General features: G+C 45.8%; 1 protein-coding gene across 1 annotated transcript; it reads right to left on the bottom strand.

The window, feature by feature from the left end:
* Positions 1–16,884: 16,884 nt before the first annotated feature.
* Positions 16,885–60,786, bottom strand: TTC9 (tetratricopeptide repeat domain 9). The gene is made up of 3 exons (XM_075329831.1): positions 60,276–60,786; positions 28,107–28,289; positions 16,885–18,933 (listed from the first exon to the last, which is right to left on the bottom strand). The coding sequence occupies exons 1-3, from the start codon at positions 60,538–60,540 to the stop codon at positions 18,854–18,856; spliced, it is 528 nt and encodes a 175-aa protein (XP_075185946.1). The 5' UTR covers positions 60,541–60,786; the 3' UTR covers positions 16,885–18,853.
* Positions 60,787–72,089: the final 11,303 nt, after the last annotated feature.

Here is a 72,089-nt window from a genome sequence, read left to right as displayed (position 1 = left end):
CCTTACGGTTTTCTTGTAGACTTAACGTTCATTTCTCATTTATCCCTCTTTTTTATTGTAGGGTATGTGCATTCCTATGTGTTTTTTGGTGTCTTTTGTTTGTATTTTTTTGTATTTGAGACATTTTTTTGTCTGTATACAATGCATTTTATTGTACATTCTCCATTGTGATTGTTTTTAATTGTGGTTTGGGTTGCAGCCTGTCTGGGCGCTCCTATTTAAGGTCAGATGTTCCCATTCCACATGTGGACCCGTGGAAGCCTAATCAAGGCGAAACGGCCGTCGTCCTCTCTTGGGAGCCAGCTGACAGGTTGCCTCCAGCCCTCTTTTCACCCATGCACCTGTTTCAATAAACGTCTTCCAGCACAAGTTTAGCGGATGGAGTGCGGTCTTTTCTCTACCTCTCCTACTACCATAGGATGAGATAATGTAAAGCTACAGCTGGGGGATGGGGGGGGGGTAAAAATATTAGGGAATTGCTTTATCACCATATTAAAGGTGCAGGCATGGTAACGTGTTTCCTTACTGAGCACTTCTCAGCTCACCTGACATCAGTTTTAAAGGATATTGTAGATTATTTTTATTGTGTGTATATAGTACCACCATATTCCACATCGCTTTTGTGACCTGCATCTCCAACCAAGATCTTGTGCAGGCGCCATCATTCCAAGGGGCTGGGAGAAATAGCTCACCTAGTATGGATGTCTCTCCAAGGAGCAGCACGTATGCAATAAAGTGCAGATGATATTACGAGAGCAGAACTATCAATCTGCGGATGCGCGATTCCCCAGAGTGTCTGTGCCTGCGCAAGATCTCGGGTGGGAAATCTGGTCACGGTAGGCCGCTGGTGGGAGGAGAAAGCGGGAAAGAGCCCGGGCCCCCTGCCCATGGGAGCTTATTTGATTGAGAATTTTACCCTGGATTCCAATAAAGCAGAGGCACGGATATATAATAAAAAGGTATAGACATAATGAACACATCCGAGGCTTCACATAGGTGACGTTAGTTTATCATCTATAAGGCCTGTTTCACACGTCAGTGAAAAACACTGACGTTCTTCACTGACGTGTAAAACACACACATGTCCCTCTGTGTCTGTGATTCACGGCACACGTGGGTATTCCATGTGCAATCTGTGATCCGTGATTGCATATGGACATTACTCACCTGCCTTCACTGCTGCTGTCCATGGTGCTGAAGTCTCTGGCTCTGCAGCTACTTCCTGGTCGGCTGTTCCTGCTCTCATGAATATTCATGAGCCAGGCAGGAGCTGCCGAGAGCAGAGGCTGCAGAGCGAATCGCAGGCAAGGTAAGTTGAAAATATTTAATATGTCCGTGATTTTCTGGTACGTGTTTCACTGATCACACACGGATTACACCATAGTGTGGTGCGGGGGTCATCAGTGATTCTAGAAAAAAACTGACTTTTCTCCGTACATAATCAGGGCCACGGGTGTACGCTGCACGGAGACAAGTTCAGTGAAAAATCACTGATGTGTGAGCAGACCCATTGATTATAATGTGTCTGCGTATGTCAGTGATTCTGGAACATATAAAAAAAAAGCACAAACATACCAGAATCACTGACGTGTGAAGGGGGCCTAAGGCTGCTGACAGGTTTCCTCTTAGTGATAAAGCATTATGGTTTTGGAGCCATGGCCGATCTATTTTCTTCTTCAGATTGATCCTTTTGGTTTACGTTTTTCTTTTTACAGACCGTTTGTTTGGCAGCTAGTGAGAATCTGGTATCCAGCAGAGCAGACCCAAACTCAATTGTGAACAAAGTGTAAATTAAAGGGGGTTGACTGCCCACAATATATTGATGACCAATCTATAAGATTGGAGCTGTTCTGCAGCACCCAACAGCGGCCGTTACACATGGGTTGGAGCCCCACTTTGCGGCTCCATTAATACGGTTTATATCCAGCAGCCACTGGAGCAAATAAAGGTTGATTGTTGGGGGTGCCGGATCTTCACCACTCTCAGTTCCGGGCTCAAACGAGCTTTGATTCTCTTTTGTGAAAGAATTGGATCAATTATGATCTGATCAGACTGTGTGTAGGAGAGTAGAAAAATGAAGAGCACTCTCCAAAATTTGCTGTGCAGGTAGGTGAAAGTTTATTCACATGTGCGGTATTACATGTGAAGTCAGGCGGGGAGGGAGCAGGACGGGGCGGCACACAGACGACGGCCGTTTTGCACTCTATACTAGTGCTTCGACGGGTCTGACCCATCGAAGCACTAGTATAGAGTGCGAAACAGCCCCGTCCTGCTCCCTCCCTGCCCGCCTTCACATGTAATACCGCACTTGTGAATAAACTTTCACCTACCTGCACAGCAAATATCAGTGAGTGCTCTTCATTTTTCTACTCTCCTATACACAGTGGATCATGTTGATACCTTTTTGAAATAGCACCCCGTAGCTGTATTTATTTTTCTTCCAGTACTAGTGTCTTTGTTGCCAAGATTTTTGACTGCGTTCAGCATTACCACTGTGGATTATTAAGGGGTTTATCCACATGGGTCTCTACATATAGAGTAGTGCCCTGTCCTTCTTGGATCATGCTCTGATCAGATTATAGAATCATTGTCTTGGATAAGCGAATCCGAGCACACTGTCAAAAGATGAAAAACAAACTTTCTCCGTCTTCTCTATTGTGTGAATCCGCGGAAATTAGACTGCACTTGGATGTCGTCTCAGTGCAGTCTGATGTTTTCCAAGCACCCATAGACTAGATTGGGTGTGTGCCATCCGCAACTCACAGCATGCTCCCATTTTTGTCATGCTAATTTGGCATGATAATAAACTTGTAGCTCAGCACAGCGCCATTGAATAACATAGGTACCAGTGTTATCCGATTAAAAAAAAATCCGATATCACTCATCCGATGTATGCACTAGTAACCTATCCTAAGTAGGGGTGCAGACAACACCCTTAAAGTGAATGTTTCATCTGAGCTGGGATATGCTTGAATGTGGACTTGGACAACATATGCAGTCGCTCCCTCCATTGCTGAGTGTAATGATACATTCAGAGAGGATCTGTCTCCTGATGAGTATGTTTTATAAAATACTTTTGTTTTTCCCAAAAATAAATGACAATTGTGGAGTATTTTATCCTAGATCTCTGCAATGTGCTGTTCCTGTTCTTCACCCTAGAAATGCATGGATTATTTAGGGGCTATACAGTGACTTTAGTGGATTTGTACCATGAAAACATTTTCACAATTTGTTTTTTAAAGTGGTACTCCACCCTCCATATTAACCGTGACAATATTTACTGCGCTGCTTCATCCTCTTACATAGGGTCTCCATCTTTCTCTAAAAAGTCAGCTGCAGAGGCATGGGGGGGGCTTTTTGGATTGTGCCTTTCCATTGGTGTGGGATAAAGCAGTGCTGTGCCCATCATGGAAGAGAAAAGGGAGGAGAGGGGGCATGGCTCAGCTTTTCCACAGCGATCCCCATGCCTCTGCAGTAGCCTTTTTGGGCAGGAAGGGACCCAACATAAGAGACTGAAGCAACAGCAGTAAAAGAGCGTGTTCGAGATTCACATTTAATATGGGGGCAGATATCCAGTACCCAACCACGGCCACTATATAGCTGATGAAGCTGTACAGCTCTGTAACGGAGTAGTTCCAGCCACCACTACAGAGAAGAGCTGATAACTGGGGGTGCCGGGTGTCGTGCACCCATCATCAGACATTGGTGGCCTCTCTCAAGGGTGACATTGGTGGCCTCTCCCAGGGGCGACATTGGTGGCCTCTCCCAGGGGGGACATTGGTGGCCTCTCCCAGGGGGGACATTGGTGGCCTCTCCCAGGGGGGACATTGGTGGCCTCTCTCAAGGGTGACATTGGTGGCCTCTCCCAGGGGCGACATTGGTGGCCTCTCCCAGGGGGGACATTGGTGGCCTCTCCCAGGGGGGACATTGGTGGCCTCTCCCAGGGGGGACATTGGCGGCCTCTCCCAGGGGGGACATTGGCGGCCTCTCCCAGGGGCGACATTGGCGGCCTCTCCCAGGGGGGACAATGGCGGCCTCTCCCAGGGGGGACAATGGCGGCCTCTCCCAGGGGGGACAATGGCGGCCACTCCCAAGGGTGACATTGGCGGCCACTCCCAAGGGTGACATTGGCGGCCACTCCCAAGGGTGACATTGGCGGCCACTCCCAAGGGTGACATTGGCGGCCTCTCCCAAGGGGGACAATGGCGGCCTCTCCCAAGGGGGACAATGGCGGCCTCTCCCAAGGGGGACATCGATGTTAAAGTCCCAAACAACCCTTTAATCTGTCTCCTACCCCCATGAGGATGGACGCTTAGTTGGCTGCTGGGGCATACATGTACGTGTGCTGGCCTATCTCTCCTTACTCATGGCTGTATAATAGAAAGGTCTTCAGCAAACTTTGTAGACAACGTAGACTACACCCGATTTATGCAATTGTGACCATATATAACTTTTCGGATGAAATAAGCAGCCAAGACCATGAAGGGGTTCTCCTTTACTCATAACAGGTTCTGCATTTACATTGCTGGTTTTTTTTTTAACAAAAGTAAAAATAAAAAGATCTGAATATAATTTCTGACATCACTAAAGACGGCGACTGATAAAACCAAACATGAACAAATGCAGGTCACTTAATAAGCCATCGGTTCTGTTTAATCCTCGGATGAACACTCTTCTATCCATCCGATACGTAGTTCGCACACATCCAGTCAGTGCATAATGATGAAGGCAAATCAAGGTCTATGCAGTTCTGTGTGGATCCGCTGCGAGCGCCCAAATACTCTGCTACTAAATAATAAAACAGTACCAGCCACAGGAAGGCATTAACGGAGACGGTCATACTCATTAAAAGCCAGGAATAGGAACAGAGAGCCCGAGGTAGAAGACGAGTCCTACTAATTACAGAAATGGAAAATCGAAAATAACGGCTTGAAATGTGGAGGCCGACAGCACAGCGTCTTCATCAAGCGGTGTTCATGTTTATGGCGGATACCGGGGAGGAATTCATTAAAACCCTTTTTCTTAATTAATGGGAAAAAAGGAGAAAAGTGACACGTTGTGTGTACAGCGCTGATGTGTTCACTATAGGGGTAGTCTCTTTTTTTACGACATATCACTGCATGCCAGGATATGGTCGGCGTCTTGCCTCTGGGAAATCTTACCAGGCCTAAAACAAAATAGCTATATTTCTTAGAATATCTGAAATTATATATATATATATATATATATATATATATATATATGTATTAATTAAAAAAATACTATATATATATATATATATATATATATATATATATATATATATATATAGTGTGTGTGTATGTGTGTATATATATATATATATATATATATATATATATATATATATATATGAAAATATTGTGTATATATATGTATATAAATATAATATAATAATATATAAGATATTGTTGCAAAAAAATGTGTTGGGATGCCACGCGTTTCACTCTTTAGCTGCGATCCACAGGACGATTGACATGTTGTGGATCTTATGTTGTGAACGTTTTTCGAAACGCAAGATTCCGGTACTGTAAAATGCAGGAAATGTTTCATATGTGTTTCTGCGGTAGAAAATCAGCTGCATTTTTGTACTTCACAAGAAAGTATTTAAAAGGGAATCTGTCAGCAAGTTTTTGCTTACTCATCCGAGAGCAGCATGGTGTAGACAATGATATCCTGAATCCAACAATGTATCACTTAGAACGGCTGCTCCCAGTAATCTAATAGTTTTTACATTTATCCATATATCAGATTTGAAAAAGCTGCCCTCACCCACACCAGGCTCTTTATATACACTGTCTATAGATAGTGAGCTGCTTATCACAGGAGGGGGCTTGTTGGATTACCAGATACAGCTGCAGTACCTGATGTAGTGTGAGCAATGATAATTTCCTGATGCTAAAACAATCATAGCACTTAAGCAATAGAACAAAGCTTGATAAGCGACTCCTCACTAAAATCTGTCTTTTAACCTCTACAGCATACAGTCTAGATTTCATAACAAATCTGCTGACAGATTCCTTTTAAAGCTTCTATTGAGACATAACTGATGCTAATAGCATGGTGTTAGGAAACACAATAGGTTATAACAATTAATATAGAATGCAAGGGCAAGCAAAGTGTCAACTTTATCTTTGACTCATTTCCATATCAGATAGTGGAAGAGTATTTACAGGTAAAAGGACAACTTTTAGTGAAAAGAATTTTTTTTTTAAAGAGGACCGATCACTTGCTAATAAGAAAAAAAATAAAAATTGATTTAAATACTTTATAAAAATCCCTGAGCTCCCCGGAGTCTGCCACTCTTTTCCATTTTGCGCTGCGTCGCTCCATTGCAGAGATACTCATATTTGTTGCTTTTTGGAGCGCAGCATGTGAAATCTCTGCTTGTAGTAGAACTGAGCGTTTCTTCAGAGTCTACTTGGGGGGTGTACGCTTTCACCGCACCCTCTCACATCACCTGCTGAGCTATGATTGGCAGCATCTAACAGTCTATGCTGCTGAGACGGTGATTTGCAACATCTGGTAGGGAGGTTCTCTGAACAAACCCCTCATTGAACTAGAAGCAGAGATTTCACATACTGCGCTACAAAATAAAAAAAGTGAATATCTCTGCAATGGAGTGAAGCAGCGCAAGATAGAAAGGAGTGGCAGACGTATAGGAGCTCAGGGAGTTTTACAAAGTATTTAACTCAAGATTTTTGGGCCAGTGACAGGTCCTCTAAGTTAGATGTTCAATATCCATGCACATGTTAACAGCATGATCAATTGTTTTTCAGGTAATCAATCTTATCACTCATTGGTGGATAATTCTAGAAAGTTACAACCCAAGGACAACTGGTGATGAAAAAGGTCCCTATGTGAATGTAAACTGAAGACCACTCAGATGTCCTTAGTAAGATGTGAATTCACCAGGCTTCAGGTATCAGCAGTGTTGTACTAAGGCCTTGTGCGCACGCTGCGGATTTTGCTGCGGAATTGCTGCAGAAAATGTGTCTAAGATTGCGGCAGTCATCCCCCAGCAAATCCTATGGGTTTTAAAAAATGCTGTGCACACACTGCGTTTTTTTTATACTCGTGGATTTTCCGCTGCGGAATTCATGAGCATGTCACTTCTTTTCCACAGGTACCTGCGGTTTTTGCCATAGATAATGGTAAAAATCAACGGGGACCAACTTGCGGAAAATGTGCGGTAAAACTGCATGCAGATTTTGGTGCATTTTTTTTTTTACCTTGAGTGCGGGATTCTTTAAGAGGGTCCGTTTTTTTCTTAAGAAATAGTTACTTTCTAGTGCGCACATGGCCTGCAAGAGACTCTGTCAACACAGAATGACTGTTCAAACCAAGCACAGGTCCTCGGTGCATCATGGCGATGCCAAAAATCTAAATGCATCTCCAATTAGACCTTTTTTGTGAGGGGGGGGGGGGGGTAGCATCAGAAACCTCATTTGTTTGTGTCTTTATATAGTTAACTTAATGGCATCTTATCAATAAAGTAAAAAAAATAATATTCAGATATATTTATATATGTATTTTCTAAAAGGTTTACAATTTCTGAACACCAAGGTCGGAGACTCTGCAGAAGTTTGTACCAGTCAACTGCATTTGGCGGCACGGTGGCTCAGTGGTTAGCACTGCAGCCTTGCAGCGCTGGGGTCCTGGGTTCTAGTCCCACTAAGGACAACATCTGCAAGGAGTTTGTATGTTCTCCCCGTGTTTGGGTGGGCTTCCTCCGGGTTCTCCGGTTTCCTCCCACACTCCAAAAACATACTGATAGGGAATTTAGATTGTGAGCCCCAATGGGGACAGCGTTGCCAATGTATGTAAAGCGCTGTGGAATTAATAGCGCTATATAAGTGAATAAATATTATTATATTTAAAGGGGTTGACCCTCCTGCTTACTCCCGGTCTTTGTTTGCCTGCAGCGGTCATGTACCTTTTGGCATTTAATCAGCGTCCACAGCTGTCATGTGCCATTCTACTGGCATCAGCACTCTGCAATGGGAGCCATGATATCAGTAGTATGGCACATGCTATGAACATGGTATGAACTTACACCAGATATACTAATGGAACAATAAAGTATTTAAAATCAAGAAATATAGAAACTATTAACCCTTCTATATCACCACCCACATGGAAACTGACGTCGGGCGGGCGGCAGGAGGCGGGTCAGTGCTTGATTGCTGGGGGAAGAGTCGGTGACTAGTGACGATTGTTCTTTTAAAATATTGGCAGCTGTTTTGGTTTTCTTTTCCGCCAAAAATTCTAGATTTTGTAGAATCCCTTGTGACTACATCAGCTCCCAAAGAAGAGACTATGCGGTAGGCAGAGTCTGGTTAGGACATACATTGTCTGTTATGGTGGCGCTGGATAAGCATCAGTACAATATAAGTGTCAGATATTACTGATGAGATGATTCTGCACGCTCTGCCCCAGTCTACACAGTAAAGCTTAAAAGTGAACTCCTAAAAAAAAAAAAAAAAAAAAAAAAAAAAAAAGTCTGCTATGTGCTGTGCTGACATAAGCCATTATCACTAATGACAGCCTGGCTTTTTACTTTACCCCTCGCCCTAAATTTCCAAATCGCTCCATTACAATCGTCTCCATTAATGACGTGGATTGCAGATGGGGATTTTGAAACCGCCGGCCAAGCATTTAATGACGGATACTATAAAATATTTGATTCTGGCTGTTAGAAACCAGCAAGGATTGTGAAAACGGTTTGTCGATGTAGGAACAAAAAGGCCACATTATGCGTGTTCCAGCATTGCCGAGTGCATAAATTCATGCAGGGTATAAAGCGATGCAGAAGCTGCGAAATCTGCGCACACAAATTGTAATTTACTTTTCACTTCAAACAAGATAAAGCCATAACAGTAGGGTGCATCATCTTTCCGAGCCGACGTCTGACACCAGATACTTTCCAGAGCTATATAATTTATCTGTAGTAAACTACCCACACAGCAGATATCCGCCATATAAAGCTTTGTGCCGTATTGCTAAATCACCAATAATACACGTCCCATTTACTCCCGCAAACTGGATTGTTATGAAACCACTGGGCCAGTTAAGGAGTCACTTATCTCTCCGTACATATTTTAAGCCTTGCACAGCTAACTTATAAATAATACAGTCTCTTCTCTGCCTGACGCGCCACATAAATGCAGAACTTCCAGAAACCCTTCCAGAACAGCTTCCAGGACTAAATGTTCAATTACCGCCAAATTTCGTTTCACTAATGGCTAATCTCCAGTACTGGGGGCGGTAGAAGATCTGTTTACTTTCCAGAACTGTACAATGATGGCCTATCCTTATGTTTGGTGGGGGGTCCCATAAATCAGCCCCCCCCCCCCAAACAATCAGTACAGTGGAGGGGGCCATAGTGCTATAGGCACTACATGCAGAGCAGCTCATCCTATAACTGGTACTGTAACCCGTTTCATTCCAGTAAATGGGCTCTGCCCCGATGAATGGGTATGCCAATGTAAACCACAAAGGGCATTCTGCACCCTTCATTGTGGATCTTCAATGGAACACTGATTACCAACCTTAGGGAATGGGTCATGGAAATACCTGGTGTTTTGTATACACTAGTCTAGTGGGCGGCCCTACTCATACAAGGAAGACTCAATCATTGAATAGGTCCGCCCACTGGACTCATGTGCACACAACATCAGGGATTTCAATGAATAAAATACATAAGTCCAGTGGGCAGTCCTATTCAGTGATTGAGTCTTCCCTAGGGCCACCCACTGGACTTGTATTTTATTAATTGAAATCCCTGGTGTTTTGTTTACAAGTCCAGTGGGTGGCCCTACTCATACAGGGAAGACTCAACCATTGAATAGGACTGCCCACTGGACTCATGTATTTATTAATTTAAATCCCTGGTGTTTTGTGCACAAGTCCAGTGGGCGGTCCTATTCAGTGATTGAGTCTTCCCTGTATAAGTAGGACCGTCCACTGGACTTGTATTTTATTAATTGAAATCCCTGGTGTTTTGTGCACAAGTCCAGTGGGCGGTCCTATTCAGTGATTGAGTCTTCCCTGTATAAGTAGGACCGTCCACTGGACTTGTATTTTATTAATTGAAATCCCTGGTGTTTTGTCTACCAGTCCATGGACGGTCCTACTCATACAGGGAAGACTCAATCACTGAATAGGACCGCCCACTGGACTCGTACACAAAGCACCAGGGATTTCAATTCATAAATACATGAGTCCAGTGGGCGGTCCTATTCAGTGATTGAGGCTTCCCTGTGTGAGTAGGGCCGCCCACTGGACTCATATTTTATTCATTGAAATCAATGGTTTGTAAGCAGACCAGTTGTACTTTAATCTTTTCCAACAAACCTATATAGAATTTTTGTTTAGAGATTCTCCTTCTCTACATCACGCTGTCTAACGTTCTCTCTGCATGTACAACGTCACAGGTTCACATGTTCTTCTATGGGTAAAACTGCAAAGTTCTTATAAACAAGCAATTTGTCTTAAGAGTTCCCCTCTATTGTCAAGAATGTGCACAGTGCTTACAAGCTGTTTCCAAAAGAGCTTGTGACCACTTCTGTGAAGCCAGCTTGGATTACTGGAGTGCACTATGGCTGCCATATTTGGCCAACTTCAACAACACTGCACTCTCAGATGCTGCAAAGTAGCATTGGTCCGAACTGTCAATCAAGCAGGAGGTTGGGGACCAGTAGATCATGGGACAGTCCCTTTAAGACAGTCATTAATCTTATAATTTGGAGAATTCCATTAAATATTAGAGCCATTTTTTGTGCTTTTTGGGAAACTCCTCCTCAGAAGGCGGCAGCATAGCTGCTTTCAAGATGTCATTCTCGATTGCTTTGCTCATATCAAATGGGCAAACTATAAAAGCACTGCTGCATTACTAGGTAGGGAAATACCTTAGTCTTTAAAGGGAACCTCTATTTGCCTACAGATTACTAGTATACGTGCAGGTAAATAGCTTTTAAATCATGTCTGGCACACATTACTGGATCAGTGGGTACTGGGAGAAAATGAAGTTTGATTCTCCCTGGAGCTGCAAATTTGTTTCACAAATTACTGTGGCTGCGCCAAATATCTGAATGGGATTTTTTTTTTTTAATTTATTATAGAAATGTATGCCCATATTGCAAAAACAGCTCTCTCCACCTGTATGGAATCCTTTTTAGTTGTACAAATGTCTGTGCCACATTTGCACTGTGTGAATTAAATCCTCTGCCACAAAAAAAAAAAAAAAAAAAATCAAATGTGGATTGAAATGTAAAAGCCACATAGTAAGGATGCAGAATACCAAGTAACGGCAGCGTCTAAGGTCCCGTCACACATCCGTATAAATACGTGTACGTGGCAGTGTCCACTTTGACCATCAGTGTATGCATTTTAGAAAGAAGTCATCCATGTTTTTCTGGTACAGATCTAGAAAATGAAATTACAAAGCTTCAATACTTTCAATATTAAACATGTACAGCCCAGTGATGCCATCCGTGTGCGGTACATTGTTACACGCACCCATAGACTAGTATTGGCCCTGATCATCTGGGCTGCAGGAGAAAAAATGGACGTGTCTGTGTGGTTCATGGAAAAACTCAGACATATGAAAATCACCATAGGTCATAATGGGCACACCCATGAAATAAATATGTACCGGAAACACATGAAGGAGGCCTAAAGGCAGCTTTACACGCAACATCGATGGCGATGTCGCTCGTGAAAGCACCCGCGTCGTTTGTGCGTCACAGGCAAATCGCTGCCGGTGGCGCACAATATCGCTTGGAAGCGTCACACATACTTACCTTCCTAGCGACGTTGCTGTGGGCGGCGAACTGCCTTTTTAAGGGGGCGGTTCGTGCAGCGTCACAGCGACTTCACACAGCGGCCCGCAAATAGAAGCAGAGGGGCGGAGAGCAGCCGCATTAACGACACGCCCACCTAGTTACTGGAGGATGCAGGTACGTTGTTCGTCGTTCCCAGGGTGTCACACGTAGCGATGAGTGCTGCCTCAGTAACGACAAACAACCTGAGTCCAGCACCAGCAACAATTTTTGGGAAATGAACAACGGGTCAACGATCAACGATTAGGTGAGTATTTCTGATCGTTAACACTTGCTCATAAGTGTCACACGCAACGACGTTGCTAACGACGCCGGATGTGCGTCATGAATTCCGTGACCCCAGCGATATCTCGTCAGCGATGTCGTTGCCTGTAAATCCCCCTTAAGGCTGTAGGTCATAGATGTGCTCCGCAGTACGGCACAGAGAATATACTGCAGCACGCCAAACAATAGAAGGGATTAGATTCATTAAAATAAAGCTGCATTCGGAGATCTAGATCCGCTTTATAGCTGAGGCATATAAAAGCAATTATCAGGGGTAAATCAGAGGGATGACGAGAAGACGGGGAAGTAATTAGCTCCAAGACATAAAGCGACAATCACTTTCTTTTGGATGACTCACAGCCTATACACCCGACACCTGGTAATCCTTCTAGATGATTTCATGGGAACAGCGGAAAATAGAAATGTAACAGCCAAAAGCCAATAACGTTACACGTCTCACTGCAGCACTGGGTGGCGGCTTTTCTGCAGATTATCAGCCCGCTACATGGATGATGGGCTTCATGGTACATAGCCACTCTCCCTGCCCTAGTCTTATGGTTTACCTAAAGTGATGTCTCCGAAGAAGAAATGTGATGGGGAGAGACTAAGATTGGCGTTTTCGTGGGAGGCTTCCAGCATTGGACGTCTGCCGTGGCAACAGGGCAGCCCAGACCCTCATTGCAATAATATTCAGATATGTACAAAATAGGTTGGTACACCACCAAGTGCCTGTATCCTATGGGACTCCATTTATCACCACATAGGAGGGTTCTAGCTTATTTTATGTGGTCATCTTTTTAAATAACGAAAGAATTTGTTTATATCCTCGTTTTCCCAGAACCTTAACTTTATTTTTCCATAACACAACTAATGATTGCTTGTGTTTAATTGCAGGACAAGTTTGTACTTTTGAATAACACCATATATTTTACCATATAATTTACTGGGGAAAAAAAAAAAATTCCAAGAGTGAAAAAGTGTCAATTCCACCACTGATTTGTGTTTCCACCTTTTTATTCTATTTTTTTTTTAATATTTCTTCATTTTTAATGGGCGAAAAGGGCAATTTGAATTTTTTTGGTTATTTTATTTTCATATATTTTTTTAAAAATTTTTTATATAAATATATATAACACACCCACACTTTAGTTCTTGAGTCACAGGAGCTCGGCCATGCTCCCTTTGTCCTCCTAATTGTTCCGTGTCTGACTATAGGACAACTGTCTGCAGCAGGAGCCTCCCCCCTCTCAGCATTAGGATATCTCTTCAGCTGATTCACTGCAGAATACTGGAAGCTATCAGCAGAACATTACTTCCTATGTTCTGTATATTACTACAAGACTGTATGTTTCTAATTTATGCTGAGATATTGAAAATTGACCTCCAATGTGCAGTATTTTATGTTAGTACACCTTTAAGGAGTGATCTCTATGGGTGGCCGTGCTGTGATGGTTCTGGACCTACATTAATGGTAATATCAGGGTGGCTGCCATCTCTCAAGGTCTTTCTTTGCAGACTGGGGGTTAATTATTCCTGAGATCAGTGGTGATACTATCTTCCCACTGATCGGACTATTAAAAAAATAAAAAAAAAAAATAAAATAAAATAAAAACAAAACCCTTTTTAAATATTCACAAATCTTACCTCCTGAATGGGTTTGTAGCCTCATCAACATATCACCTATCCACGTTAGGTGATAAATGTATGATCACTGGGGGTCTGACTGCTAGGATCCCGCCTAAGAAGGGGAGTCCTACACTCTGCTGAATAGAAGAGCAATGTACCTGGTGGGCAAAGCCATAGACATGTGCCCTACCACTAGTCACGCAGACTTTAGGACACCCAGTGATCATACATTTATCAGCCATCTGCAGAGTAAGGCCCATTTCACACATCCGGCTTTTCAAAGGTTTGCCAGATCCGGCGCACTACAGTACAATTGCAGCGCAACAAGCTATGGTCACATGACAGCTTGTGACCCGAAGTTGCTGCGCTGCCATTGTACTGTATCACACTGTACCGGAGTCCGCCAAATCAGCGAAAAGCTGGATATGTGAAACTAGCCTAAAGGCCCCGTTACACGCAATATCGCTTGTGAGCGTACCCACCCCCGTCGGTTGTGAGTCACGGGCAAATCGCTGCCCGTGGCGCACAACATCGTTAAGACCCGTCACACGGACTTACCTGCCTAGTGACGTCGCTGTGGCCGGTGAATCTCTTCCTTTCTAAGGGGGCGGTTCGTGTGGCGTCACTAAGCGGCCGCCCAATAGAAGTGGAGGGGCGGAGATGATCGGACGTAACATCCCGCCCACCTCCTTCCTTCCGCATTGCCGGTGGCCGCAGGTAAGCTGTAGTTTGTCATTCCTGGGGTGTCACACATAGTGATGTGTGCTGCCTCGGGAACGACTAACAACCTGCATCCTCTACAATCAACGATTTTTTGAAACCGAACAATGTGTCAACGATGGACGATAAGGTAAGTATTTTCCATCGTTAACATTCGCTCGGAGCTGTTACACACAAAGACGTCGCTAACGACGCGGAATCCGTGACCTCGGCGATATATCGTTAGATAAGTCGTTGCGTGTAACGATGGGACTACCCCTTTATCAGATTAGCTATTTATACATTCCTTCCTTTAAAGGTGAAAGAAAAAATATATTAAACTTTTTAAATAATGATGCTATAGATCAAATATATATATTTTTTTACAAAACCTAAGAATAAAAATGTGGTCAGCCATATTGATTTAGTACAGCCTTCCAAAAACGCAGCATGCTGTAAAGCAATGCCTACAATTCTTCCCACCAATAAGAATACACATGTTGTAATGGAGTTTCCTAAGAGCTTTCCAGCAGGTTATGGTCTGTTCTTTTTCATGTTTTCATACCCGATGAGCCGTCTCTTAGAATAATATGTGTGTAGGGTCATATTGTTAAGTTTACAGAGGTCGGATATGGATGGAAGTAATCAAAGTAAGACAAAAGCTTCATCATTAAAGTGTCTGACCCTGTAAGTACATAAAATACCTAAAAATGGGTGACAATAATTGAAGTAGATATAAGATATATTTTAGTTTTTTCTTTTCCATTAATTTTCTATCATCTCTTCTCATACCTCGGTGTTGTTCCATTCCTATTTGTTAGAAGAAATTGACAACTGTGTTACCATTTGCTTAGTCACAGGGAGTGATCCATCCTAGTCAGACACTGATTGGACAGTGTAGGAACACGCCCCCGAGGAACATTGATGTTAGTTTATTCATATGTTTCGGGCAGGATTAAAAGAGAAGCAGTACAACATGGAGGTAGGAACCGGATCCAGTATTGTTACTGCATATACAATACAATTACTTACTAAAACTGACATGCAGGTGATCAGACGCATTCACTTTCCGCCGCTAACATTGATCCATTTTTTTGTCTTTATATTTGTTCACAGTTGTACAGAACCCAAACTGACATCAATAGGAATGATAAAAAAGTCGATCTTTCGGGATAGTCATTGTCCCTAACAAAAAGCAAAGCCACAAAACCAACCTGAAAGGAAACGGCTGAAAACCACAGACAACAAAGACCCAAATGACACAAAGAACCTTGTAGAAATAAAAACAATTTGATGTAGGACATGTTTGGGTGTTTCCTTGTAACAAAAAGTAAGAGGCGATTGTCAGTATGGGCAAAGTCAGGCCTGACCCCACATTACTGTGCGCATCCCATGTCTGAAGAATAGGATCTGCTTTAACTTTGCAAAAAATGAGCCATGTCTGGCCCCAGGCTGTGTCCAGTGCAGCAGCTCAGCCCCATTCAAGTGAATAGGCTTGAAATATAATACTATATGATGCCAATAGAGCAGGGGTCCCCAACTCCAATCCTCAAGGGCCACCAACAGTGCATGTTTTCAGGATTTCCTTAGTATTGCACAGATGATAATTTAATCACCTGCACAGGTGATGATTCCAACACCCATGCAATGCTAAGGAAATCCTGGAAACATGCACTATTGGTGGCCCTTGAGGACTGGAGTTGGGAAACTCTGCAATAGATTGTAGGATCTGGAAAAAAAAACTAAAAACAAATGTTTACAAGAATTATCTGAATATATCCATCCATGAAGATAAAGATAAATAAAAGCACTTTTGCAATTTATTGTTAATTAATATTTGCAGCCATTTCGAGATACTGACCCTTTTTTGCCTAGGACACCGACCATCACTGCCGTCAAGGGTGTAAGCACTGTGCTGAAGCTGGCCAGGATTAGGAGGTAACGGTTCAATCCAGGACTCCTGGCCACAGTGTCCAAACCGTGCTTACAAGCACAATAAACAACAGAAAATAGTTAGCAAAACATGTGCAGTGTTTACAATCTAACAGTGATGGTCGGTTTCCAAGGTAACCAACTGTAAACTAAAGAAGTGTTCATCTCAATGACCTCACTGCTTCACCACCGTGCGGAGTCGCCGCCGCCCCACCACTGTGCGGAGTCGCCGCCGCCCAATCTACACCCCACCACCGTGCGGAGTCGCCGCCGCCCAATCTACACCCCACCCTACCTGTCTCATCCCCAAAATCCATTAGAATTATAAGCCCACAAGGGCAGGGTCCTCTTCCCTCTGTAATAGTCTGTCTATTGTAACTTGTATATGTATTCTGTATGTAACCCCTTCTCATGTACAGCACCATGGAATCAATGGTGCTCGATAAATAAATAATAATAATAATAACATCTCAAGAATGGCTGAAAAACGTAAAAAAGCAGCGACTTTCAAAATTGTATTTATAAGCACTTTTTGACTATATTAACTCATGAAGGTTGTAATTATGTTCCTACCTTGTAACACGTGCCAATTCTCCTTTCAAGGGAATTTCTGAAAGTGCCACTGCTATGGACTAACTGACTAAACTAAGCAAGACATACTGGAGTATACTTGGCATAACTCATGGGACAGGTTTTGCACATTGCACTGTACTAATGATCGATAGAAATTGCACATTTAAAAAGAATAAAACAAACAGGCGTAGGTAAGCTGTCAATGTAAATTTAGAATAGTTTATCAAAGGCAAAGTAAAAAAACAAAAAAAAGGCACAAATGATAAATGCATGGCTGCTGATATGAGCCACTGCCAGGCTCGCCTGATAACAGGTTATTTCCCTCTCGCTGTTGCCTTGGCATGCGCATATATGGAGGGGGCAGGAGAATAGTGCTCAACAGTTATCTAAAGTATGCCACAACATTTCTCTTGTACTAGAGATAACACAAGTCCAATCCCTACGTCACCTCCAAAGATAGATAAACAGCAGAAGTGTTACATAATCTGGCATTGGTCAGATCAGAAAACCAGACCCCACGGTGCTCGGCCGCACACCGGACCCACGGTGCTCGGCCGCACACCGGACCCACGGTGCTCGGCTTTACAGAGAAACCCTCTTAATGAAGCCAGCTGGGACTACTGCAATCCTAAAAGTCAGAAACCGTATGATCTGACATAAAAATTAAAAAGGCCAGATATCAGGTATGTGTCCTGGTTCGTTCTCCAAAGCATGCACCACACGTACCAGGCATTTCAGGAGTGGGGCCCAAGCCATGAAATGTAACCAGCTCTTCCCTAATTATCAGAAAAGTTCTAGATTCAGCTACAAAAAGGTTTTATTAATGAAGAACTTGCCACCTTTATAGGATGCAGTGTACTGTGATGATGACTGCGTGATGTTGAACGTTCTGCTAACTAGAATGTGGCCGGGTCATGATGATAACTCACACATGGGATATTATTATTTAACAGCCTTCAGCTCTATCTCGAGGCTTTGTGACTTAATGGATGAACGCTCTGTAGGGAGATTCATCTTGTGTAGCCCAGATAGGTCCACCAGGGTCTTCTCCGCCATTATCTTGACAGTATCAAGCCATCGGGTTTCTGTTCTTCCTCAATGCCTTGTTCCCGCTACTCTTCCGACCATGATGTCCTGCTCCATAGGATGGTAGAGTTGGAAGGGACCTCAAGGGCCATCGGGTCCAACCCCCTGCGAGTGCAGGCTTTCCTAAATTATCCCAGTTATATGTTTATCCAGTTTCTGCTTGAAGTGTCCATTGAGGAAGGGCTCCCCACCTCCCGTGGTCGCCTGTTCCACTTTCTGATTGCCCTCCAGTGATTGCGCTCTTCGTATGTTGTGTCCAAACTAGGCAAGTTGTAGCTTGCTTCGAGTACATGTCTGGCTTGATTTGCACACATGGATATACTCTGTAAATGGCTGGACTCTCCTCTTTATTACAAAGAACCCATTTCCTTCCCCGTTTTGCATTCTTTTCCTCTCCAGACATAATTGCCATGGACCTTTCTACCTTAGTAGACACGTTTCTAATAAGTACAGATCTATCAGTGTCTAAAGTGAAGGAGGAATGAAGCCGGGGTGAGAAGGTTTTGCATGGTGCAGGAGACCATAAGCAGATTTAAAAAATATATGCGGGTTTAATGTGAAGCTGTACCCTGCTGACTTCCACCCCTTTACTTGTCTACACAGCAGTATTACAGTATCTCACATTTCCAGGTCCTTTGCAGCTCCTGGTCATCTTGGCAGTAATAATTCAGGGTACATGCATCCAGCTGGGTACCCCTAAATAAAAAAACAATAAAAAGCAGTGGTAGTGGTCAGTGCTGCAGGCCTCCTGACCCGCACAGCTCGCGGTGATGGAACAGTCATGTGATCCCAATGGCAAACGGATATCCAATTTATGATAGCTCCTTTTCTCTTTGGGAACATCTACTGAGCTTCATTTCTGCCAACTGGATGTATCGGATGACGTTAGTATCTGTGGAAAGACAAATGACAAATCAAATACACGGTCTGAGATATAAAATCTATCATCACATGGATGTAGTATTATCTTACAGCAACCAAGAGAATAGCAGTCACCGTAATCTATTGTTTGTGTGACTTAGGGTACCGTCTCACTAAACGACGTACCCGCGATTCCGACCACGATATAACCTGGTCAGGATCGCTGGTGCGTCGCTCCATGGTCGCTGGTGAGCTGTCAATCAGGCAGATCTCACCAGCCACTCTGTGTTTGGTAACCAGGGTAAATATCGGATAACTAAGGAAAGGGCTTTGCTTGGTTACCCGATATTTACCCTAGTTACGTGTGCAGGGAGCCCGCGCTAAGCGGTGTACGCTGGTAACCAGGGTAAATATCGGGTAACTAAGCAATGCGCCTTGCTTAGTAACCAGATGTGTACCCTGGTTACGTGTGCAGGGAGCCAGCGCTAAGCAGTGTACGCTGGTAACCAAGGTAAATATCGGGTAACCAAGCAAAGCGCTTTGCTTAGTTACCCGATATTTACCCTGGTTACCAGAGTAAGCTGCTTACACAGAGTCGGTGCTCGTTGGTCTCCCGCTTTGCAGCACACATCGGCGTGTTTGACGGCGGGAGACCAACGAGCAAAAAATGAACCAGAAAAGTGTGTAACAATCAGCAATTTCACAGCAGGGGCCAGGTCGCTGCTTAGTGTCACACACAGCGAGATCGCTGATGAGGTCATTGGTACGTCACAAAACCTGTGACTCAGCAGTGGTCTCGCCATCTGAGAAGTACCCTTAACCCAATGCAGGTCTGAAAAATCAATCTGTAAAACAGGATCACAAGGGTAAGTCATAACATGTCCTCTACCTGGATACTACAAATCGCTATTGATTAAGAAACCGATGTTTTTTTTTCCTCTATTATTCTGTTCGCCACATGTCACAACAACTTATAGCCTACCGTGCAATATCTCGACATGAGCTATGCTGCATATCTGCACCCATGCCGTAACATAAATGGCAATACAACCAATAAAGAACCTGCATGGTTATGATGTGTGTGGTATGGTTATAAAATGGTTTCTCAAAAGGTGGAAAATTCCAATAATCTAGTGATCGTAAAGTCCTCACGAGTCCTATATGATTGGAAGATGCAAAGCTTCCCCCATTCCACAACATCAAACTCAAAGAAAATTAATTATTAGTAGTAAATATAATCTGTCACTGTCAGCAACAAAATGTGGCTATGTTTTTTAGGCATCCAAAATAGTCACTGGGGAGCAAAACAGGCATCATGGAAATCCTGCACTAATGTTCCCCGGCTGGAATGGGCTACAAAACCATAAGTAAGACGCTGGGTGAGAAGGGGACAACTGTCGGTGCATTCGTTAGAAAATGGAAGAAATACAAAGTTAACTCCGCTTTACATGCTACGATTTATCTGACGATATGTCGTCGGGGTCACGATTTTCGTGACGCACTTCCGTCATCTTTAGCGACGTCGTTGCGTGTGACACCTACGTGCGATTCCGAACGATCGCAAATAGGATGAAAATCGTTGATCGTTGACACGTCGTTCAGTTTCAAAATATTGTTCGTCGTTTGGAACACAGCAGACATATCGGTACGTTTGACATCCTGCCAACAACAAACAACATCCACACGACCGCCTTGGTCAAACAATATATCGCTGAACAATGTAGCGTCGTTTGTGAGATGTGTACGTGTGACCGCTACAAAACGACCTATGAGCGATCTCGGCAAATCGTAACAACAATCTTAGCCTGTCACATCGCTAACGAGATCGCTAGCGATATCGTTGTCTGTAAAGCAGCCTTTAGTGTTGATTATCATCCATCTGGGGCACCATGCAAAATCTCACCTCATGGGGTATCTAGGATCATGAGGAAGGTGAGAGATCAGCCTAAAACTACACAGGGTAAACTTGTTAATGACCTCAATGCAGCTGGGACCACTGGCACTAAGAAACCATTGGTAACAAATTACGCCGTAATGGCTTAAGATCCTGCAGTGCCCGCAAAGTCCCACTGCTCGAGAAGGCATATATGAAGTTTGCCAATGAACACCTGGATGATTCTGAGAGTGATTGGGAGAAGCTGCTGTGATCATATGAGACAAAAATTGAGCTCTTTGGCCTTAACTCAACTTGCTGTGTTTGGAGGAAGAGAAATAATTCCTATTGCCCAAAGAACACCCTCCCCACTGTCAAGCATGGAGGTGGAAACATTATGTTTTGGGCGTGTTTCTCTGCTAAGGGCACATGACTACTTCACCGCATGAATGGGACAATGGATGGAGCCATGTACCATAAAATTCTGAGTGACAACCTCCTTCACTCTGCCAGGACATTAAAAATGGGTCATGGCTGAGTCTTCCAGCATGACAATGACCCAAAATATACAGCCAAGGCAACAAAGGAGTGGTTCAAAAAGAAGCACATTAAAGGTCCTGGAGTGGCCTAGCCAGTCTCCAGACCTTAATCCCATAGAAAACTTCAGGTCAAGCGACAGCCTCAAAATCTTAATGATTGAGAGATGATCTGCAAAGAGGAGTGGAGCAAAATTCCCCCTGACATGTGCGCAAACCTCATCATCAACTACAAAAAACATCTGACTGCTGGGCTGCCAACAAGGGTTTTGCCCCCAAGTATTAAGTCTTGTTTGCCAGAGGGATCAAATACTTATTTTTCTCTGCAAAATGCAAATACATTGTATACATTATATAAATGTGATTTTATGGATTTTATTTGGGATATTCTCTGTTAAAATTAACTCACCCTTAAAATTATAGACTATTCATGTCTGTCAGCGGGCAAACTTACAAAATCAGCAAGGGATCAAATTATTATTTCCTTCACGGTAACAACTGTACGGACCTGAAATATTGATGGAGAAGGGTAGTTGAGTGTTTCAATGTACATTTTAAGTGTACGCATAGAATCTTGTAGGTTTTGTGTGTTTGTTATATTATCAAAGTTTTGGTCTCGTTTCTAAATAAAGCGTTTAATAAAAAAAAAAAAAAAAAAAAAAAAAGTGGATAAAATGTTTTTTGTTTGTTTCAAGCAGATTTTGCATCCAATGCCCATATGTAACCTGCCCACAGAGATCCATTAGTCAAATGGAGGCCACAAGGGTGTGTTCTTTTGGCCTCCTCTGTCATGTCTGTATACATTACAAAAAAAAAAAAAAGCTATAGTTGGTAAGGCGTCTGGGACAGCCTTATACACAGATTATTCAGGGGCGATGATGAATAATGACACCTATATTAGTACAGCTAGTGACGGCAGTGCCGTCCTCCTCCGCAGGGTCTTTACATGCAGAGGTGATGAATTGTTACACCCCGGACATCTCCTGTAATACCAGGGAGCCCCTCTCCCAAAATACAACTGGTATTGTGCAAGATATGGAATATATATTATATATATATATGGAATGGTTTCCACGAGGATCATTATCATCCTCACTATGTATTATATTAATCAGTGGTGTGGATGGGGTTACGCAGGGCTCAGCAGTCCAAGCTCTGATATATCTGCAGCAGAGAAAACTGGGATTGTATCATAAATGCTGCCCCGGTAAAGTAAGTGATACAATGCTGGAATCAGCATTTCTGTCCTCACATCATGCTGCTGGCAGATTAAAGGGATCTGTTAGCAGGTGTTTACTATTTAAATAGCTGTTCAAAGCAAGTTCAGGCGCTCAGTGCAAAACAGGCGGGGCATTTATCCCCCCCCCCCCTTATCTGGCTCTATGGATCCACAACTGTCAATCAAAAGAGGGGAGAGAGATGGAAAACAAGCAGGAGGGAAGGTGCATTTTTGTTTTTAGCTCAGCCGTGATGCACCTGCACTTGGCTTGAATATTCATTCTGTGTTTACAAAGTCCCTTTAAAAGGGGCTGTCTGGTGAAAACAAGCTATAGGTGATCACTTGTTGATGGCTGGGTGTGTGACCACTGGGACCTGCAAGTGACTCACAGAACGGGGCACTCATCATCTCCCGCCTCGACTACTGCAACCTCCTGCTCTCTGGCCTCCTTCCAACACTATTGCACCCCTCCAATCTATCCTAAACTCTGCGGCCCGCTTAATCCACCTCTCCCCTCGCTACTCCCCAGCCTCGCCACTCTGCCAATTCCTTCACTGGCTTCTCATCACCCAACGACTCCAGTTCAAAACATTAACCATGACATACAAAGCCACCCACAACCTGTCTCCTCCCTACATCTGTGACCTAGTCTCCCGGTACCTACCTGCACGCAACCTCAGATCCTCACAAGATCTCCTTCTCTGCTCCTCTCTTATCTCCTCTTCCCACAATCGCGTACAAGATTTCTCCCGTGCCTCCCCCATATTCTGGAACGCTCTACCTCAGCACATCAGACTCTCCCTCACCGTGGAAAGCTTCAAAAGGAAAATGAAGACCCACCTCTTCCAACAAGCCTACAACCTACAATAGCCCTCAGTCCAGTAGACCACTGCGCAACCAGCTCTGTCCTCACCTATTGTACCATCACCCATTCCCTATAGACTGTGAGCCCTCGCGGGCAGGGTCCTCTCTCCTCCTATACCAGTGTGTTATGTACTGTTAATGATTGTTTTATGTATACCCTCTTTCACATGTAAAGCACCATGGAATAAATGGAAAAACAACAACCACCACCACAACCACCACAACCACCCCAACAACAACAACCCCAACAACAACTCCTCTTATCCCAGTTAGCATACCTGAGCATCGCTCCATTCATTACCTATGGGGCTGCAAAGTGCTGCACTCTGCTTTTGTGGCAGCCCCATAGGGAATGAATGGAGCTGTGGTTAGCCATCCACCGTCCTGCTCCATCTTGCAACAGGGATAAAAAAAAAAAAAAAAAGTTCCCTGATCTGCTGATCGGTGCGGGACCCGGCGGTATGACTCCCATTGATACCCATCCCATGCATCGGTGATAACTTGTCACTGGATAATCCTTTTAAATGTTATTTGGGTATTATTCAGTGAGGAGTGGAAATCTTTGGGCTATGATCCTGGATGACGCACTATCATTTACAGTAAGGCCATGCGATGATTTCATATTTTCCTATACAGTCTTATAGGATTAGATTTTCCTTTTCCACCATCTATTAAGAAGGGATCCCATAGTGACAGGACTCCGGGAGCCTAGAGATCACCTGCTGCACTGTGACCGGGCCTTGTGGGACACTGACAGCGGTGACATGGTGGAAAGATGTGGTGCTGGTGTGGGGGGGGGGGTTACAGATCCTCAGAACACCGGCTCTTACGTGTCACTCATTTTAACCACTTATTGTCTGGTTTACAAAGCCCTGAGCTACTAGGAATCTATACACCAAAAAAAAAAAAAAAATGATATCCTGAATGAACAACTCAGGATATGTGAAAGGATGCGGAAAGCGCCGACCACTCACTGCTCGACTATCCAGAGACTGGATGATTACATATAGACTGAGGGGAATGACCCCAATAATGTCCTCCAAAGTGTGAGCAGACACTAAATGGCTTGCATTGTAAAGCGCCATGGAAAAAATGGCGCTATAATAACAGTATTATAGCCAGGCGTCCATTGATGAGCTCCAGGCTGCTATAAATCATGGAGAATACTCCCCAAGTAAAGCTACAATAACTATATTAGGGAACGGCTATTTAACAATTCCAAATAAATATTCTTCAAGGTAAACACTATCAATTTGTGTGGTTTCACCAGGACAGACCTTCTCCGGTCGCCCTATTTGGGACCCCCCTACTCTTGCCTCCAAACACTGTGCAAATGAAGGCAAATGATGGTCACCAAGGATTGATCTGATTAACATTTCTACACTGATCATTCACGCTGGATTTTGTTTATTGATAATATACTATTACTACCTCTTTTTTTTGTTTTTTTGTTAAAGCAGTCTTACTTTATATATAATTGAAAAAAAATGCTGCAAAGTACTATATATGACTATAAAAGAGGGCTTTACACGCAGCGATATCGCTAGCGAGCGCACCCGCCCCCATCATTTGTGCGTCACAGGCAAATCGCTGCCTGTGGCGCACAATATCGTTAGGAGCCGAGCCGTCACACATACTTACCTGCCTAGCGACGTCGCTGTTGCCGGCGAACCGCCTCCTTTCTAAGGGGGAGGGACGTTCGGCGTCACTAAGCGGCCGCCCAATAGAAGCGGAGGGGCGGAGATGAGCGGCCGTAACATCCCGCCCACCTCCTTCCTTCCGCATTGACGGAGGACACAGGTAAGCTGTAGTTCCTCGTTCCCGAGGTGTCACACGTAGCGATGTGTGCTGCCTCGGGAATGACGAACAACCTGCGTCCTCAACGATCAACGATTTTTTGAAAATGAACGACGTGTCATCGATGGACGATTTGGTGAGTATTTTCCATCATTAACGGCCGCTCGTTGGTGTCACACGCAACAGCGTCGCTAACGATGCCGGATGTGCGTCTCGGAATCCGTGACCCCGGCGATATATCGTTAGATACGTCGTTGCGTGTAATGGGGCCTTAAGGCTCTCCTGTTCAGGTCAGGAGCGCCACGTCCGGTTTGTTCATCTCGGTCAGAACAAGACCCGCCAAACACTGGAGTGTGAAGCTGACCAAAGGGGGCCATTACGCTGCTACAGGTACCTCTGGGGTTCTGCTAATTGCCGTGCTGCGCCCCCGCTCACCATTGTTTCAGCCGTTATGTGGTGCCCCTGATCACCCCATCATGTTGTACACTGTACCCCTATGAGCTGCAGCTCCATTGTTAATCATTCAGTAGTTTTACACTAAAAAAAAAAAAAAAAAAAATTGGCTGCAGACACTGGTGGGGAGCAACAGCAGCATGAAGACAAAGGATCAAGTAAGGAAAGAAAAATATTTGTTGATCCTGAATATACCCTTTAATGTTTGATTGGTGGAGTCTAAAAGAAGCATAAAGTATATACTGTATAGTAGAGGATGCTGGAAAAACAAAAAAGGCGCAGACCATGGGTCTTGTCTTATGATGGAACCAGAGTAAAAACTCTACGAGAGTCACTCACCTGGAATACTTGTGCCTTTCACAACTACTATGAAGAGGATAGAAAACGTCCTCCGGCTGCAGAAGAGCCCGTGGATGATCAATGTATATAGCAAGAGGAGAAAGGGGTTAACGTTTGCTGCTGTGTGAAATGAAGACCATCAATTGTGATTTTATTCTACGCGTTTCGGATCGTTTCACTCCTTCAGTAAAAAAAATGTACATCAGTGTTATTTTTCTAAAGGATTGAAACGCGTAGAAAAATAAAATCACACTATGGATAGTCTGCATTTCACACGGCAGCGCGGGTTAACCCCTTCCTCTTGCTATATACTGTATAGTTCCAAAGGCAATTACCAGTCTTGCGGCGCTCCTGCTACCAATGGTGGAACATACAGTATTGGATGATTTTCGGTCATATGACTAGACCAATATACAAATAAGTAAAGAGATATTTGTACATTAAAATATGGTTATACAACGCGTTTCGGGTCGGATGTGTTATCCTTCATCCTTCTTCAGGTATAATGGAGAGAAAAATAAAATCACACTATTGATAGTCTGCATTTCACACGGCAGCGCGGGTTAACCCCTTTCTCCTCTTGCTATATACTGTACAGTAAAAGGGAAGCCGACAGAAGAGCCGGCTCACGTGTAACGCTTCGTGTGAGGAGACATAAAGGACATAAAGGACAAAGCACAACATCCATCACATACTGGTGGGGGGAAAAAAGGCAACCTCAATGACCTGGCAGAGTCAGCTGCGTGTGACTACAGCCTCACAGAAGGCTGAAAACCTCCATCATCCCAAGTAACTGTTTATAGGGAATATTGGGGTCAGAGTAAGCAAACTGTGAAGATAACTGAGAAATCTATGGGTAAAGCGTATACCCTGCAGGTGTATATACACTATGTGGTCACATTGGGGCGCTTTCCGTGCCCTCTACTTCTACCGCTCCCACAAACATATCAAGAAGGTCATGAAGTGGATGAACTAAGTAATGAATTCCAAGCTAATATGGGGGAAGGGAGAATTGTCTAAAGGGGGCTTTACACGCAACGACATCGCTAATGAGATGTCATTGGGGTCACGGAATTCGTGACGCACATCCGTTCTCGTTAGCGACGTTGTTGTGTGTGACACGTACGAGCGACTGCTAACGAGCAAAAATACTCACCTAATCGTTGCTCGTTGACACGCTGTCCAGTTCCCAAATATCGTTGCTGTTGCAGGACGCAGGTTGTTCGTCGTTCCTTCGGCAGCACACATCGCTATGTGTGACACCCCAGGAACGAGGAACCTCACCGTACCTGCGGCCGGCGGCAATGAGGAAGGAAGGAGGTGGGCGGGATGTTCGTCCCGCTCATCTCCGCCCTCTCCGCTTCTATTGTGCGACCGCTTAGTGACGTCGCTGTGACGCCGAACAAACAGCCCCCTTAGAAAGGAGGCGGATCGCCGGTCACAGCGACGTCGCTAGGCAGGTAAGTAGTGCAACGGGTCCGAGCGATGTTGTGCGCCACGGGCAGCGATTTGCCCGTGACGCACATCCGGCGGGGACGCACGCTAGTAGCGTGTAAAGCAGCCTTAAGGCTATGTGGCCATGAGAGATAAAACCTGCGGATTTATCTGCGGAACATCTACGGATTTTCTAGATAAATCCGCAGGTTTCAGCATGTACAGACACTCTCCATGTTATCCTATGGGACATGGGGAATGCTGTGTCCATGCTGTGGATATGTGCGGTTGTGGAATATGCTGCGGATGTCCCGCAGCCACACGTAATTGCATGTCAATTATTTCTGAGGAATTACCTGCGGAAATCCCAGCCCTCCACTATGGAGATAGAGGCCGAGACTTCCGCATGAATGCCCGCAGGTTTACCGCACCTATTTCGCTGGAATCCTGCAGCAATGGATCGCTGCTGATTCCGGCGAGCAGCTGCGGGAAACCTGCGGCCGTACCTGTGGATAGATCCGCAGATGTGAGCTCCCATAGGCACATAGCCTTAGGTTATCAGTATCTATTCCTCTCACTTCCAAATAAGACGGGTGTAGCAAGGTCTTTATCAGGAGCACTTCAGACCTCGGAGACGCGGCACTTCACCAGATCAACATTTCGGTTTCTGGATCCCGTAGTCATTGTACCTGTTGGCTGCCGGCTCTTGGCTTCCTTCAAGTAGAACAGTGCTTTGTCATAGTCTCCCAGGTGGTAGAAGGCGACTCCAGATCTGTACAGGGCCTTGAAGTTCTCGCCTTCTTTCTTGAGAACCTTTAGGCAGTATTCCTTGACCCGCTCATAGTTCACCAGCTCAGCTTGCAGAAGACACGCTGTGGGGAAATGACCAGTCTGTTAGTCACAGAATGTAACGAAGGCTGACATACATTTTTTTACTTTATCAAGTGATTAAATATTTAAACAGAATCTGTAGGTTTTTGCTATTTAATCTGACTGAGAGCACCATATTGTAGGGGGTACCTCATTTCACTTTATCAGCAAATGGCTGTAATTTCAATACAATCAGTGTTTTATCAGCAGGGAGATGATCACTGCAGGACTAGGTGTCCTGTGCCAAGCAGTCCAGCTAATCTATATAGCCCTACCCCCATGACTGATTGGCTGCTTCCAATTGCAAGCGGCCAATCAGAGGGTGGTTACATAGGGCGCAGCATTCTGACAACAGCTACAGTAGAGAAAACAAGGATTCTATCAAAACTGAACCAAGAAGTCCAGTAAGGGATATCACTGCAATCGGGCTCCCTATCCGTACATCATCCTGCTCTCAGATTACATAGCAAAACCCTGCTGACAGATTCCATTTATGGCATAAGAACATGTCTGAACTTCAGGGGTCTCGAACAGCAAAGCTCCAATATTAGGACAAAATTTTCAAATGCTGAAGCCGACATGGAATTTGCAAGAAATATTACGTAAGGAAGCAAAAAGAAGACGCAGTAATGCACCACAAAAGCACAAGTAGTGGATGTGATAAGGAGTCTTCACTATCTTAACAGACTGTGACAAAATAAGACCCTCTCAAGTGCACAGATCTTTGGAGGCCATTAGCAGGGCTTGAGTTACCCTGGAAGACTTAAACATGGAAAACGCAACCTCTAATACTTATATATGTAGAAAAATCGAGTCTCCATGTCCTGTGCCTGCGTCTGGGCCAATGTCTGTGCTGCATGTTCCTGTCTGGAGATCACTGGTAATAGAAATCTAACAGGCAGATGCCATCATATAACTATTACCTGGGATCGGTACATGGGGACGGACCTCGTGTTCCCAATACCGCGAGTGACAATGATGTAAAAATCAAGTCATTATTTAATAATATTGGAAATAGAGGCCAGTCAACCCTCATCACCGAGAAATAAATGTGAAAGACATGAAGGCACTCACCGGTCTTTGCTGTGCAGTGGAAAACATTTAATCACGAATGGAAGTTACATGCTGTGGCAAGCGGGGAGGGGGTAGAAGGGGACAGCACGTCAGACGACGGCCGTTTCGCACTTTCACAGTGCGAAACGGTCGTCGTCTGACGTGCTGTCCCCTTCTACCCCCTCCCCGCTTGCCACAGCCTGTAACTTCCATTCGTGATTAAATGTTTTCCACTGCACAGCAAAGACCGGTGAGTGCCTTCATGTCTTTCACATTTATTTCTCGGATTATTCTGGACTTTTGAATGAGCACCACGTAGCTGTTGCAGGGATTTTTTCTGCCATGCCTCTTTGTCTATTGCAGCAAAAAACGCTATTATAATGCTGTTTTTCAACATTGGCTTTTGCCAAAAATATTCCTCAGGCTGAGCAGTGACGTTTTTTCCTTCTTAACTTTTTAAACCCTTATCACCAACCACTACTAGGGTGGTCAGATTAAAGTGTCATTCCCATCCTCATAATAGGGCATTGTCGTATAGTGCTCGTAAATACAAGCAATTTTGCAATTTACTGCTTATGACATTTTTCAACCGCTCGAGAGATTAAAACTTATTTAAAGCTCATTGCCTTGGAGACCAACCACCACTGCTAGACAGTAGAGCATGCGCAGTGCTTACAAGATCGTATCTGCTGAGCTTGTTGTGGAGCTGGCCGGGATCTCTGGAGAAGCCATACAGTTTCAGAGATACAGGCCTTCATATTTAGTGCTAATCTTTATGGTTATAACCAACGGGGTGTGGCTCACAGGGCAATTCTTCAATGCACCCTACAGACACGCCCCTGAGGATCCTGTGAGCCACACCCCCTTGTAAAGACAAAAAAATTGCACTAAATAAAAAAGCCAATATCCCATATTCACTTTCATGAAACAATTTACTATGTCACTCATCATGTGAGCTAAATTAGCCAGCCTGGCTGCAACCAATCATACATTTCAGAAAACTGCGCCCACTATCAGTACAAGAACTCTCAGAAGGGGATATGGGTATAAACATGTGGATTTTCACCAAAATCCGCAGTGTGTGAATTCACACTTACAGTAGCAGTTGTGGGAATGAGATTTTAAGAAACATCATGCCAACACTGCAGAGAAGATAAATGGACCTGCTGCAGATATTAAATCCACTTGTCAACATACGATACTGCAGTCATAAACGCACATTATCCCAATGACATCCACAGTGGTTTTTTTCCGTTGCGGATTCAAGCAATATGATCTTACATCAATAGTTCAAGGCGTTCTTCCCAACGAAAATGTAAACATTAAGGACCCCTCAGTGTTGGCTTCTTTTGGTGCCTCCTTAATGTGACACTGCCATACAGGTGACCTTAGTAGCTCATAGCCAGGGTTGTATTATGGCATATAATTTACTGATGAGCGGGCACTACCATGCTCGGGTGCTCAGTACTTGTACCTAGTGATGAGTGGGCACTACCATGCTCAGGTGCTCTGCACTCGTAACTAGTGATGAGCGGGCACTACCATGCTCGGGTGCTCGGTACTAGTAACTAGTGATGAGCGGGCACTACCATGCTCAGGTGCTCTGTACTCGTAACTAGTGATGAGCGGGCACTACCATGCTCGGGTGCTCAGTACTGGTAACTAGTGATGAGCGGGCACTACCATGCTCAGGTGCTCAGTACTTGTACCTAGTGATGAGCGGGCACTACCATGCTCGGGTGCTCAGTACTGGTAACTAGTGATGAGCGGGCACTACCATGCTCGGGTGCTCAGTACTTGTACCTAGTAATGAGCGGGCACTACCATGCTCGGGTGCTCAGTACTTGTACCTAGTGATGAGCGGGCACTACCATGCTCGGGTGCTCTGTACTCGTAACTAGTGATGAGCGGGCACTACCATACTCAGGTGCTCTGTACTCGTAACTAGTGATGAGCGGGCACTACCATGCTCGGGTGCTCAGTACTGGTAACTAGTGATGAGCGGGCACTACCATGCTCAGTACTCGTAACTAGTGATGAGCGGGCACTACTATGCTCAGGTGCTCAGTACTCGTAACTAGTGATGAGCGGGCACTACCATGCTCGGGTGCTCAGTACTGGTAACTAGTGATGAGCGGGCACTACCATGCTCGGGTGCTCAGTACTGGTAACTAGTGATGAGCGGGCACTACCATGCTCGGGTGCTCAGTACTGGTAACTAGTGATGAGCGGGCACTACCATGCTCGGGTGCTCAGTACTGGTAACTAGTGATGAGCGGGCACTACCATGCTCGGGTGCTCAGTACTGGTAACTAGTGATGAGCGGGCACTACCATGCTCGGGTGCTCAGTACTGGTAACTAGTGATGAGCGGGCACTACCATGCTCGGGTGCTCAGTACTGGTAACTAGTGATGAGCGGGCACTACCATGCTCGGGTGCTCAGTACTGGTAACTAGTGATGACCGGGCACTACCATGCTCGGGTGCTCAGTACTCGTAACTAGTGCAGTGCACTTTGAGCTGTCCTGCTGAGGGTAGAGGAAAGTACTGTAATGCGCAGGTGGGAGGAAAGGTCACAGACCGATCGCCGTACGCCATGACCAGCCCTTTCCAACACACATGGCCTGATATGGGTCCTACACTTCTTTCACAGCCATTTTTTGTCACCCATTTCCTATGTGCACAGTATACAGACAGGCCGTGGACCTATTTTTTGTTACTCAATGGTCCGCAATAGGACACTTCTCTCCAGATACATTTGTTCCATATTTTGCGCCCCCCGCCTACTCCACTGAAAAACACACACAAAAAAAAAAAAAAAGTAAGCCTCAACAAATGTGACTCTGACCTATTTGCGTAGCCGGTCGTTTCCACCGTTGTCGGGAGGTGCAAAAGTTTTAATTTTAACTAATGTGCAATTATGTTTGTGATTATTTGGCACAAACACCGTGATAAATTCCTCCCCGGAGACATTAGAGGATTCAACACATTCACCAAACCACTCGTCATCTCACTTATTCAGGGCACGAGAGATAAATCAGGACACGTAACTTCAGGGAGAATTCCAGAGTCAGGTGCGGCTGTGATCTGCAGATGTGAGATGGGGCCGAGAACCTCATTTCATAGGTGAACCATTAATAGAGACAGATCCTGAAAACCTACATGTAAGAAACTACCGAGTAGTAAAAGCCGACTGCGACTAACCCTATAGCCACAGTCCCTCCCGGGATCAGCAATCCCGTCACAGCCCAGCATCGCTCCTGTTTGAGGTGCTCTATGGTGAAGGAGAGAGCTGGAAGATGCTGGGCTGTGATTGGCAGTAACTGCCTACAGTCAGTCACTCAGGAAGACTGGATCCCACCTCGGTAATGTCAGGTCAACTGGAAGTCGACATGACATCACCGGATCTCAGAGGTCACGAAGCCCGGGGTTCACGAGAAAGGGGTGAGTAGAACACAATAGCGCCACTATTGCCAATACAAGGTACTTGAGAGAAGAATTATATCGATGTGGTCAATAATGCTAACTAGTGAACCACCCCTGCAGTCCTTCATTGGCTACGTTTAGTCAGTCTCCTCAGTTTCGTGCAAAAAAAAAAAAAAAAAAATCCAAAGCTTCCCTGTCATCAGATCACATGAGGACAAGAAGCCATGACCTTATAGGTGACGGTGGCGCAATAGTCCCCTGTGATTTTGGTATGCCCACCAAGGATCCCTGTGGAGAATATGTCGTTCATGGTCTGCCTACCTAGACAAAAGCATTTGCAAAGACACCATTATTTTGGAGGAAATATTCTGTAATCTAACTTGGGAGTGTGAGGGTGAATTACACAGTAGGACAAGCAAGAATCAAAACCTACTATTACAGGGTGCAATGACATTTTACAAGCAACTGGTGATTTCTCCCATCATCTGGAAAGATGTTCTCCGACCACAGAAAGTAACGTCTGTTCAGCTCAACGTAATGTAAGAAAATAGCACTAACCGCTAGACAACAAAACGGTCAAGATGGCTGCGACTGCTACATCAAAAGGTAACCGATGTGGCTACAATCACCGCTCCTGCAGGGTAGTACCCATCCCTACTACAGCCCTGAATGTTCCGGTCTAGATACAATAAAAACCAAGTCTAGAATAACAACCCACTTGGCACCTGAATTGGTCAAGAACAACTCTTAAAGCCACTTCACACATAACGAGATCGCTAACGACATTGTTGCTACGTCACAGTTTCTGTGATGAAACAACGACTTCACCAGCGATCTCGTTATGTTTGACACGTATCAACGATCCGCCCCCTGCTGTGAGATCGTTGGTCGTTGCTGAATTTCCTGGGCCATTTTTGGGTCATTGGAGTCCTGCTGGGCAGGATGGATCTGTATGTTTGACACCTACCAACGATCTCGTTAACAACCTAGATGAGATCTTAAAGTGTGACACGTAGGCGTGTAGTTGCGTCACCTTTTCCGCCCCCCCCCCCCCCCTCTGCACCGTTTGGTTGGCGCTGAGAACAGTACTGCGTTCTGATTTGGTATCAAATGCTTCATGCTTTGTTCCTTTTTGAGCCTTGCTTTGAGGATAGAACCTGCGACTACACCCAGATTCATTTGTACTTTGTTCCCGATTGGGAATGAAGGAGGGATGAATCCGGGTGCAGATGCAGCTTCGATCCGAAAAGCAAGCAAGCAACCGGGAACAAAGTACAAATGAATCCGGGTGCAGTCGCAGGTTCTATCCTCAAAGCAAAGGCTCAAAAAGGGACAAAAGGATGAAGCGATACAAAGTTGCCTTCTAGCCCGCCTGCCTAATCAGAACGCAGTATTGGCCAACAATCAGAGCAGAGGGGTGTGGAAAAAGCGACGCATATGCACGCCTACGTGGCTTACAGCGTCAAACACTACGCCCCTATTCGAGGTCGGAATCGTTACATAGCTGCTGTGTGACAGGGTCCCAACGACCGAGATAATTATACAGATCGCTGCATCGTTACTAAAGTCGTTGGGAAAATGACTGACATCTCACCAACGATATAACAACGATCCGGAAACTGTGACGTAGTAACGATCTTGCATAGGTCAACGCGTTTCGGAAGACACAGTTTCCTTCCTCAGGACAGAATGGCAAAGGACAACAAATCAGAGAACGGTGTCTTTCAAAACGCGTTGACCTATGCATAATTAAAGCAACATTAATCTCCTATTTCCATGATCGGTTAGTCATTGGCGCGGCTTGGATACCCGATTCTACTACTCTCTTATCTGCCAAACCCGGGGACCGCTGCCGTGACTGTGGAGTTACATACATGCGATTATAGGCATTATGACTGTCACAACCCCTATAGGTGAATATCACCACCCCTCTTGATACCCCCCTATTCTACCGGGGTAAGACCCTATTGCGCTTCTCTTTCCACAGTTTTTTCTGTAGTAACGATCTTGTTAACGATCTCGTTATGTGTGACTGGACCTTTACCCTTCCAACAGCTTGGATGTAACTTACAGCTCATTGCTGAGATGGTGCTAAGATTTCCTGCTGGGAGAGGGGGGAGAGAGCTGCACAGTGTAGATACTGAGATCCATTCATGGCTGCCGGACAGAATCAACTTACACAATTATAAAGGCCAGAAACACCTTTCTTGAGGGCTATCCTGATAAGTGACACTTTTCTCTCATTTTTCTGCAGCTGAGGAGGGTTGGGATTGTTAATAATGCCTCATAAGGCTCTTTGTGAATCATTTTAATGTTTTAGGGAAATTATTGTAATGGAAGTCGATCAACCGCATGAATATTTTATGATGGAGAAGTGTTACATTAAAATATACATGAACGTTTTATACACACACTGATACCACTTGTCGTCACGGCCAGATTTTGTGCTGTAATTACCAAGGATACATGTAGCTGCACTTTACATGATGTACAAGTATTCCTGGGAACCTGTCAGTATGAGTACACAGGGAAAGAACAAATCTGAAAATATACTGCATTCTGGCTAGTGCTACATGAACAGTAATCCTTGCAGCTTGCGGAGAGTGCCATGATCTAGGAATCCCGCGCCATGATCTAGGAATCCCGCGGATTCACAAGTTGCTGTATATCATGACACATACACACACAGACAATTTTACCTGTGCAAGTCCACAAGTAAAATGCCAACATTTATGATGATGACCAGTGCCGACCTACCACTATCAAGCAAAATGCCTTGCTAAGTCACACAGAATAAGATCAATTATGTTATGCACAACGGTTTACTTTATATGTCTTCACACTGCTTTACTATGGCTCTGCGCAGTCTTAAAGGGGATGTGTCACCAGATCAAAACTGTCCAGTTTTTGTTCTTACTTTCTTCAGACCGCTCCACAAGTATACTTTTTTTTGTTTTTCTTGAAATCCATCATACGGTTCCTAAGATATATACTTTTTTAGTGCCTAATTTTTACTTTTTTTTTTAATAGTCTTAAAAGGATGATTCACCCATATTTTTTTTATTGTGTAGTTAGATATTATATTAAGAAACAATGTTTCTCTCAAATACCTTGTGTTGGCAATAATGCCTGGGAGAGGCGCTATTGCAGACCGCTGTTCCCAGCTCCGGTGACGTCACATCGCTGCGGCCGGCTGCAGTCTTCCTGACTCACCGAGCTGTGGGCGGTGTTTCACCGCTCGTCACAGCACGTCTCCTGCTTGCAGTGTTCTGCTGTGAGGGAGGAGGGAGCAGGAGAACACCGCTCACAGCTCAGTGAGTCAGGAAGACTGCAGCCGGCCGCACGGATGTGACGTGTGCGGCACTTGACGTGACGTCACCAGAGCGGGGAACAGCAGTCTGCAATAGCGCTTCTCACAGGCACTATTGCCAACACAAGGTATTTGAGAGAAACATTGTTTCTCAATAGAATATCGAACTAGACAATAAAAAATATGGGTGAATCACCCCTCTAACATGGGGGTGTGGCCCACAGGATACTTTGGGGGCGTGGCTTTAGGCTGCTCTCCATTATTACCCAGCGAGCAATGCTCCCTTGTTAAAAATTAGCATCAAATAAAAAGGTCCATATCTCTGGAACCGCGTGCTGTATTTTAAAAAGATAAAAACTGGAATGCTTAGGGGAGCAGCGGGAATAAAGTAAGAGCAGAAATTGGTTACTTTTGATTTAATGACAGGTCATCCTTAAAGACCTTTTTTGGGTCTTTCTGTAGTGATATTCTTCCAAAATCCAAACAGACCTATACTGAGGGTTCCCATGTGAGATTATTGATGATCCACTTAACACCAGATCTCTGAATTATTTTCACGTAAAAGCCCAGCCTTGAGAGGAGAATACCTTTGCTTCTCCGCACCATGCCATATTACAAACAGCGGGATACAGAGTGGCTCCAGCACCGCAGCTCAGATCCAGGCATTCCTCTGCTCCCTCTGTAATATGTGACAGTGAGGCCTACACATATAATATATCAACGGTAAGTGTACTATTATACAATATATAATGTAATAGTATCAATTACAGTTCGGTCATGGATAGATAGAGATTATATATATATATATATATATATATATATATATATATATATATATATATATATATATATATATATATATATATATATATATATATATATATATATATATACACATACATACATATATACAGTTAGGTCCAGAAATATTTGGACAGTGACACAAGTTTTGTTATTTTAGCTGTTTACAAAAACATGTTCAGAAATACAATTATATATATATAATATGGGCTGAAAGTGCACACTCCCAGCTGCAATATGAGAGTTTTCACATCCAAATCGGAGAAAGGGTTTAGGAATCATAGCTCTGTAATGCATAGCCTCCTCTTTTTCGAGGGACCAAAAGTAATTGGACAAGGGACTCTAAGGGCTGCAATTAACTCTGAAGGCGTCTCCCTCGTTAACCTGTAATCAATGAAGTAGTTAAAAGGTCTGGGGTTGATTACAGGTGTGTGGTTTTGCATTTGGAAGCTGTTGCTGTGACCAGACAACATGCGGTCTAAGGAACTCTCAATTGAGGTGAAGGAGAACATCCTGAGGCTGAAAAAAAAGAAAAAATCCATCAGAGAGATAGCAGACATGCTTGGAGTAGCAAAATCAACAGTCGGGTACATTCTGAGAAAAAAGGAATTGACTGGTGAGCTTGGGAACTCAAAAAGGCCTGGGCGTCCACGGATGACAACAGTGGTGGATGATCGCCGCATACTTTCTTTGGTGAAGAAGAACCCGTTCACAACATCAACTGAAGTCCAGAACACTCTCAGTGAAGTAGGTGTATCTGTCTCTATGTCAACAGTAAAGAGAAGACTCCATGAAAGTAAATACAAAGGGTTCACATCTAGATGCAAACCATTCATCAATTCCAAAAATAGACAGGCCAGAGTTACATTTGCTGAAAAACACCTCATGAAGCCGGCTCAGTTCTGGAAAAGTATTCTATGGACAGATGAGACCAAGATCAACCTGTACCAGAATGATGGGAAGAAAAAAGTTTGGAGAAGAAAGGGAACGTCACATGATCCAAGGCACACCACATCCTCAGTAAAACATGGTGGAGGCAACGTGATGGCATGGGCATGCATGGCTTTCAATGGCACTGGGTCACTTGTGTTTATTGATGACATAACAGCAGACAAGAGTAGCCGGATGAATTCTGAAGTGTACCGGGATATACTTTCAGCCCAGATTCAGCCAAATGCCGCAAAGTTGATCGGACGGCGCTTCATAGTACAGATGGACAATGACCCCAAGCATACAGCCAAAGCTACCCAGGAATTCATGAGTGCAAAAAATTGGAACATTCTGCAATGGCCAAGTCAATCACCAGATCTTAACCCAATTGAGCATGCATTTCACTTGCTCAAATCCAGACTTAAGACGGAAAGACCCACAAACAAGCAAGACCTGCAGGCTGCGGCTGTAGAGGCCTGGCAAAGCATTAAGAAGGAGGAAACCCAGCGTTTGGTGATGTCCATGGGTTCCAGACTTAAGGCAGTGATTGCCTCCAAAGGATTCACAACAAAATATTGAAAATAAAAATATTTTGTTTGGGTTTGGTTTATTTGTCCAATTACTTTTGACATCCTAAAATGTGGAGTGTTTGTAAAGAAATGTGTACAATTCCTACAATTTCTATCAGATATTTTTGTTCAAACCTTCAAATTAAACGTTACAATCTGCACTTGAATTCTGTTGTAGAGGTTTCATTTCAAATCCAATGTGGTGGCATGCAGAGCCCAACTCGCGAAAATTGTGTCACTGTCCAAATATTTCTGGACCTAACTATATATATATATATATATATATATATATATATATATATATATATATATATATATATATATATATATATATATATATATATATATATATATATATATATATATATATATATATATATATATATATATATATATATATATTATGTGAGGTAGCACGGTCGGCTGCGCAGCAGAAGACACGGGATCCAGGCATTAAGGTTCACAGCACACGGTTTTAATGTCCAAACAAAAGTCCATAACAAAATACATGTGCCTCTCCAGCAGAGGACTCAGGGAGTTGTGATCACTCCCTCACACCCGGCACACCTGCCCTTGTTCCTGATTCTATTTAACCCTTCCTTCAGCCTGTAGGGAAACAGCATTAACCCTAGAGTGGATTTACTTTCTATCATGGAGTGAGCACAATCGGGGCGAGACATACCGGCCGTCATAGATAACCCCGGTCACAGTCTCACATACCCCCCCCCTCAGTTCAAGCGTGCGGGGTTGAACTCCCGCCATCAAACACGGGCCGCGGGACAAGGCATCGGCGTTGCCCTGCAACCTACCGGCCCGGTGTTCAACCGTAAACCGGAAGTTTTGCAGAGAAAGGAACCACCGGGTAACCCGGGCATTCCGTTCCTTGGCGGACCTCATCCAGACCAGTGGAGAGTGATCCGTCACCAAGCGAAACTGCCGTCCCAGCAGGTAATAGCGTAGGGACTCCAAGGCCCACTTGATCGCCAGGCACTCCTTCTCCACTACGCTATAATTCCGCTCAGGAGGGGTGAGCTTCCTACTTAAGAAGGTGACGGGGTGTTCCTCCCCCTGAACCACCTGAAACAGCACTGCCCCCAGGCTGACCTCTGAGGCGTCAGTCTGTACTATGAACTCCTTCCGGAAATCAGGGTGTACAAGAACGGGCTGTCCGCACAGGACCTCCTTCAGGGCCCGGAAGGAGTCCTCGGCCTGCGGAGTCCAGCGCACCATGACGGACTTCTTGCTTTTGAGAAGGTCCGTCAAGGGGGCTGATAGTCCCGCAAAATCCTTTACAAACCTCCTGTAGTACCCCACGATACCCAGGAAGGCCCTAACCTGCTTCGTGGTCAGGGGTCTAGGCCACTTCTGGATCGCCTCAACCTTGTTAATTTGGGGCTTAATCACTCCTTGGCCTATCACGTAGCCCAAGTAGCGGGCTTCCGTGAGTCCCAATGCACATTTCTTGGGATTGGCTGTCAATCCGTCTGTTCGAAGCGCGTCCACCACCGCTTGTACCTGTTCCAAGTGGGTATGCCAATCGGAGCTGTAAATAATGATGTCATCCAGGTACGCTGATGCATACGCCTTGTGGGGTTCCAGCACTAAGTCCATCAACCTCTGGAACGTGGCCGGAGCGCCATGTAACCCAAAAGGCAAGACAACATAGTGGAAGAGACCCTCCGGCGTAACAAAAGCGGTTTTCTCCTTGGCGGACTCCGTTAGTGGCACCTGCCAGTACCCCTTGGTCAGGTCGAGCGTGGTAAAATATCGCGCCTGTCCCAGCCTATCAATCAGCTCATCCACCCGGGGCATGGGGTAGAGATCGAACTTAGATATTTCGTTCAATCTCCTAAAGTCATTGCAGAACCTTAAGGAGCCATCGGGTTTTGGTATTAGGACAATCGGACTAGCCCATTCACTCCGGGATTTTTCGATGACCCCCAGGCGTAACATTGTCTTTACTTCCTCCGATATGGCTTGTCGTCGAGCCTCCGGTACCCGGTATGACTTCAGGCGTACCTTCAGGTGGGGCTCGGTGACAATATCATGTCGTATCAGACTGGTCCTACCGGGCAGCTCGGAGAAGACATCGGGGTTCTGCTGAACCAACCGTCTGGCCTCTCGCCTCTGTTGCTTGGTGAGGGCTTCTCCAATCCTTACTTCCGGTTCGTCCTCTCCAGAGGTCGCTGGAGCTGGATGTGAACGACCCGAAGAGGAGGGAGGTGGGGAAAAAACAGCCATCAGGCTTTCCCGTTCCTGCCAAGGTTTTAATAGGTTGACATGGTATATTTGTTCAGGTTTCCGCCTACCGGGCTGCAATACTTTATAGTTAGCCACCCCTACTCTTTCCTTTATCTCGTAGGGGCCTTGCCACTGAGCCAGGAATTTACTCTCCGCCGTGGGGATTAATACCAACACCCGATCCCCGGGTTTAAAGGTCCGCACGGTGGCTTGTCTATTGTAGCGGCCGCTTTGCGCGGCCTGAGCCTCCTGTAAATGCTCCTTCACAATTGGCATGACCGCGCTTATGCGGTTCTGCATACCCAAAATGTGTTCGATCACACTTTTATGGGGGGTGGGCTCTTGCTCCCATGTTTCCTTTGCCAGGTCCAACAATCCCCGGGGATGTCGCCCGTATAACAATTCAAAAGGTGAAAACCCCGTGGATGCCTGTGGCACCTCTCGTATGGCAAACATCAAATAGGGAAGCATCATATCCCAGTCTTTCCCGTCTTTGGAAATCACCCTTCTTAGCATGGTTTTCAGGGTTTTATTGAAACGCTCGACTAAACCGTCCGTTTGAGGATGATACACAGACGTACGCAACTGCTTGATCTGGAGTAGCCGGCATAGCTCTTTGGTCACTTTAGACATGAATGGGGTCCCCTGATCCGTAAGGATCTCCTTGGGCAACCCCACCCGGCAGAACACAGCAAACAACTCCCGAGCTATAAGCTTTGCTGCAGTATGTCTGAGAGGTATCGCCTCGGGATACCGGGTGGCATAGTCAACGATCACTAGGGTGCCCTCGAGCGGACTTTACGAGGGGCCCCACCAGATCCATCCCTATCCGTTCAAAAGGGACTTCTATAATGGGTAACGGTACCAACGGACTGCGAAAATGGGTCAGGGGTGCGGTAAGCTGACACTCCGGGCAGGTTTCGCAGAACCGTTTTACCTCCCCAAAGACCCCAGGCCAATAGAACCTTTGCAATATTCGCTCCTGCGTTTTCTTGACCCCTAGGTGGCCACTCATCAGGTGTTTATGAGCCAAGTCGAGGACCGGCCGGCGATGCGGCTGGGGCACCACCAACTGTTCTACCCCCACGCCCCGTATTTCATCTACCCGGTAGAGTAAATCCTGTTTAAGAGCGAAATGGGGGTACCTTACCTGGGCACCGGGCAGCTGTGCCACCCCGTCAACTACTGTCACCCAACTCCGGGCATGTATTAACGTAGGGTCCTGCAGTTGGGCTGTCCCAAACGTATCCGGGGACGCCTCCAACTCTTGGGTGGGCTCGACCGTCTCAGCCTCTCCTGCCAATACCTCTAGGGGCGACCTATCGGGTTCACACTCTGTCCCTATCATGGTGACCCCTACGGCAGGTGTCCCGGATTCAGGATTGTAGGGCTCAGGTCCCGGACCGACCAATATCTGAGGGGACTTAGGGGGTCCCCTCCATAAAGTCCAAAAATAGGGCAGATCCCTTCCTAGGATCACGTCATAAGGAAGAGTGTTAAGAAGTCCCACCTCATGTTGCACCTGACGGCAAGGTGCTGTGATGGTGACAATCCCCGTGGGATAGTCGCGGCGGTCCCCATGTATGCAAACCACCCCCACGGTGCGTCCTGTGGCCTTTACTTTAGCCCTCAAGGTGGATCGCACAAGGGTCACTAAGCTTCCGGAATCCAACAATCCTGTAACCGGACATCCATTCACCTGTATTTGGCACAAGTGGGGTTCCGTCTCTGGGGAGACCAGGTCAGCGGTACACACCACCTGAGCATACATTGAACCCCGCCGGGTAACCCCACAATCCATGGGCTCCGTGGTCAGTGGACACTGGGCTTCCATATGTCCCACCCGCTGGCACCGCCAACATCTAATGGGGACGGAAACCCCCTTGACGGGTTGTCGTTTAGGGTACAGAACCTTCTGGACCTCAGGAATGGCGGCCGCGGCCTCAGACGGGACGGTAGGGAACTCCTGCACCGTTGTCAGCGGTGGGTCCTTGGCCCTAGGCTTGGAGGGGCCGGACCGACGGGCGGTACGCAAAGTCTCAGTGTCCCGTATCAAGTCCTGCGTAGCCACATGCCGCTCTACCAGGGACACTAATTGGTCCAGGGTACTCGGGTCACCCTGTCCGACCCACCGTTGAACGGTGACGGGTAAAGTGCGCACAAAACGATCCACTACTACCCTTTCCACCATTTGCGCCGGGCTCAGAGTGTCAGGCTGCAACCACTTTTTTACAAGATGCAACAAGTCATAGGCCTGGGAGCGTACGGGTTTGGCTTCCTCATAGAACCACTGATTTACCCGCTGAGCCCGTACATAGGTATTCACCCCCAACCGAGCCAGTATTTCGGCTTTCAGGGTCACATAGTCAATGGCGTCCTCGGTACAGTGGTCCAGGTACGCTTTTTGGGGTTCCCCCGTCAGATAGGGCGACAATACCTCAGCCCACTGCGGGGTCGGCAGCTTTTCCCGCTCGGCCACCAGCTCAAACACCGCCAGGAACGCTTCCACATCATCACCCGGGGTCATCTTTTGCAACGCTTGTCTCACCGCTTTCCGGACGCTACCGTCGTCACCCGGTCCCGGGGTTGTTGCTGCCGGTCCGGCACGGATCGACTTGGCCAGGAGAACCATCTGTTCTTGGTGCCTTTTTTCCTGCAATTGCAAGGCTTGCTGCTGACGTTCCAACGCCCGGAGCAGGTGTGCATTGGTCTGTTGCTGCTGTGCATTAGCCTGTTGTTGCTGTGCATTAGCCTCTTGTAGCTGTGCATTAGTCTGTTGCTGCAGCCTTAGTATGTCTACCATGGCGTCGCTGGGTTTGGGCTGTAATATAGCCGCTCGAATCCAGGACATGTGCTACCGGGTCACCAGGGATGGATGCTACACCTCACCGGCTGTCATGCCCGCATTCTCCACCATATGTGAGGTAGCACGGTCGGCTGCGCAGCAGAAGACACGGGATCCAGGCATTAAGGTTCACAGCACACGGTTTTAATGTCCAAACAAAAGTCCATAACAAAATACATGTGCCTCTCCAGCAGAGAGCTCAGGAAGTTCTGTTCACTCCCTCACACCCGGCACACCTGCCCTTGTTCCTGATTCTATTTAACCCTTCCTTCAGCCTGTAGGGAAACAGCATTAACCCTAGAGTGGATTTACTTTCTATCATGGAGTGAGCACAACCGGGGCGAGACATACCGGCCGTCATAGATAACCCCGGTCACAGTCTCACAATATATATATATATATATATATATATATATATATATATATATATATATATATATATATATATATACATATACACATATGTTACGGAGGAGAGCAGCTTTCATATTCTCTCCCATATCTGACCACTTAAACAAAAGCAATGCCTATATCTGCAATGAAATGATGGTAACTTTGATCTGCAGACCAATGCTTTCTTATAAGTCCTGGCGAAACATCAGTGGAATTCAATGAGCTTTTAAGTCAGATGCAGCTTTGCAAATTCAATCTAGAATGTAAGAGCATAATAGGATAACTGGCATTACCTTGCAGATTGGACACCGCCGGTGGATCGTGACCATTTTATCCTATTTGCTGCAGTAGTGAAATAGGCAATAGCAGGGACGGCGAGAGGTTAGATCCTATTATTTGTTGTGCAAGCTCCCCAGGGTGCTAAGAAACCTAATTTTAGAAGATTTAGGCATATTTCGGAGAGGAGGCAATCTTGGCTATACCCACAAGCAGAATTACATTAGGAAACATTTGACTATCTGATTCATACTGGCCTGGTTAGAGATCCCGGAAGAAGAAAATATACAGGTTGTGAATAACTTCTGGTTCTGAAAATAGTAAAAAAGGAAAAACACACACACACACACACACACACATATATATATTATAAAAAAAAAAATGTTCTTACTTGACTAGTAGGAGGTAGATACTCAGTATAAATTTTCTAAAAGGAATGAGCACGTTTGTATGGTCTTCCTATAAAAGCCACTGCCATTAAAACTGCATACTCGAAGAGTCTTCAAAAGTAGAGGCTGCCCCTGCCAAAACATTTGTCCAATTTGAGGCATTATATTTCCACATTGCAAGTGACAAGTGCCAGACAGTCATGTGGTTTTTGGCAATAGAAGGTCACATCGTTTACGTTTAGCTGTGCAGAATGCTTCCTGACCTTCCATTGTTCCTGCTGTCAGTATTCATTGGTATAGGTAGCTTTCCTACTTGATTCATCTCTCCCCCCCCCCCCCTTTTGGACCTAGCAGGAGCTCTCCTTCCACCCAGCTACTGATCATCAGTACTCTCTTGCTGCTTAAATACTCCCTTCTTCCCTGGACGTCTACTGGTGCTATTATACAGTTCATTCTAGCCTTGGTTGCAAGCAGGTGGCTTGCTCTAATCTGTAATATCATTGCTGAACTTCTACGTACCTGAGTCATCTGTGGATAAGTAGTTCATGCACTTTCCCCCTGTGTGTCCCCAATGTGTCTCCTAGAGGGTTTAGTGGGGTTGATGAAGAGCTCATCCCACCCGTTCCCTATTTAGGGTTGAGCACTAAGGATATCTAGGGTCAGGTATCTGGCTTGGCAGTGTGACAGACAAACAGCTAACTATATATTATTATTATTTATTATTATAGCGCCATCAATTCCATGGCGCTTTACATGTGAAAGGGGGTATACATAATAGGGACAAGTACAATAATCATAAACAGTACAAGACACAGACAGGTACAGGAGGAGAGCGGTCCCTGCCTGCGAGGGCTCACAGTCTACAAGGGATAGGTGAGGATAGAGTAGGTTAGGGTAGAGCTGATTGTGCGGCGCTGTATCAGACTGAGGGTTACGGCAGGTTGTAGGCTTGTCGGAAGAGGTGGGTCTTCAGGTTCCTTCTGAAGCTTGGCAAGGTAGGCAAGAGTCTGATGTGTTGTGGCAGAGCATTCCAGAGTATGGGGGAAGCACGGGAGAAATCTTGGATGCGATGGTGGGAAGAGCAGATGAGAGGAGAGTAGAGGAGATCTTGTGAGGATCGGAGGTTACGTGTAGGTAGGTACCGGGAGACTAGGTCACAGATGTAGGGAGGAGACAGGTTGTGGATGGCTTTGTAGGTCATGGTTGGTGTTTTGAACTGGAGTCGTTGGGCAATGGGAAGCCAGTGAAGGGATTGGCAGAGAGGAGAGGACGGGGAGTAGCGAGTGGACAGGTGGATGAGCCGGGCAGCATAGTTTAGAATAGATTGTAGGGGTGCGAGACTGTTAGAAGGGAGGCCACAGAGAAGGAGGTTGCAATAATCCTGGGGTTTAGTATATGAAAGATGTTCAAAGCAGGATTCTGGCAGACAAGAAAAAAAAAAAAAAAGCCTTTGTAGATATCTCGTGTACATGTATCATCCATGAGGTTTCGGTTGATAGGAAGTTATCTGCTAATAGTTGTCAATGGCTGGAGCACAAAGCTGACAAACAGCAGACTGTTCGCTGATCTGATCGACACCACCCGGATACCTGGTCTCACCCAGTTAGAATTCTATTGGAATGTGATAAGTTTGACCCCTGAGGGTGCCGAACACTGACCATCAATCCATCAGGAATGGCAGAACAAGGAACTAGTAGAACATAGTGCGGTGAGAAGAATCAATGTGACGCCTAAAAATAAAATAGTTGTAATGAAGCCTGTTGGAAATGTGGACCCACAGTGGTTGTTAATGGACTTGGTTTACGGCTAAACCAGCGAGCAGAGACCAGGAAATTGCAAGTTTTCAGCCACCACCATATTGTATACGGAATTCCTAAGTCGGTACAACCGGACGGTGACGGTTAGCCACAGCTGGAGTGTAACCATATGGTGTTTCCAAGCAGAAAAGTGAATCAAAGCAACGGTCAAGGGTAGACAAACCAAGGTCACGGTGAGCAGTAGACAAGAGGCAAATGTCAAATATAAATGTGTGTAGGCAACAAAGAAGTCACCAACTAAGCAACTTGGATCAGTACCGGAACCAAATGGATGTTGTTGCTGCACCTCATAACGGTGGGAGAACGTCCCTTTTAATACCTAGGTCCCCTAGACTTTACTGTAGAGTATTTAGCACTACCGGATGCATTAACAAATGGAAGTTTGTTTCCGTTAGGAACAACATTGTGATGTCGGAGAATGATGGAAGCCAAAAGAAGCATGTCTCTGAAAAGGGAACGTTTACGGAAAGGGACAATTCTACCTTGCAGGTTTTGTTGGCCAGGGTCCGAAAATTTTCTATCAATTGGTGCTGTGTCCAGCAGAAGACCACATTGTATCTCTGCTCCGGAGGGAGAACAGCACAGTTATCCATTACTCCATAAGGATGAGTGACAATGGTTGGGGGCAGCCACCTAAACGTCTGTTCTCAGGGACTCCATTCATGACCCTACCCTTGAAGATGGAAAAAAGGCAAGGGCAAGAAATATTGAGTCTCGTCAGTTGCTCATTGAACAAGATTTCTAATTGGAGACATTGCGGCCATTTGTGGACATACTATACAGTTTACAGATGACGAAATGTGTCCAAGTCCAGGGTGATACTAATGTTGACAATGCAGCAATGTAACACCACACAAATGTCACTGACATCCAAAAATCCAAAATCTATTTTCTTTCCCAAGATATTTTTCTCCAATCTCATTATGCTGTTAAGAACAGTAATTTGACATTGCTTCTAGACACTAGTACAACTCCAATCATCTCCCCCAGCCCCCAAAAACGATGACAGTCTCTATGGAAATAGAAGGAAGCAGGTGAGACTTCCCGTGACTGCCAGAAACAGCTGCAAACCGTGCGGGAATGACATTGCTGTGCTATTTGTCCTGAAGGCATCCGGACAAGCAGGAAATGTGAGGGAGGACATTACAACACAGGGAAGGACAGGATACATCTCTTCAGCATTGTTTACATTTATTGCTACAGTACACCCATTCACAAAATGTATCGCGCGTCTGGACAGGTTACAGAGTATCCTAAGTGATGACCCACTTATATCTGTATACAACATATCGCTACTCCCACTCCCACTCCCACTCCCACTTGCCTCAAAACTCCTGGAACAGCATGTCCATGCTGAACTTTCCTCCCACCTCTCCTCTAACTCTCTCTTTGACAACCTACAGTCCGGCTTCCGTCCACATCATTCCACTGAAACTGCCCTGACTAAAATCACAAATGACTTACTTACCGCCAAAGCTAACAACCACTTCTCTGTACTCCTACTTCTAGACCTATCCTCAGCCTTTGACACTGTTGACCACTCCCCGCTACTACAGATCCTCTCTTCCCTTGGTGTCAGAGACCTCGCTCTCTCTTGGATCTCTTCATACCTCTCCAACCGCACTTTTAGTGTCTCCCATTCCCACACAACCTCTTCATCCCGCCATCTCTCGGTTGGTGTCCCTCAAGGCTCTGTCCTGGGACCCTTACTTTTTTCTATCTATACATTTGGCCTGGGACAACTCATAAAGTCCCATGGCTTCCAGTACCACCTATATGCTGATGACACTCAGATCTACCTCTCTGGTCCAGATGTCACATCTCTGCTGTCCAGAATCCCAGAGTGCCTATCTGCTATATCTTCCTTCTTTTCCTCTCGCTTCCTAAAGCTCAATATGGCCAAAACTGAACTGATCATCTTTCCTCCATCTCCCCTGCACTCTCCACCTGATCTATCCATTACAATTAATAACATCACGCTCTCCCCAGCACCCAAAGTTCGGTGCCTCGGAGTGACCTTTGACTCTGCCCTGTCCTTCATACCGCACATCCAATCCCTCACCACCTCCTGCCGTTTTCAACTCAAAAATATCTCCAGAATCCGCCCTTTTCTCAATCCCCAATCTACAAAAATTCTAGTGCACGCCCTCATAATCTCCCGCATCGACTACTGCAACATCCTCCTCTGTGGTCTCCCTGCTAACACACTCGTCCCTCTCCAGTCCATCCTTAACTCTGCTGCCCGACTGATCCACCTCTCTCCTCAATACCACCCCGCTTCTCCTCTCTGCAAGTCCCTCCACTGGCTCCCAATCTTCCACCGTATCCAATTCAAATTACTAACACTGACCTACAAAGCTATCCATAATCTGTCTCCTCCATATATCTCTGAACTAATCTCTCGCTACACTCCAAAACGTAACCTCCGGTCCTCCCAAGATCTCCTTCTATCCTCCTCTCTCATTCGCTCCTCATGCAACCGACTCCAAGACTTCTCCCGAGCATCCCCAGTCTCCTGGAACTCACTGCCTCAACACGTCAGACTATCTACTACACTCGCAAGCTTCAAACGGAACCTAAAGACTCATCTGTTCAGAAATGCCTATAACCTTCAATGACCTCACTGCTTCACCACCGTGCGGAGCTGCCGCCCCACCACCGTGCGGAGCTGCCGCCCCACCACCGTGCGGAGCTGCCGCCCCACCACCGTGCGGAGCTGCCGCCCCACCACCGTGCGGAGCTGCCGCCCCACCACCGTGCGGAGCTGCCGCCCCACCACCGTGCGGAGCTGCCGCCCCACCACCGTGCGGAGCTGCCGCCCCACCACCGTGCGGAGCTGCCGCCCCACCTACACCCCACCTACTGTCTCCTCCCCAAAATCCTTTAGGATGTAAGCCCGCAAGGGCAGGGCCCTCTTCCCCCTGTGCTAGTCTGTCTATTGTAACGTGTACATGTATTCTGTATGTAACCCCCTCATGTACAGCACCATGGAATCAATGGTGCTCTATAAATAAACAATAATAATAATAATAATAACAATACCATGAAAAGAACCTTTAAGAAACACCTAACACAAGTATTGGTACTGTAACCCAGGAGGATAGCCTCCAAGGTGCTGTGTATGCTGTAACCAGGGAGAATAGCCAAGGTGTATATGCTGTAACCCAGGAGGATAGCCTCCAAGGTGCTGTGTATGCTGTAACCAGGGAGAATAGCCAAGGTGTATATGCTGTAACCCAGGAGGATAGCCTCCAAGGTGCTGTGTATGCTGTAACCAGGGAGAATAGCCAAGTATATGCTGCAACCAGGGAGGATAACCTCCATAGTATTGTGTATGCTGTCTAGCCTCCATAGTACTGTGTATGCTGTATCCCCAGGAGGATAGATTTCAAAGTAGTGTGTATACTGTATCCCCAGGATAGCCTTCATAGTAGTGTGTATGCTGTAACCAGAGAGAATAGCCAAGGTGTTGTGTATGCTGCAACCAAGGAGGATAGCCTCCATAGTACTGTGTATGCTGTAAGCTGGGAGGATAGCCTCCAAGGTGTTGTGTATGCTGTATCCCCAGGAGGATAGCCTTCATAGTAGTGTGTATGCTGTAACCAGGGACAATAGCCAAGGTGTTGTGTATGCTGCAACCAAGGAGGATAGCCTCCATAGTACTGTGTATGCTGTAAGCTGGGAGGATAGACTCCAAGGTGTTGTGTATGCTGCATCCCCAGGAGGATAGCCTTCATAGTAGTGTCCAGGAAAAAGAAAAAAATCCAGCACTCGTGTCCAGGAAATGTAATAAAATTTGCTTCTTTTATTTATTCAATTTTCATACTAAAATTGGATCATATCCACAAGGTATAAAAAATCCCCATAAAGACGGGATGGGATGACAGAGGAGTACGCGTTTCGAGCTACATGCTCTTAATCTCAATCCACATTGAATGAACAACCACATGGGGATTTAAAAGAAAAAAAAAAAAAGAGGAAAAATTTGAATTATCTGCTGCTATTTTGTTTGGTTCTGACTTTTTTTTTTTTTCTCTCTATGGTGTCATATCAGTCTTAAATTCAAATTTTTCCTCCTCTTTTTTTTTTTTTTTTCCCTTTAAATCCCCATGTGGTTGTTCATTCAATGTGGATTGAGATTAAGAGCATGTAGCTCGAAACGCGTACTCCTCTGTCATCCCATCCCGTCTTTATGGGGATTTTTTATACCTTGTGGATATGATCCAATTTTACTATGAAAATTGAATAAATAAAAGAAGCAAATTTTATTACATTTCCTGGACACGAGTGCTGGATTTTTTTCTTTTTCCTGGAGTTTCTTGGCCGGGCCGGCCTTCCCGTGCACCTGTCCTTCATTGGAGTCTCCATGTGATCTGGGTGAGCTGATTCTACCTTTCTGTTTCTCTGCCTTCATAGTAGTGTGTATGCTGTAACCAGGGAGAATAACTAAGGCGTTGTGTATGCTGCAACTAGGGAGGATAGCCTCTATAGTACTGTATGCTGTAAGCTGGGAGGATAACCTCCAAGGTGTTGTGTATGCTGTATCCCCAGGAGGATAGCCTTCATAGTAGTGTGTATGCTGTAACCAGGGAGAATAACTAAGGTGTTGTGTATGCTGCAACTAGGGAGGATAGCCTCTATAGTACTGTATGCTGTAAGCTGGGAGGATAGCCTCCAAGGTGTTGTGTATGCTGTATCCCCAGGAGGATAGCTCATGATAATGGTAAATGTAGGGGAGGACGTAAGACTATTCCTATCCTGGGACTAGTAACATAACTGTACTCAGAGTTTTTTGATCTCATATCATTGGGATATGCCATCACGCTGTATTCAGTGGGGGTTACGCCTCTGGAACCTGTACTGATGCTTTTTTGATGGATTTCACTCAGACCGAAAATATAGTCAATTGCCCGAGTCCTAACAGTAAGGTAATGGCTTGTAAAGTTTCACCACCATTAAGGGGGTGCTGTCGATGGCAATTTTTTTTTCGACAGTTTATTACAAGTGTCACATTTTCCAACAAAACTTGCAGATTTTGTAGCGGATTTGGAAATACATGTGAATAGGCAGTGGATACGGACAGAACCCTGCATAGTGTAGCATTCTGGTGGGCCCTTTCCAATACCTCCTAGATTGGTCTCACATTAATATCTTTAAGAAAAAAACAAGGATAAAAAGTGGAAAAACGTCCGTGCCAATAAAGAGTTAATTCCAAATAAGAGCAATGCAGGGTGGTTTATTCTACACGTTTCGGAGATAAACCCCTCTCCTTCATCAGGAAATCCACCAACATTTTTTTTATTCATATCTTTAGGCTGTGTGCACATGTTCTGTTTTTATCGTATTTTTTTGTTCCTTTTTTCAGTGCAGTTGTCACAAAACCTGAAAGGAATTAGGATGCCGCAAAAGTCCATGAGAATCTTAAAGTGTCATGCACACGTTGCTTATTGGTGACTTGCAGATTTGGTGCAGAAAATAACCTACAGTTAGGTCCAGAAATATTTGGACAGTGACACAAGTTTTGTTATTTTAGCTGTTTACAAAAACATGTTCAGAAATACAAATATATATATAATATGGGCTGAAAGTGCACACTCCCAGCTGCAATATGAGAGTTTTCACATCCAAATCGGAGAAAGGGTTTAGGAATCATAGCTCTGTAATGCATAGCCTCCTCTTTTTCAAGCGACCAAAAGTAATTGGACAAGGGACTCTAAGGGCTGCAATTAACTCTGAAGGCGTCTCCCTCGTTAACCTGTAATCAATGAAGTAGTTAAAAGGTCTGGGGTTGATTACAGGTGTGTGGTTTTGCATTTGGAAGCTGTTGCTGTGACCAGACAACATGCGGTCTAAGGAACTCTAAATTGAGGTGAAGCAGAATATCCTGAGGCTGAAAAAAAAAGAAAAACAATCCATCAGAGAGATAGTAGACATGCTTGGAGTAGCAAAATCAACAGTCGGGTACATTCTGAGAAAAAAGGAATTGACTGGTGAGCTTGGGAACTCAAAAAGGCCTGGGCGTCCACGGATGACAACAGTGGTGGATGATCGCCGCATACTTTCTTTGGTGAAGAAGAACCCGTTCACAACATCAACTGAAGTCCAGAACACTCTCAGTGAAGTAGGTGTATCTGTCTCTAAGTCAACAGTAAAGAGAAGACTCCATGAAAGTAAATACAAAGGGTTCACATCTAGATGCAAACCATTCATCAATTCCAAAAATAGACAGGCCAGAGTTAAATTTGCTGAAAAACACCTCATGAAGCCAGCTCAGTTCTGGAAAAGTATTCTATGGACAGATGAGACCAAGATCAACCTGTACCAGAATGATGGGAAGAAAAAAGTTTGGAGAAGAAAGGGAACGGCACATGATCCAAGGCACACCACATCCTCTGTAAAACATGGTGGAGGTAACGTGATGGCATGGGCATGCATGGCTTTCAATGGCACTGGGTCACTTGTGTTTATTGATGACATAACAGCAGACAAGAGTAGCCGGATGAATTCTGAAGTGTACCGGGATATACTTTCAGCCCAGATTCAGCCAAATGCCGCAAAGTTGATCGGACGGCGCTTCATAGTACAGATGGACAATGACCCCAAGCATACAGCCAAAGCTACCCAGGAGTTCATGAGTGCAAAAAAGTGGAACATTCTGCAATGGCCAAGTCAATCACCAGATCTTAACCCAATTGAGCATGCATTTCACTTGCTCAAATCCAGACTTAAGACGGAAAGACCCACAAACAAGCAAGACCTGAAGGCTGCGGCTGTAAAGGCCTGGCAAAGCATTAAGAAGGAGGAAACCCAGCGTTTGGTGATGTCCATGGGTTCCAGACTTAAGGCAGTGATTGCCTCCAAAGGATTCGCAACAAAATATTGAAAATAAAAATATTTTGTTTGGGTTTGGTTTATTTGTCCAATTACTTTTGACCTCCTAAAATGTGGAGTGTTTGTAAAGAAATGTGACAATTCCTACAATTTCTATCAGATATTTTTGTTCAAACCTTCAAATTAAACGTTACAATCTGCACTTGAATTCTGTTGTAGAGGTTTCATTTCAAATCCAATGTGGTGGCATGCAGAGCCCAACTCGCGAAAATTGTGTCACTGTCCAAATATTTCTGGACCTAACTGTACATCATATCATGTTTTTCAGCGTTTTTTGCATGTGTTTTTAGACAGCTGTGAATGCTACAGATATAGAGAACCTACTTGGCCACAATGTCAATACGAGTGTAAAGTACCGCCTGGGGCACATTTATATTGTAACTATTCTCCTGCATGGGTTACAGGTGTATGAAACATAATATTATGGTTGTGTGTGGTTGCTATATGATGTTTGCACCTTGGTCTGCTCATTTGTTTGCTCTGGCTTAGTTCTCCCTTTGTGAGACTCCCATTCTTTCACACCTTGGAGCAATTATTCGCACACCCCCAGTTTACTTTCTTTTGTCTTTATACACCGATCAAAAAAATAAAAGCAACACTTTTGTTTTTGCTCCCACTTTCCATGAGCTATACACAAGGATCTAAGACGTTTTCTATGTACAAAAGGTGTTTTTCTCTCAAATATTGCTCACAAATTTGTCTAAAATCTGTGTTAGTTTGCACTTCTCTGCTGAGATAATCCATCCTCCTCACAGGTGTGGCGTATCAAGATGCTGATTAGACAGCATGATTATTGTACAGGTGCGCCTTAGGCTGGCCACAATAAAAGGCCACTCTGAAATGTGCAGTGTTACAGTACAACTCACTCATGAAAAAGAAAAATGGGAGAAAAAACAAAAAGTGTTGTGTTTTTGTTCAGTGTATATACACATTTACCTATTTACCCTATGCATCACACTACCATTCATTATATTCTGTGTATACCTTTCCATCTTATATTAACAACCAATATGGTGGTTTGATTCTGACAAGTTTTTATTTTGTGACCTGGGGTAGTTTTTTTTTGCATCCAACACATTCCCCCATTGTCCCTTTCTAAAAATGGTTTCAATACTTACATCCCTTTGAATTGATGTACTAATAAAGGATTTTTACATTAACCAATGGATCTATAGAGACAAAGCAACAAACAAATAATAAAATTGCACCCGGTGGAGCTTATTGGACAGCTATATAATATAAATATAATATATATATATATATATATATATATATATATATATATATATATATATATATATATATATAGTGGGGTTTCCTCCTCCAATTTTGTGTACAAACTATGGTTATTGATAGTTTAAATATTACGGTGCTAATACAGGAAAATAAAGAAAGAAAGGAAATCTAGGGGAAAAACAAGCGAAAGAAGGGGAAAAGGGAAAAAGGGAGGCGAAGAGACCTGTTAGTAACAGGAAAAAAGGGTAGGACAAGTGTTCAACAATTATTATTCTTAACCCATAGAAATTATATTATATTACTTAGTTATCAATTAGAAACTACGTGTAGTAGTAGTAGTAAAGAAGTAGTATGAGCACTTTTAATAACCTTTATACTCTGTTTTGTACCCAGAAAAGGTAAAGCAGTCAGCTGGGGGCTGGTAATATCAGGCTGGAAAGGTCCATGGATATTGGGTCCTATCCAACCTAAAAATATCAACCTGCAGCTGCTCCAGAAGTGGCACATCACATTTAATGTTCTAATTCTTGTGCTTCCCCTTGTTTTTTGGGGTTGATGTCAGCTGTGTAGTGTCAGCTGGCATCAAGCCCAGGGGTTAGTAATGGGAGGCTGACTGTATTTAAGGCAACTCTGCCCTATGAGAGTTGCCTGGGCAATGAGTTTCATTCAATATTGTAGTCAGGTTCCCTAGCACTGTGCTGCTGCCGCTGTGATATTGTGCTAGTTGTGTTGCTTATACCTGTTTATATTTCAGAGTGCTGCTGTCGTTACCCTTACCTGCTGCTGCGAGCCGCTACACCTGCCACGAAGTATCGACACCAGTTGCTGCCATCCATTCATTTATCTGTCCATCCATCCCGGACAGATTCTCGACACCTGCTGCTACCGCAACCTATTGCCAGTGACTGTCGCTCCTGTACCCCTGGGGCCAGCCGACGCAACACCAGTCTTCCCGAGTGGCACCCAGACCCATACCTGCAGCATAACACCTCCATCATTAGGGGCTCTGGAGAAGGCTCAGGTCCATAGTCGAGCCTCTCTGGGTTTTGTGTGTGCTGCGGCCCAGTGGGTTCACTAACTTCTCTGCTCGCCCGGCGAGCATAACTCTAGTGTTACCGGGGGGCCGACAAGCAGCAGCTGCCACTCCAAATATAGGAACTTGTACGTAAAAATACTGGAAGAATCGTGTTCACTTACAGCAAAACCTGACCAACTGGTGCAGCAGAGCCATCCTGTGCCCGGCCTCCATGTCCACAGCCAAGAACAGCTGCTCCGAGAACGAGAAGAGCGTGTGGATCGCCATTCATGGGCCGAGCCGTCAGCCCGGGCACATAGAACAGCTGCCGACTCAGTCATAGCGGCGGTTGTGGAACTGCAAAACTAATCCATGCCCAGTAGTGTAAACAGCAAAAAAGTGATGGTGCCCGGCTACTAATCACTATGCCAGTTTAGGGTTAGAAAAGCCCCTTAAAAAAAAAGGAAGAAGAAGAGGCTGTGCCAACAAACAAAGTTTACGAGTAATAGATTGCGGAATAATAATTTATACGATTGGATGTTTCTGTACTGAAATAATCTTATATATGTGCCCCTGCTGTGTACTGTGTAATGGCCGTGTCTGACAGTACAGAGATCTGATCATACCACAGCTCCTGGTCTGAGGAAGATGCAAAAGAGTATACAGATGGAATCAGCTGTGATTTCATGAAGTGCTTTCTGTGAGGTAAAACATTTCCCTGCCTGTTTTTAAAAAAGTTTTACCCGAAAGAAAGAATTATTTGCGATCTCGCGATGTAATGTTTTTACACTTTTCACCTCCTCCCCTGCCCAGAAGATGTGGTATGATCAGACAATGTCCCTGTACGGTCAGACACGGCCATTACACAGTACATAGCAGGGACACATAAATAAGATCTCAGTACAGGAACTTTTTTTTTTAAACACATCCAATTTTTAAATTATTATTCCAAGATCTATTTATTAAAAAGAAACTTTGTTGGTGGGAAACTCCTTTAATTCATGATGAAGGTCAGTATATGGTGACCGTGCGCAGCACTCGGTGGTGCCCAGTGCAGGATCTGTCCCATCAGAGCGCCACCAGTGAGGAGGTGATCCACGGGTGTGATACTTTCTTTTGCGCCTTTGTGTGATGCGCACCCTTTATAAGCCAGGCTGATTTTTCTCTAGTGGTCCAGTAATAAGAACCCTCCGTTTTCTCTTGTGCCTAAAGATGACACCAATCCTTCTGTCGGAAACTGCCGCAATATGGCCATCATGTAGGCACATTTTAGTGACTGAACTGTGGACTCAGGAACAGGACCTACCATGGGTCTACTGAACTAACTCCATCAGTTTGGACATTGGTGGCATAATATGGACACGAATATGTGACACCATTAGGCGGTTGTAGAGTATTAGAATACATGGCTGCTTTCTTACACAGGGCCACACTGGTTAATGAGCCATGTATGGTCAACTCCAATGGGGCTGATCTGCAGAAGTCAGTTGTGTACCGCCAATGGCAGCAGAACACCCGGCCGCTATGGGTCCCATGAGGCAAGATGGGTCCGGTGTCAGCGCCAGAATTGCACTTTCAACTGTATTGGCATTGCAGATGAAAAAGTGAGCTCCACTGTCCACTACCTCCTCCATCATACTCCCTCGGCTTCTGCGCTCTGACGCCTCAGCGCAGAGGGTGCGATGATGTCACTACAGCACGCCGCTGCGCCAAGATGTGCAGACCTGCAAAACGCTTCACACAGAGACCGGAGCAGTTGTGGAAAGAGGAGAGGTAAGTATTTATTTTAAATCAGTAAGTACACTGGCGGCCATAATACTATATAGAGGCCTATGGGGTGTGCATTATAACAAATATACGGTGGCTCAGTGGTTAGCACTGCAGTCTTGCAGCGCTGGGGTTCTGGGTTCGAATCCCACCAAGGTCAACATCTGCAAGGAGTTTGTATGTTCTCTCCGTGTTTGCGTGGGTTTCCTCCGGGTTCTCCGGTTTTCTCCCACACTCCAAAAAAAAAAACAAAAAAAAAAACAAAAACAAAAAAAACACACTGATCGGGAATTTATATTGTGAGCCCCAATGGGGACAGTATTCCTGAGGTATGGAAAGCGCTGCGGAATATGTTGGTGCTATATTAAAATAAAGACATATTATATATTTTAGAGGACTACGGGGGTCGCGGGTGAATCCTACTACAGGGAGGACTACGGGGGGTGGGCGGAATCCTACTACAGGGAGGACTACGGGGGTGGGCGGAATCCTACTACAGGGAGGACTACGGGGGTGGGCGGAATCCTACTACAGGGAGGACTACGGGGGTGGGCGGAATCCTACTACAGGGAGGACTACGGGGGTGGGCGGAATCCTACTACAGGGAGGACTACGGGGGTGGGCGGAATCCTACTACAGGGAGGACTACGGGGGTGGGCGGAATCCTACTACAGGGAGGACTACGGGGGTGGGCGGAATCCTACTACAGGGAGGACTACGGGGGTGGGCGGAATCCTACTACAGGGAGGACTACGGGGGGTGGGCGGAATCCTACTACAGGGAGGACTTCGGGGGGTGGGCGGAATCCTACTACAGGGAGGACTTCGGGGGGTGGGCGGAATCCTACTACAGGGAGGACTACGGGGGTGGGCGGAATCCTACTGCAGGGAGGACTACGGGGGGTGGGCGGAATCCTACTACAGGGAGGAGTACGGGGGTGGGCGGAATCCTACTACAGGGAGGACTACGGGGGTAGGCGGAATCCTACTACAGGGAGGACTACAGGGGTGGGCGGAATCCTACTGCAGGGAGGACTACGGGGGTGGGCGGAATCCTACTACAGGGAGGACTACGGGGGTGGGCGGAATCCTACTACAGGGAGGACTACGGGGGTGGGCGGAATCATACTATAGGGAGGACTACGGGTGAATCGTACTATAGGGAGGACTACAGGGGGGTGGTGAGGGTGCATCATACTATAGGGAGTACTACGGGGGGATGAATCATACTATAGGGAGTACTACGGGGGGGTGCATCATAGTATAGTAAAGACTACGGAGGGTGCATCATACTGTATGGTGAAGTACAGAGGGTGCATTATGCTATATGGAAGATTACAAACTGTGCATTATACCATATGAAGGACCACGTGATGCAGTATTAATTTATAAGGGGGCTCATTCAGAATTTCTGCTATGGGGCCATGATTTCTATAAACGCCCCTAGTAGAAGTGGTAAATTCCTCAAGCAGCACCCCTATCAGCCACAAAGACTAAAATAATGGGCATTGGACCAATGTTACCCAGAGAGCACTTCATCTATAGTGTATCGCTGCCAACCACTACTTGCCCCGGGGGAGCATCGCTGCCAACCACTACTTGCCCCGGGGGAGCATCGCTGCCAACCACTACTTGCCCCGGGGGAGCATCGCTGCCAACCACTACTTGCCCCGGGGGAGCATCGCTGCCAACCACTACTTGCCCAGCGGGAGCATCGCTGCCAACCACTACTTGCCCAGCGGGAGCATCGCTGCCAACCACTACTTGCCCAGCGGGAGCATCGCTGCCATCCACTACTTGCCCAGCGGGAGCATCACAGCCAACCATTACTTGCCCAGCGGGAGCATCACAGCCAACCACTACTTGCCCAGCGGGAGCATCACAGCCAACCACTACTTGCCCAGCGGGAGCATCACAGCCAACTACTACTTGCCCAGCGGGAGCATCACAGCCAACTACTACTTGCCCAGCGGGAGCATCACAGCCAACCACTACTTGCCCAGCGGGAGCATCACAGCCAACCACTACTTCTTGCCCAGCGGGAGCATCACAGCCAACCACTACTTCTTGCCCAGCGGGAGCATCACAGCCAACCACTACTTGCCCAGCGGGAGCATCATAGCCAACCACTACTTGCCCAGCGGGAGCATCACAGCCAACCACTACTTGCCCAGCGGGAGCATCACAGCCAACCACTACTTGCCCAATGGGAGCATCACTACCAACCACTACTTGCCCAGCGGGAGCATCACAGCCAACCACTACTTGCCCAATGGGAGCATCACTGCCATCCACTACTTGCCCAGCGGGAGCATCACTGCCATCCACTACTTGCCCAGCGGGAGCATCACAGCCATCCACTACTTGCCCAATGGGAGCATCACAGCCAACCACTACTTGCCCAATGGGAGCATCACTACCAACCACTACTTGCCCAGCGGGAGCATCACAGCCAACCACTACTTGCCCAGCGGGAGCATCACTGCCAACCACTACTTGCCCAGCGGGAGCATCACAGCCAACCACTACTTGCCCAATGGGAGCATCACTGCCATCCACTACTTGCCCAGCGGGAGCATCACTGCCAACCACTACTTGCCCAATGGGAGCATCACTGCCATCCACTACTTGCCCAGCGGGAGCATCACTGCCAACCACTACTTGCCCAGCGGGAGCATCACTGCCAACCACTACTTGCCCAGCGGACGCTTCGTTGCCAAACACTACTTGCCCAGCGGGAGCATCACTGCCAACCACTACTTGCCCAGCGGACGCTTCGTTGTCAAACACTACTTGCCGAGGATGAATTACAACCAGACATTTATGCCAAGGGGACACAACAGACAGCCCACACCATGTTGGGCATCGCAGCCAGCGTTGTGCCCTGCACCCCGGTCCTGCCCCTTGTTAGCAGCCAGGGCTGTGCAGGAGAGGCAGCTCCCGGCACATTATTCGCTGTTGTGCCCTGTTGTGCCCAGTGCCAGGTGCCCCCAGTAGTGACATGTCAGGCTCGTGCCCACCAGCACCCACCTGCCAGGCTGTTGTAACAGTCCACCTCGATGCCCTCCACCGCCCGCCTGTGCTCCTCCGTTAGCTGCTGCTGTCCGTCCCCGGCGCGGTCCTGCTCCCCCGGGAGCCCCTTCAGCTCCAGCAGCGCCCGGTGGTACTTGCCGATGGCCTCCCGGTACTTCTTGTCCTTGTAGCACTGCGCCCCTTGGCTCTTGAAGTCCAGGGATCTCTGGATGAGCTGTGCCGGGTCCCCCCTGATGCCCCCGGGGAGGCTGGCCCGCTCCATGTCTGTGCAGCCAGGCAGCGCTTACATGTCCAGCGATCATCAGTCTGTGGGAGATCGAGCGCACAGCAGATCCGCCTGCAAACAGCCAGACAGAGGCAGCTCCCTCCTCCTCCTCCAGCGCGGCCCCTTCCTGAGCTGTTAAAGGGACAGTCAGCTGCCAGCACACACATCACAGCCTGGGCACGTCATTCCCAGCTACAGCCGCTCATGTGCAGACCCAGCTGCTGCAGAACCTCTTCAGCATCAAACCTGCTATAAAATGCACTTATATAGTGAAGAGCAGAGCTTCAGCCGATCACAATGATCGTGTGCAGGGGCTCCCCCTGCAGGAAGCTATGTGGTATAGCCTGGTGATCTATGTCACTGTCCTCCAGAGCAAATCTGTCAGCAGAAACCTGTCTGATGGAGATCAATCACAGCTCAGAGATCAAGCAGCAATCCTGACAATGGATAGGACAGGAATGGGGCTATAGCTGTGGAGACTTTTGTGCTCATTGGATTATTTTCTACTTTTTCTTTTTATTTGCATAGAAGAAGCCATTTTTTGCCAGCTGGGGAGACTTATCTGCTTATTATTAAAAGTAGTCTCTCATTCACACGTCAATATTTTTCACCAATAGAACAGATATCCATTATTGTGTGTCTTCGGTCAGGTGCTGGTGTATGGCATCTGATCCTAGCAGCAGCGATTGGAGTTAAGCTCTGATCACTGCTGGAAACCCCTTAAATGCCTCTATCATTTCTGACATTGGCGTATAAAATGCATGGTTCAGGGCTGCGTCCTTCACTTTTCCTATTGCCCCCCATGATGAGATAGCAGAGTGCCGATCGGAGCCAGCGGTCTGCTGAAGCCTCCCGTGTTTGTCCTCATGTAAAGGCCAGCAGCAGACTCAGCTCCACAGGAGGCTGTGATTTTATATACAGTGTGTCCACCCATATCCCTTCCACCGCCATGAACTTGAGAACGGCGGCAGCTATAGGCATAGAAGTGGTGTCTAGGTATAGTAAAGTAGCCATGCGCTACGCAATGAAACCACCTATAGTGCCACCTGGTGTAAAACAATGGAGTTAGCATTTTTATCCCGAAAACGGAACGAGATAGAAAAAAAAAGTGAATTACAAAGTTGTAGGGCATCATCAATTCAATACGAATCAACACCTTGCATACAGAAATGCTATGATATGAAACCCATGAGCCCCCAAAACATTGAATGCTGGTCACGCATATGGAGCTCATTTAACTTTGATGCTCATAGTGGCCACCATCAGCTGCAATGCACATCTGGACTCTGCACAGCATACTGTATCTTGCTGCACGTTGTGCAATATGGTAGGTGACACGTTTGCACAAGCATCTGTGATACGTCGTCGTAGGTCCTGCACTGTTGGTGGAGGGGTCGCATACACCTGCTGTTTGATGTGACCTCACAGAAAGAAGTCCAATGGGGTCAGGTCAGGTGAGCGTGGAGGCCACTCCATGCAGCCACCATACCCAATGACTTGTAGGAAGGTCTCCATGAGGTACCGCTTCACGTCCGCAGCCTTGTGAGTGTTACACCTTCTAATCATAGCATTTCTGTATGCAAGGTGTCGATTTATATTGAATTGATGATGCCCTACAACTTTGTAATTCACTTTTTTTCCTCTATCTCGTTCCGTTTTCGAGATAAAAATGCTAACTCCGTTGTTTTCCACCAGGTGGCGCTATAGGTGGTTTCATTGCGTAGCGCATGGCTACTTTACTATACCTAGACACCACTTCTATGCCTAAAGCTGGACAGGACAGGATATGGGTGGACAGAATATGGGTGGACACACTGTATATCCTATAAAAAGGTATTTCCATATACAGAGTAAGTGATCGGGGGGCTACAAAATAATATAAAAAAAGTTTGAATAAAATAGCTAAAAATATAAATAATTTGAATCAACCCCCTTCTTCCTTTAAAAATAATGATAGTGTTGTGTCCATAAATCTCTGATCCATCAAAATATAAAATTATTTAATAAACATGGTAAACACCAGAGTTGCCATTTTTCAGTTACCGCACCTCTGGAAGGAGATGGACATGCTATCCATGTTCCTCCTTGAAGGCACAAATACTGTTATTGTGTGCATTGTGTATTGTGGCATGCATTACTAGTGATAGATTGTATTTTGCCTGACAGTAGGGAGTGTTAGCATTAAAGAGGTTGTCCACTTCTTTAACCCTTTCACGACCGGCCGATTTTTCGCTTTCCGTTTTTTTTTTTCGCCATTCTTTTTCTGAGAGACGTAACTTTTTTATTTTTCAGTCAATATGGTCCTGTGAGGGCTCATTTTTTGCGGAACGAGCTGTACTTTTAAATGAAACCATCAGTTTTACCATATTGTGTACTAGAAAATGGCAAAAAAATTCCAAATGCTGAAAAATTGCAAAAAAAGTGCAATAGCACTATGGTTTTTGAGATATTTTATTCACTGTGTTCACTATATGGTAAAACTGATGTGTGGGTGTGATGCCTCAGGTCAGTGCGAGTTCGTAGACACCAAACATGTATAGGTTTACTTTTATATAAGGGGTTAAAAAAAAATCGGAAGTTTGTCCGAAAAAAGTGGCGCACGTTTTACGCCATATTCCGTGACCCGTAGCGTTCTCATTTTTCGGGATCTTAGGCTCAATGACGGCTTATTTTTTGCGGTAGGAACAGACCTAAGGTCTCACTAGCGAGCAGAGCCACATGACGTGGGTGTCCTTGACGTGAATGGAGACCGTGATGCATAGCGTGATCCTGAGTAAAGAGGAAGGAAAATAGACCGAAGGACAGAGTGGTCAACCCGAACCCGAGATGGGTCTTGGAACAGGACGCTTAGCTCCGAGTTTATAACTTAGGGTGGTAACGGGCCAGGATGGAATAGAGCACGTGAGGAGTTCCAAGACGTCACAAGTAGAGAAGCTAAGTACCAGTAAGGGACAAGAAGACAAGGAACCACGGGTTGAGAATAGGACTCTCACTAACTGGACTGGGTTGTCATAAAGGCAGGTGAATCAGCGGAAACAGAATTCACACAAGGTAAGAGAATGGTATTAAGACGATGTGGAAATGCTTCATATTGTAAAGGAAACATTCTTTATGCTGTGTACCCGCTATCCATCTAATCCTCACCAAGTTATCGTTTAGTAAAAACTTTATTTTCGAGTGGTGGTCTCTATCACTGAACTGTTCAACATCTTGTCCTGGCCAGAAGAAGTCATCGACATCATGCAGCCTGCAAGGGCATAGCGCTCCTTTAATTGGAATCTACACTTCCAGCCAGGACCCCCACCTTCATGTAAAGTGCCAGGGCACAAGAGACGAGTACCTCGCCCATGGTTAATGCCCCACAGCACGATACACAACCCCCCAAAAAATGCAAAAAAAGTGATCAAAACATAGGTAACTCAAAACGGTACTAATAAAAAAAATAAAAAGTTACGTGTGTCAAAAAACGATGCCACAAACCAAATTTGTTTTATTATTTTTTTTTTTTTTGCAAAGTTCAGATTTGTTTTTCTCTATGTAAAAAAGGGGTCATCGATATCTGATTGGTGGGGTGCGATATTTGGCACCTTCTCCAATCTGCTGTGCCTGATGCCATTGTGCAGTTGATATGGTAAATAAGCCACAATGCGTGCCTGCACCACCATTAGGAAACATTCCTTTGCTTGCCAGTTATTTTTGCCCCATTCCAATAATCTGCACATCCCACACCTTACACGTAAACGCTTATGCACCTCAATTTTAGCATTTTGATGTCAAAAGTTTTCCAAGACTGTGTAGTAACATCAGTGTAATAAAAAAAAGTCTTTTCATTTGCCCTAAGGCTATGTGCCCACGCTGCGGAAAATGCGCGGATTTTGCCACGGATTTCTTGCGGAAAAGCCGCGGATTTTCCAGAAATCTGCAGCACAGCTACTCCCCAGCCATTTCTATGGCATTTGGGAAATGCTGTGCCCACGCTGCGGATTTTTCCGCAGCGGAAATCGTGCGGATTTTCGTGCGGAAAAATCTGCAGCATGTCAATTATTGTTGCGGATTTTCGTGCAGATTTTTCCTATTCAATTAAATTTAAAAAAAAATAAATCGCAAAATCCGCAACAAAATCCGCGTCAAATCCGCGTCAAATCCGCACCTATGAAAAGGTGCGGATTCAGGGGGAAAGCTGCGGATTTGATGCAGAATAATCCGCAGATACAGAGTCCCGTGGGCACATAGCCTTACAATCCAAAATCTCTGACGAACGTCCGCCTCTGTTTGCTGTGGCTAGCCATTAGGTCAGCCTCCTGGAAGTTACATATGGACGTGCTTGGAGCAGCAGATTTGGATGAAGGACCAGTAAGGGCATCGGACTAATTATTATTTATAGGATTTTCATGTTTCAGCTCCCAGCGGAGAATCCTTCCCTGCACACCACTGTGATCATGATCCAAGTAGTTAATGTCCTTCCCGGCAGAGTCCAAAGTCTTTCCAAAAAGAGTAATGGGTGAAATTATTTTACAGGCACATCATAGAAATATTAACCCAAAAATTAGAAGAAAATACCAAAATTCACTTATAATCAAAAAACTATTAGGATATACCTCAATAATCAACCAAACATGATATCCCAATAAATACAACAAACCTTATCAAAATAAATGAGTCTTTATTGATGACAGATAAAAACATAAACCACAATAGACAAAGATTAAAATATTAAAAACACTGTAAGCATGGAAAGCAGGTCATACTCTGCAACCATAGAATTAACAATTAACCATAATTGGGGACTTTTTCACCTCTATACTAGTGATAATAAATATCAAATTCAATATATATTAGCATTAAGGCACTTTACAGCTGATGCACCCAAAATCATTAAGCCATTCATATTAATTAACAATTTGTAGATAGCATCATCAATGAAAACTGCCCCCATTGTATTATCATGCAAACAAATCTGATGCCATGGTGTACTGAGTATGACACTGCTCCCCCGCCACGCACTCCAACGCACGTTTCACAACCGCTTTCTCAGGGAGTGACCACGCGCGTTTTGAAACGCAGTTGTGAAACGCACTTTGGAGTGCGGGGCGGGGGAGCAGTGTCATACTCAGTAAAACTTTCACACTGCTTATCTCTGAACTGCAGCAATATTTATGGCCACAACAGTTTGCCCCCTTGCCATAGTGATAGTTCTGCTTCACATAACTTGTCTTCTTTACTGCTGTATTCTAAGTCCTGTTGTGTATAAATATGTGACTCTTCAGATTTTGTGTTATACCATGCCTGATGAAGAGACCTGAGTAGTCTCGAAAGCTGCTATTATTACCATCTTTTCAGTTAGCCATTAAAAGGTATCAACCACTGAGGACTTCAGTTCTTTTAAACAATGTTTTATCTCTACTGGCTAACACGATACAAAGATATATTTTACCTGTATTATCTGTTCTAGTAATTTAAGAATATCTTGACAAACTGTGTGCTACCAGTTGGGGGTTTCCTTATATAGAATGACATCAACAAATCAGTGTTGACAGTACCAAACTGTGTACTGACACTCTTTTGACAAATGGTATTATTTATTAGTCCACTACAAATGTGTAGGCTGAGACAGTCAGGACGGCTGGAGGCACAACAGGGTCTGACAGGTATGGGAAGGCGGACACAGGTATTGGTAACGGTACAGGAGTACGGGACCTGACAATTAGCTAGCGGATGGGTAAACTTATTAACTAAAGGTGCTGAGCAGGCACCTCCCTGAGTGGGAGGATGCCTTAATTACCTAGTGCCTCTCAGCTATAGGCTGAGAGGCGCTGTAAAGAAATGGCAAGCTGGCCCTTTAAGAGCAGGGCAGGCGCCATCCCCTAAGCACATTCCCGGGGGACTTGTGTGGCATGCACAGGCCCCGGGAGGAAGAGGAGGCAGAAAAGCACATGGACAGCCGTGTGAATGCGAGGGAAGACACAGTCCGGCCATGGCAGTGAGTGAATCGGTGTCCCTAGTGGGGAGAGGCAGGATGGTGCAGAGACACCAGCGTTACAGTATGATAAGTCTTTTAATAAGTCCAGGGTTTGGTAAAATAGCAAAAAAAAAACCCACCACATACTTACCCATGGGACAGACACCACTGCTTTGTATTCCATACCATGACCTCCGCAGGGTATATTCAGCAAATGTACTGGACATCCCCTTTAAGATTGCTAAATGCAAAGTAAAATACAATTTTGTGAACACCTTCAACATGCTGAGACTCTGATAGTCCAAGTAACTTGCACGCAATGTACTTGGGAAACACAGGAAATATGAGTCCTTTAAAGACTGTATGAAAAATGCATAAAGAAGACCAGAGTAATATAGAGTATTGCTTACAGGGAACAGTGGACTCCATCCTTCATGTTTCATTTATAGTCTTTAGACTTTATCATGTTTCCAAATGCGTGTGCAGTACACGTAAGTCACAAATATCTATGGATGCAGATGACTTGGTAGCAATAGCACAGGTTGTGAAATTACCAGAAAAAAAATAACTTCTAAGAAAGTATATGTGTGGGTATTTTTAACAGAAATAAAATTCCAGAGGACATCCATCAAAGGGGTATTTTAAAGTTAATAAATTGCTTTAACGATTTAGAAAGTATGAAAATATTCAAGTTTTCAATTAACTTGCCTTTTCTATCTTCTGCTGTCAATCTCCTGCAATTAAGCTTTTATTTTTCATAGTGTACAGCTGGTTTCCAAGGAGCTCGACCATGAGTGCCAGCCCAGACCCTGGCCAAGTGTCCGCAGTAGTTAAATTCCAAGCTCCTAATATCCAAGTTACCTCTCTCCAGACCACTGATTTCTATACAGCAGTTAGTTGCTCACTTCACTCCCCTTATATCTCAGCTCCTGATAAGCTGCTGTTATAAACCTTGCAAAATCACCAGCTCTGCAGCTGACTGAGCACGTCTCTTAAGGTACCGTCACACTAAGCAACATCGCTAGCAACATCGCTGCTGAGGCACAACTTGCTAGCGATGTTGCTGTGTGTGACATCCAGGAACAACCTGGCCCCTGCGGTGAGGTCGCTGGTTGTTGCTGAATGTCCTGGACCATTTTTTAGTTGTTGCTCTCCTGCTGTGAAGCGCACATCGCTGTGTGTGACAGCGAGAGAGCAACAACTGAATGTGCAGGCAGCAGGGAGCCGACTTCTGCAGACGCTGGTAACCAATGTAAATATCGGGTAACCAAGAAGCCCTTTCCTTGGTTACCCGATATTTACCTTCGTTACCAGCGTCCGCTGCTCTCACGCTGTCAGTGCCGGCTCCCTGCACATATAGCCAGACTACACATCGGGTAATTAACCCGATGTGTACTGTGGCTAGGAGTGCAGGGAGCCAGCGCTAAGTGGTGTGCGCTTGTAACCAAGGTAAATATCGGGTTGGTTATCCGATATTTACCTTAGTTACCAAGCGCAGCATCGCTTCCATGCGTCGCTGCTGGCTGGGGGCTGGTCACTAGTTGCTGGTGAGATCTGCCTGTGTGACAGCTCAACAGCAACCCCTGTAGCGACCCTCCAGCGATTCCTGCCAGGTCAGGTTGCTGGTGGGATTGCTGGAGCGTCGCTTAGTGTGACGGTACCTTTAGTGAGAGTCGCAGCTCTCACTTCCTGGTGATTACTCACTTGTTCAAAGGCGGGGAGAGAGAAGCTGGCGGTGATTGGGTGCGGAGCTCATGTGACATTACAACCTTGCCCTGTATGTTTCAAGATAGACATGAGGTAATTGTGTGTAGTTATGCCCAAATATTTCAGAAGCCACAGTCAGAAGATGACGGCGGTGGGGAAAGGGAAAGTGTCTCAAGAGGCAGATGATGATGAGACACAGTTGCCAACAAGGGATGCTCTTAAGTCAACAAGTCAGGAGGACCAGCGTGCGGAAGTGGAAGACGAGGGGGTGGACGATAAAGTAATTGACCCAACCTTGGAATGTGACATGTATAGCAAGGACAGCAGCGCAGAGGGGGAGGGATCTGCAGCACTGCAACAGCAGGAAGAGACAGTGAATTGACCAGAGGGACAAGGCGGGCAACTGTTTCCCATAGCATCCACATGTAGCAAGTTCCCAGGCCAAGGGCTAGGTGTTCCCCAATCTGGCGCTTTTTTTAAGAAACTGTAGACGATAAAAGAACCATCATTTGCAACCTGTGCCATACCAAGATCAAAAGGGACCTGACCACTACCAGTCTGACCACCACCAGCATGCCCAGGCATATGTCTTCCAAGCACCCGACTAGGTGGGCAGAGCGCCTGGGTCCACAATCAGTGTCTCCAGGTGACAACACTGCCTCTTCCCCTGTGCTACGTGCTGAGAAATCCAATGTCCAGGATGCAGGTGCAGATGCCTCCTGCCTGCACCTGTCATTGCACATTCGCAAGCACCATCAGCAACCACGTTCTTGTAGCACCAGCACCCCTGTCCTTGCACTCTTCTCTCCCCCAAGCCCAGCAGGGATATACCCCCGTTACCTCCCTGGCTGCCAACTTGTCCTTGGATGGTCGCTCATGTGCTGCTTGGTCCTCTGCTCGCTCGCATGGCCGCACAGGGTTTCCTAGCCTCCAGTTCAGGGAGTGCGAGCGCATGCTTCCTGCCCCATTAAGAAAAGGGCACACACCTTACAAAGGTATCCCCAGCCTATTGTTGGGAGGCACCAGGTATTTAAGGCTTCCTCCTATGATGGGAGGGGCAGAGCAAGTCATTAGGATACCGTACTATCCTACTACCTGCCTGTTGGTCCAGCCTGTTTCTCTTGTCTGCCAATATCCAGCTCCAATGCTGCATTTTACCAGTACTACATCTGCTGTTGCCTTGTCTGTGTTCCTGGACCTGTCCTATCTGTGTCCTGGTACCGGCCTAAATCCTGCACCCGTTCCTCCTGTGTTCTGTCTGCATTTTTATGTCCTGTACCTGCAACCCGATGTCCTGTGCCTGATGACCTGTGTCCAATGTCCAGTCTCCCTCCTGATGTTCTGTATCTGAATTCTGAACCTGAGGTCTGAAGTCCCGAATCTGTACTCTGATGACCGGAGTCCCTCCTGATGTCCTGTGCCAGATGACCTGTGCCCAATGACTTGTGTCTTGGGTCAATTCCTGTATTCCCATTCCTGCCCTATCTGAGTTCCTGTGTCTGCCCAGTATGTCCTGCCTGTGCCAGTCCTGTCTGAGAACGTATCCCTGTCCTGATGTTGCGCAGTTCTGCTCAGTTGCCACAGTCCTGGGCACTACCATGGGAGTGGCACCTGGCATTTCCTGGCAGCCAAGCCCACCCTCACCATCAGAGGCTCTGATGATTACCCACTAGGCACTTTGTTAAGCCTCTCTGACATCTGGGAAAGCTGGTGTCCCCCCTGTGGTCCAGTGGATCCACTCCCGCTCACTACCCTGGTGAGAGTTACAGTCCTATTCTTAGTCCCAGGACAGCATTCAACGTTCCCTACCCCAGACCTTGTAACACAAACGTAAAAACCCAGCAACCAGCCCACAGGCCCAAACACTAAACAGGCACATTTCCACACTGCTAACCTTATAAATGCTACCTCATGGCGATGGTCATCCCTCAGTACTCTTTCCCAGCTGCCACTATTTTTCCCAGTCTGCAGTCATTGCCTTACACCAGCACGTGTCCCATAACATCACATGTGCCCTTACCAACGCAGCTACTGGGAAGCTCCACTTAACAACCGACATGTGGATACGTGCTTGCGGCCATGAACGCTACATTCCCCTGACAACACACTGGGTGAACCTTGTAGAGGCAGGGACCGATTCAGACCATGGGACGGCACACGTGCTACAAATGCTGAGGATTGCGGGCCCTAGTTGCATCAGGGTTTCCTCCAACTCCTACACTAGTTCCTTCACCCCATCATCCTCCTTCATCTCCAAATTGTCATTGCGGAGCACGTCGTCCATATCAGTACCAAGCTGGAAGCCCTGCAGCACTGCCTCGGTGAAGCAGCAACAGGCTCTGCTGAAACCAACCGCACACCACCACAGAGTTGTGGAAAGCTCTAACAGACCAGGCAGATCTGTGGCTCTTGTCGCTGAACCTACAACCAGTCATAGTTGTGTATGATTATGGCCATTTAACCCTATACTATGTCATCCACTGTAGTCATAGGTGATGGGCAAATACAGTGAGAGATGGCACAGCTATTAAGGGGTGGAGGAGGAGGGGTTTTTCCTCTTTTTAATTTTGCCTTAAGTATAAGTCATTATATAGGAAATAATGTTTCCTAACATTTTTTAATGTAAAATCCATTTTTATTTTCAGTTTTGTATGTTTTATTGTCAGTCCATAAAAGTGGAATAATACTCTGATAACATTGCTCCCAGCAGCGACTTCTGAGTCAGAGATTTGTCCAGGCTTCTTCCCCATGCTGTTCCCATTCCATTTGAGTGCTATTTCCATCCATTTTTGAGATTTTCCTGCCCCCCAGCCCTCCTTTTAGGGTCTTCCAGAAAAATGCTTGAGTTTCCCGTTGATTTCCATTATAGTTGGCACTCGAGTCAAGCTCGTCCGAGCGTCCGACCTGCTTGATTCGAGTATCGAGACTCAAGCATTTTAGTGCTCGCTCATCGCTAATGTCCTCCCATTTGGTTTGCCCTTAGGGGACCATCTTCTGTGTTGCAACAAAACAATTACCCAAAACATGCCTCTAGGCTATTTAAGGGCTGTGTAACCCAGAAGGAGCGGGATAGAGTGTTTCATCAGATGATATGGCTCCACAATCACCTGACCTCAACTCAACTAAAATGGTTAGTGAGCAGATGGACACATGATGATGGCAAAGCAGCCAATAATGCTGAGCAGCACTGGGAACTCCTACCAGCCCACAGCCATCCCAGAACTGGCGCATCACATTAGATGAACCAATTCTGGTGCTTTGCCTGGCTCTTCCCAATTGCCCTGGTGCGGTGGCAATCAGGGTAATATTTTTTGGGGTTGATGTCAGCTGCATCTCCATAGCGGAGCACTCCCTTATTCTCCTTCTATACTATAGTGAGGTGTCTGTGTAACACAGTCCCTGCACAGACTAGAATGCGTGGACTGGCTGCGGCTTTCCCCATGTATGAGGGTGTCATGCTCGGCACAGGAGATCCGTGACCAGTAGGTGTACAGACCAAAATGCAACAGACTAGCCGGGAGTCTCCTGCCCAGAGTGTGACAGCCTCATAGATATATATGAAGCTGTCATGCTCTGGTCGGGAGAGCTGCAGCCAGTCCATGCATTCTGATGTGTGCATGAACTGTGTTGACATCTGAAAGAGCTCTTACTGTAAAGGTGGTGTCACACACAGCGACAACGACGTTGCTGCTACGTCACCATTTTCTGTGACGTTGCAGCGACGTCCCATCGCTGTCGCTGTGTGTGACATCCAGCAACGAGCTGGCCCTTGCTGTGAGGTCGTTGCTCGTTGCTGAATGTCCTGCTTCATTTTTTCGTCGTCGCTCTCCCGCTGTGAAGCGCACATCGATGTGTGTGACAGCGAGAGAGCGACGAAATG

This window comes from Anomaloglossus baeobatrachus, chromosome 12 (genome assembly GCF_048569485.1).
Source record: "Anomaloglossus baeobatrachus isolate aAnoBae1 chromosome 12, aAnoBae1.hap1, whole genome shotgun sequence".
NCBI classification, from domain to species: Eukaryota; Metazoa; Chordata; class Amphibia; order Anura; family Aromobatidae; genus Anomaloglossus; species Anomaloglossus baeobatrachus.
The sequence above is the reverse complement of the archived record's forward strand: the minus strand, read 5'-3'. Positions and strand labels throughout refer to the sequence as shown.

Bases quoted from the DNA above. Each gene is read 5' to 3' on its own strand.
- TTC9 (XM_075329831.1), bottom strand. From the start codon at position 60,540: ATGGAGCGGGCCAGCCTCCCCGGGGGCATCAGGGGGGACCCGGCACAG. The intron at 28,290-60,275 runs GTGGGTGCTGGT...ATTTCCCCACAG, and splicing joins CTGTTACAACAGCCTGGCAG to CGTGTCTTCTGCAAGCTGAG. The intron at 18,934-28,106 runs GTACAATGACTA...GTCTTTCCACAG, and splicing joins CAAGAGCCGGCAGCCAACAG to ATACTAACGTCATCCGATAC.